General features: G+C 33.2%; 7 protein-coding genes and 1 long non-coding RNA gene across 12 annotated transcripts in view; 6 read left to right on the top strand and 2 right to left on the bottom strand.

The window, feature by feature from the left end:
• Positions 1-2,023: 2,023 nt before the first annotated feature.
• On the top strand, positions 2,024-2,450 carry LOC144547168 (uncharacterized). The gene is made up of 2 exons (XM_078295759.1): positions 2,024-2,317; positions 2,385-2,450. Exons 1-2 carry the CDS (start codon positions 2,024-2,026, stop codon positions 2,448-2,450), a joined length of 360 nt encoding a protein of 119 aa, XP_078151885.1.
• Positions 2,451-9,490: 7,040 nt separating this feature from the next.
• LOC144547260 (uncharacterized) lies at positions 9,491-9,957 on the top strand. The gene is made up of 2 exons (XR_013509060.1): positions 9,491-9,686; positions 9,921-9,957. It is a non-coding gene; the product is annotated as an uncharacterized LOC144547260 (long non-coding RNA).
• A 12,186-nt stretch (positions 9,958-22,143) lies between these two features.
• Positions 22,144-24,053, bottom strand: LOC144547167 (16.9 kDa class I heat shock protein 2-like). Its single transcript, XM_078295758.1, has 2 exons — positions 24,045-24,053; positions 22,144-22,563 (listed from the first exon to the last, which is right to left on the bottom strand). Exons 1-2 carry the CDS (start codon positions 24,051-24,053, stop codon positions 22,144-22,146), a joined length of 429 nt encoding a protein of 142 aa, XP_078151884.1.
• Positions 23,918-28,196, bottom strand: CAX11 (cation exchanger 11). Its single transcript, XM_078296241.1, has 4 exons — positions 27,596-28,196; positions 26,138-26,505; positions 25,379-25,739; positions 23,918-24,842 (listed from the first exon to the last, which is right to left on the bottom strand). Exons 1-4 carry the CDS (start codon positions 28,035-28,037, stop codon positions 24,445-24,447), a joined length of 1,569 nt encoding a protein of 522 aa, XP_078152367.1. The 5' UTR covers positions 28,038-28,196; the 3' UTR covers positions 23,918-24,444.
• A 3,703-nt stretch (positions 28,197-31,899) lies between these two features.
• LOC144547286 (mitochondrial import inner membrane translocase subunit TIM8-like) lies at positions 31,900-34,586 on the top strand. The gene is made up of 2 exons (XM_078295895.1): positions 31,900-32,037; positions 34,248-34,586. The coding sequence occupies exons 1-2, from the start codon at positions 31,990-31,992 to the stop codon at positions 34,434-34,436; spliced, it is 237 nt and encodes a 78-aa protein (XP_078152021.1). The 5' UTR covers positions 31,900-31,989; the 3' UTR covers positions 34,437-34,586.
• A 12,061-nt stretch (positions 34,587-46,647) lies between these two features.
• LOC144547285 (UDP-rhamnose/UDP-galactose transporter 4-like) lies at positions 46,648-51,698 on the top strand. 4 transcript variants are annotated; one of them, XM_078295892.1, is made up of 7 exons: positions 46,699-46,892; positions 47,469-47,534; positions 48,062-48,282; positions 49,013-49,197; positions 49,534-49,734; positions 50,287-50,448; positions 51,147-51,698. In XM_078295892.1, the coding sequence occupies exons 3-7, from the start codon at positions 48,153-48,155 to the stop codon at positions 51,465-51,467; spliced, it is 999 nt and encodes a 332-aa protein (XP_078152018.1). In that variant the 5' UTR covers positions 46,699-46,892; positions 47,469-47,534; positions 48,062-48,152; the 3' UTR covers positions 51,468-51,698. The 4 variants fall into 4 exon arrangements, with proteins under 4 accessions (XP_078152017.1, XP_078152018.1, XP_078152020.1 ...); XM_078295893.1 differs by lacking the exon at positions 46,699-46,892 and adding an exon at positions 47,092-47,106; XM_078295891.1 differs by lacking the exon at positions 47,469-47,534 and having other exon boundaries at positions 46,648-46,892.
• A 669-nt stretch (positions 51,699-52,367) lies between these two features.
• LOC144547284 (alpha-L-arabinofuranosidase 1-like) lies at positions 52,368-59,816 on the top strand. 2 transcript variants are annotated; one of them, XM_078295888.1, is made up of 18 exons: positions 52,368-52,628; positions 52,931-53,121; positions 53,344-53,398; positions 53,570-53,772; positions 54,590-54,711; positions 54,826-54,979; positions 55,135-55,204; positions 55,276-55,421; positions 55,666-55,711; positions 55,812-55,864; positions 56,077-56,221; positions 56,427-56,545; positions 56,631-56,702; positions 57,792-57,895; positions 57,996-58,052; positions 58,161-58,356; positions 59,289-59,432; positions 59,528-59,816. In XM_078295888.1, the coding sequence occupies exons 2-18, from the start codon at positions 52,945-52,947 to the stop codon at positions 59,648-59,650; spliced, it is 1,986 nt and encodes a 661-aa protein (XP_078152014.1). In that variant the 5' UTR covers positions 52,368-52,628; positions 52,931-52,944; the 3' UTR covers positions 59,651-59,816. The 2 variants fall into 2 exon arrangements, with proteins under 2 accessions (XP_078152014.1, XP_078152015.1); XM_078295889.1 differs by lacking the exon at positions 52,931-53,121 and having other exon boundaries at positions 52,444-52,628.
• Positions 59,817-69,163: 9,347 nt separating this feature from the next.
• The window catches only part of LOC144547338 (alpha-L-arabinofuranosidase 1-like), a 7,385-nt gene continuing 4,950 nt past the window's right edge, over positions 69,164-71,598 (top strand). The window contains exons 1-4 of the mRNA XM_078295962.1: positions 69,164-69,284; positions 70,112-70,330; positions 70,488-70,542; positions 71,183-71,385. Coding sequence (XP_078152088.1) covers positions 70,154-70,330; positions 70,488-70,542; positions 71,183-71,385 — 435 coding nt within the window. The 5' untranslated portion in view covers positions 69,164-69,284; positions 70,112-70,153. The remainder of the gene's footprint in view (positions 69,285-70,111; positions 70,331-70,487; positions 70,543-71,182; positions 71,386-71,598) is intronic.

Below are 71,598 nucleotides of genomic sequence, written 5' to 3'. Positions count from 1 at the left end.
GCCAACAATTAATCGGTCTAAATGACTGTTTTTTTAAAACACTAGTCAGAACGCGCTACTGGTACATCATATCATACGTGTCGGTCATGTGACACGACTTGTATGTAGCATGATATGTTTCTCTTCGATAAAAAATAATATTCCGTGACATATCACATTACATTTACATAAATAATTGTTTTCAACATTATTTCTTTATTTTAATTTATTTTGCAATGTTTTCTTATTTTTTAACATTTTTTTATTTTTTTTCATAAACCAACTTAAGTTATTAAAAAGATAATTAAACTCAATCAGTTATGGGAAATGTTATGTACCAAATTAGTCATATCACGTATTGTGACATGACGAGTTAGTCATTATTATTATTGTTGTTGTTGTTGTTACTGTTATTATTATTATCATCGTTATTATTGATGTTGTTATTGTTATTATTGTTATTATTATCATATATATATATATAGAGGTGGGCTACGGTGAGTTGCGAAGTAAAACGCATTTCTACTTCACGCCTTATTTTTATTTTGAAAGTCCAAACGACCGATCCGAACCGTTAGATGTTTAATCCATATTGAAATGTGCTTGGAGACCAAATTTTACATTTTTTTGGAATTTTTTTACTATTTATTAAGCATTTTTGAAAATTGCTGTTTTGGTATGAACAATAAAAAACAGTAAAATTTTCTGGACCATCAGATCAGCGACTTTCAAAATTGCTTAATAAATAGTAAAAAAATTCCAAAAAATGTAAAATTTAGTCTCCAAGCACATTTCAATATGAAGAACAAGATGAACGGTTCGGATCGACATTTTGAACTTTAAAATCGCAAAATATGAGCGTGAAGTAAAATAGTTGCTTTACTTCGCAACTGACCGTAGCCTAGCTCTATATATATATATATATATATAGGAAATGGCTAGTATGCTATCGGTAGCTAACTTCAGAATTTGCTACTGATTTTTCTACCGTCTGATTGCTTTAATTTTCGTGCAAAGATGATGAGGCGCTGAATTGAATTAACGGAGAGAAATTTTGAAATTGTCTCTCTCAGTCTCTCCGTTATGTCTTCTTTCTAATTATTCTCCCCTCTCCCGACCATTCCCTCCCCCGCCCCATGGAGTTCGCTAGGGTTTAGCGCCTCTCGCTATCGCGTCTCTCCCCTGCTCACCCTCCCCGACTTCACACCTCTTCGCAGTTCGGATCTCCCTGTTCTCTCTGCCTAGCGCTTTCCCTCTGCACCTCTTCCCAGTTCTGCGCTCCTGTAGGTAGGTCTCTCTCTCTCATTTTGCCCCTTTTCTAATTGATGCAATTTACTGGTTATTGTTTGGATCTCCCTGTTATCACTATTTTTTAAGATGGGTAGAAAATCACTGTTTTTGGAACCTGTGTTTGTGGGACAGAATGTAAAAAGTGCTACTGGCACAGATTAGAACTGACATAGGTTGCTACTGGCACATAATGTAAAAAGTGCTTCAAAGGTATATTATATTTACATATTCAACATTAAACAACAAGAGGTGCTGTACCGCTGTAACAGTCTTGTCTGATTATTTTACTTTTAAGCTTTCCCTTCTATATTGAGTTTTATAATGGTTTCGTTTGGGAGTACATATTAGTATGAGGTTACTAATTATCCCTTATAAATATTTCCTGAATTGATCATCCATGACAAAATGCAATTTGAGTTTTAGTTGAAATACTATTTTTATATTAAGATCTGGACATGTCACTCTTGTGATTAAATCATGGTTTATGTTTCATTATTTTTTAACTGACAATAGAGGATAAATTAACAAAGAATAATTTATCAAATCATGCTTTATGTTTCTGATTTAGGGGTGCGAATTTCTGAAAATGTTAAAAATTGCTGCAATTATGTGAAATTGGTGACTTTCTGTAATTTTGTTCAATATTAGTTTATTTGCTCCAAAATTTGTATTCTTTGTGCAAATCTTTATTTTTATTTAGGACTTTGATTGGTACAAGTCATTTTTTATGTTTGTATTTACTTGACTAGGTAACATGAGCAATGAGAAAAATGGGCTTCCGATAGCCACTGTGGAGGAATGTGAGTTTGGAATTTATGAGTTTGAGGAAGACTGGTTTGGAGGTGATACAATTAATGAAGTGGATGTTATAGGTGATGAAAGGGAGGAAGAGATTGAGGAAGATGATGTTATAGGTGACGAATGGGAGGAAGATGATATTGAAGGATGTGAGAATGTCGAACCGTTTGTTGGCATGGAGTTCGCTAGTGAAATTGAGGCTAAGAAGTTTTACAACTCATATGGTGGTAGACTCGGATTTAGTGTCCGGGTACATAATTTTTTGACTTTTAAACTTTTATTATATGAATACATGAATGTAATTTTTGTATTTGTAGCGCAAGCAAGATCTGGCTAATGGAAAGAGAAAACGAGATGAAGATGATGATACATGTGCATTTTGATAGAGAAAAAAGAAAAGAAAACAAGATGATGATAGTTGTGCATTTTGATAGATAGAAATTACTTGTATATTTTGATAGAGCTCTCTTCTTTTGTTATACTACTTAGATTGCTTATTATGTATGATATATGGTGATGGATGTATTAATATATAACAAGATGAATTTTATGGATCTTTTGGTTAAATTAGAAATATTATCATTGCAGTATGTTAATTTATAAATTTTTTGTGCTCATAATGATAAAGGGGTCCTTAATATTGATTTTGAGAATTTGTTTCAAGCGGATCAGGCTTTGGAGAAACCAGGGGTAGAATCGTCAAGTTTGCTCGAAGGTATTTTCAGTTCAAGTTTAATTGCATATAATTTTTGGCCTAGAGTTTTGATTCTTGTTTCTCATGTAAGGGGTCATACTGATGGGTTATGTTTTGCTTGAGATATGGGGCTGCTTTGTTCTTTTGGTTTCAAGTTTAGTTTTTATCAAGATGTAATGTTTCAAATTTTTATGTTGAATGAAATGCCCACAGGCCAATTTGCCAGAAAAAGAAAAAAAATTAAGATAGCTCAATTTATAGAATGTGTAAATAAACAAACAACAAGGGCATGCATGTAAAAGTATCCACACAGTTGTTGACAAGGCAATGCATGACACAAGTGGACTTGATTCCCTGTCTCTTACTAGTTTATATGTTGCTTAGGGTTGTCAATTTTGTATGCTTGTTGGTTGCATGATGCTATAATCATTATGATTTTTTATTGTTGTAGTATCTATAATTGTTTTTATGTAAAAGTATAAATAAAAATAAGCATGATGTCTTTTCTGTAAAATTTCCCTTCACAATCACTGACAAGTTTTCAAGGGCTCTTCACAGTCAATCACCTGTTAAACATACTTATAAAACACAAAAAAATTTATGTTAGTTTGACATGTATTTAGAATATGATTTCCTCTACTTTTTCATAAAAAGAACAAAATATATATTGTAATAAATCTCTCAGAATTTGATTTTAAAGTTGACTTGTCAGAAAAATAAGATAATAAAACAATGCCTCATGTAAACCTTGTGCAGTCATGGTGCCATTGCCTGTTCCATTTCTTACAAAGACACATAAATTTTGAAGAACAACCATCAACTCAAAATTATTTTACAAGCACACATTCAGAATAATAAACTATACCAACAATGTACCAGCAACAAATTACAAAGCCGAATTACATGCTACATCAAAATCCATTAACTACATCAGCTACATTACATGCTATTTAATTACAACTTCAAAATTTACAAACTCAAAATTAATTATTATTCAAGAGATCTTCATTAGATCATCTTCCCTGCTCCTCTTTCTCAAAAATTAAATTAACATAATACATAATTAGATGAGTATATCTTCTTTGTTCCTGTAAATTAAATGAACATCAAGTGAAGAGAGTGAGAATGAGAAGAAAAAAAATAAAAACTTGATGCTAGAGTTGAAGATAATTCAAAGATCATCATCAGATTACGAGTATACTTCCATTGCATCTACTTGTAAGGTAATTTTATGAATTTTCTCTGAAGTTTTTGAAAATTAGCCCCAAAAGTTTCTAAAAATTAAAAATCAGTGACATGGCACAATAGACTTCTCCGAGTTTATAAACCCAAATTATGCCTCAATCAAACACAAGTTATACAATTAAATCCGACAAATCCTATAAATTCAAACCAGTCGGATAACATTCTCATTTAGATCAAAACCCATGCCCCTGCTAAATTAATTCAATAGATTGCTACTAGTTTAGTGAAGGTTAATTCTGGTTGATTTTACCTGACTGGTACCATACAAGTTTAGTGAAGAACCATCCCATTTAAATAGATTGCTGCTACTAAAGAAAATAGAGAAGGGATTTTAACCGGTATTGAAGCTAGGCTTGTTGCTAGTGCTTCAACTGCCTCCGAGTGCTCATTTAGTGCAAACTAGCTTTGATGTGAGAGCTGGTTGGTACACTAAATTTAATTTACATGAGAAGAATGAACATATATTTCTACATTTAGTGCATAAGTGAAGAGATAAAACACACAAATGCACACACAGCAATGCACAATAATAACTTGAGATTCCGTCAGAAGAGATTTTAGTACTTAGTTGCAAAAACCATTATATTAGCAAAAGAATATAAATTAATTACTAAATGAATACATCTAGGATAAAAAAAAATATTGTAATAAGAAAGAGAAAGAGATAAGTACCTGATACACATGAACTATGAGGTGCAAAGGCAGAGTTATCAGCTCTTAAAATTCTGACAAAAAAAAAATATCAAATTCACAAAAAATCAACGAAATTGATAGAGGGAGAGGAGGAATAGCACAGAGGAGAGGGCCTTACCAATAGCAATGACATTTGTTCAACAGCACGTCTCTAAACGTTGTCTCTCCTCCATGTATCTTTCCTTTGGTAGCGGAGAGAGGGCACATGTTTCGACATGGGGAGGACGGGGTGACAGGAGCGGTGACAATGCTGATGGAACGGAGAAGGTCGATCCATTACGGAGGAGAGAGGGCCGGGAGGTGGGGGCAAGGAAAACCCTAGAAAGGATTGGGGCGGTACTGGGAGGGGAGAAGCGTTCGCTTCAATTGAAATTAAGAGAGAGAGAGCGATTAAAATGTTCCGTCTCCGTTAACTTAGAATCAGCGCCTCATCATCTTTGCACGAAAATTAAAGCAATCTGACGGTAGAAAAATCAGTAGCAAATTCTGAAGTTAGCTACCGATAGCATACTAGCCATTTCCTATATATATATATATATATATATATATATAGGACTTGGCTACGGTGCTATGGGTAGCTAAGAGGCCTCCCGTGCTACGGCTCAATATTCGACTTTTTAAAATCCTAACGGTCGATCCGAACTGTTCATCTTGTTCTCCATATTAATATGTGCTTGGAGACCAAATTTTACATTTTTTGGAAATTTTTTACTATTTTTTTAGATTTATTGAAAATCGCTGTTTTTTAGACAAATCTGGACCATAAAAAACAGCAATATTCAATAAATCTAAAAAAATAGTAAAAATTTCCAAAAAATGTAAAATTTGGTCTCCAAACACATATTAATATGGAGAACAAGATGAACGGTTCGGATCGACCGTTAGGATTTTGAAAAGTCGAATATTGAGCCGTAGCACAGGAGGCCTCTTAGCTACCCATAGCATATTAGCCAAATCCTATATATATATATATATATAGGGTCTGTCTAAATTGCTGCTGGCAGCATTTCGGCAGAGGTGCTGCCGGGGCTATATTTAGCCGTGTGATGTCCAAACAACAAATCCAAACCGTTAGATGTTTAATCTATATTATAATCTAATTGGAGACCAAATTTTACATTTTTTTGAATTTTTTTACTATATATTAAGCTGATTTGAAAACTGCTGATTTCAGTAAATTTCTGCAGCATTGAAATCAGCGGTTTTCAAACCAGCTTAATATATAGTAAAAAAATTCTAAAAAATGTAAAATTTGATCTCCAAGTATATTATAATATAGATTAAACATCTAACGGTTTAGATTTGTCGTTTGAACATCAAAAAATAGAAAAAATAGTGGCAGCACCGTCGGCAGAAATGCTGCCGGCAGCAAATTAGCCACAGCCTATATATATATATATATATATAGAGTTAGGCTGGGGTGCTATGGATAGCATAGTGGCCTCTATGCTACGGCTCAATATTCGAGTTTTCAAAATCCAAACGGTCGATCCGAACCGTTAATCTTATTCTCCATATTAATATCTGCTTGGAGACCAAATTTTATAATTTTCTGAATTTTTTTACTATTTATTAAGCCACTTTGAAAATCGCTAATTCAACGGTTTTACTGTTTTGTGCAGTCACCGTTGGATCAACAATTTTGTAAAATACTTAATAAATAGTAAAAAAATTCAGAAAAATGTAAAATTTGGTCTCCAAGCAGATATTAATATGGAGAATAAGATGAACGGTTCGGATCGACCGTTTGGATTTTGAAAACTCGAATATTGAGCCGTAGCATAGAGGCCACTATGCTATCCATAGCACCCCAGCCTAACTCGATATATATATATATATATATATATAAGTAATAGAACCCCATATGGTAATTATATTACTACTAGTAATTGCGTGACTAGTAGATAATATTTTATTCATTGATGGAAAAATGGGACATTAATTTTAATTTAAGAATTCAAATTAACAGTAAGTGGCCAAAGGAAAATATTAGTGAGAATAAATACAAACATACGATATTGCACTTAATATATATTGGCTGATAATTGCAGTTTGGTTATAGTTTAAATATTAATTTTTGACATAAAAAGCGGGCGTTAGACTTGTCTTAAGTTAATCTCTCTCTATATAGTGCAATGCACTGTGCATGTTATTTGTCATAAAAAAATAATAGTTTACGTTATTTGCTTATGCTTCTATTTGTGTTTAAGTATTGCTCTTAATTTTCGCAGATACACACTCCACAAAATGCTGGTGATGAAATACTGGATATATATATATATATTATGAGGAGGGATCCACTTGTACCAAAAATTGATGACACATCCTTACACTCTATCTAGACCTCACATCTACACACTAATCAATGGTCTGGAGAAAATTTTATTTTGGCTTTCGTGGCACTGAACCTTAATTGGACCATCCAGTCAATAAAACCACAAACCCCTTCTCTCTCTGACGCTAAACTTCAACTGCGCTAAAATGGCCAAACAGGGACTCTCTGACACAAAAAGTTTGGCGCTGCGCACCCCCGTCATGAAATCGCACTTCCCTCTCTTCTCTCTGATCTCCTCTCTGCTCTTTTCTCCCTGACCTCCTCAGGTGACAAAAAAATTAATATTCTAATTTTTTTCTTTTCTGGGGTTTATTTGAGAAATTGGAGATGCAATTTTCAGACGAGTACTCAGATTTTAAGGTTTGTTCTTACTAGGCTGAAATTGAGTAGAAACTGTATATAAATGCTTAAATTCAAACAGACTCAAACACACTTAAATTAAAGCTTAATTTCTTAAATACCCTTCAATGCACTCTCAATTTTTTTATTTCTCTCTTAACTCATGTATATATCAAATTTACCACTCAACTCTTCCTCCTCTTTCTTATTTACCCATATATTTAGAAATAATTATTAACTAATATTAAAAAATGGTCCATCTATGGTTTTTGTGTAGTTTAAAAACAATTGAGAATAATATCCTCAATAAAAAGACGACAACAGTTCCAATCCGGCCATCCTTGGATAGTTGGTTCATTTTGTTGCTCTTCCTTCCCATTGAACTCTACTATCTACAGTTTTGAAATGCGGTTATATATGCACTCTTGAAAAGAAATCAACTTTAAGAAAGATCCTGACTTTTGTGCTTTGGTGAGTTATGCTAGATCCTTTCAAATGACCTATGTTGTGTTAATCGTGGTTCAAATCAAAATGAGTAAAATAAAAATAGAACAAAATAATTTCATAAACCGAATAGAAAGGAGTATAGTAATTCATTTTTTCATAAATTTTCTCTTTTTTTTTTTTAGAAAAAAAGATATTTTACTCATCCTATGTCCTTTTTTTTTTTGACCGGGTCATTTGATGGAAATGAAAAGAAAAAGAGGCCGAGGGCGGAGCCTCCTTCTTTCTGTTTTTTCATTGTTTAAATTTCACGTACGACCCTTATACGTACGGTCTCACCTTTTCGACCCGCCCAGTCAAGTGAGAGTTATATATAATTGACGGGGGCCTGCACAAGCGGTGGAGCATGTGGTTTAATTCGATACAACGCGCAAAACCTTACCAGCCCTTGACATATGAACAAAAAAAACTGTCCTTAATGGGATGGTACTTACTTTCATACAGGTGCTGCATGGCTGTCATTAGCTCGTGTCGTGAGATGTTTGGTCAAGTCCTATAATGAGCGAAATCCTCGTTTTGTAATCTTCAATGGTTTGTGCGAGGTGAGGTCCTACCATGGAGAGAGAGGAGATAGACTCGTTTGACATTTCATCTCAAGTGGTGGGATCTCTATGATGAGAGACGAGGTAGAGCTTCCATGGTCCACTCATTTTCAAGCTTCTTACACAGAAAGGATAGAAGTATTTATCATGGTTCCGGAAATCGGTCGATTCTGAGTCAACTCGGCCGATTCAACTCGGAATCGGACCAGACCGGGTCGAGTTTTACCCGATTCTCGCTCTTGTGCGAGTTTCTCAAAAAAAACCTCGGATGAACAGTGCCAAGTAAGTCGAGTTTTGTCCGATTCTCATTAACCTGTGCGAGTTTTGTCCGATTCTCGTAGGCTGAGTTGTGCTGAAGAGAAGAGAAGAGGTTGGCCGGCTGAGGAGAAGAGAAGAGAAGAGAGCGGGGCATGGCTTCTCGCCGAAGCAAAAAGAGGAGGGAAAAATCCCTTCTCCTCTTTTCTTTAGGAAGAAGTAATGTAGAGCACAAGAGGGATCGATGGGGTGTGCTAGTTAGCGGAAGAGAAACAGAGAAATGGAGGTCAGCTCCTCTGCGTGGAAAGGAGAAAGAGGAAAAGAGAAGAAAGGAAGAGAAATGGGCTGTGGGGTTCGTTGTTAGTGGAACAAAAGAGGCGAGGGAATGGAGGGGAATGGAGGGGAATGTGATAGACTCGAAAATTCCATTCAATTGGGTTAATTCAGCACATGAATTCAAATCACAGCTTTGAGATCCGTGCTAGCTGTGATCCGACGAAATAAGAAAGGATTTTGATCGGATGACACCGTTTTTTGGTGACATCGGATGACATTGTGCATTTTCAAAATTCAAACAGTCGATCCAAACTGTTCAACTTGATGGATATGTTAAAATGTGCTTGTAGATCAAATTTTATATTTTTATGAATTTTTTTACTATTTATTAAGATGGGTACAAAAATTCAACAGTCTCAATATAGCGATTTTGTTAAATACTTAATAAATAGTAAAAAAATTCCAAAAAAATATAAAATTTGATCTGCAAGTACATTTTAACATATCTATCAAGTTGAACGGTTTGGATCGACTGTTTACTTTGAAAATGCACGATGTTATCCGATGTCACCAAAAAAACAGTGTCATTTGATCCCTCCTCTTCAGAGAAATCAATATATTTGAGTGTGGACCCGAACCCTTCAATTAAATTTGGTTAATTTCATTTCTTCTTCAAGACTTTGAGATTTGTATGGCTGGTATTTGATTGGTTAATATACTTCCTAAATTCTAAATTGTCATGTAGCACTTCAAAATTAGCTAGCTAAGAATCAACGAATCTATTTATTTATTTATTGTTATTTTTATTCTATTCGAATAATTCGATATTAAATCGTATGTATATGTATATTTATAGAACTAGTGTGTTCTATTTGTAAAAGCGTGTTCTATTCGGCATAGCTTTTGGCAATAAAAGTGTGTTCTATTTGTAATGTTTGTAATACATTATATAATTAGTGGATTATATGAGTGCAATATTGTTTTAATTAACATAATTTTTTTACAAATTATTTTTATCAATTTTTTTCTATTTTTTGGCTACAAAATAAGGCTTTTGCCAAAAATACCCGAGTTACCGATCTGATTCTTCCGATTCTGGCCGATTCATCCCATTCTGACTCGGCGGTCAAAAATCCGGTTCCAATTTTCGGAACCATGGTATTTATGGAAGGGGCGGCCTCTTTTATTTCATTGATTTTGGATTTTCGGAAAAAAAAAAACTGCTTATATATCTAATTTGGGGATAAGTTTTATCTCATTTATTCATTCATTTTGGTGTGTGAAGAATCCGGTCGGCCTAAAAGAAAAAAACAGAAGCCCTTCTCTAAGAGGATTTCAAGTTTTAAACCACTCGTATGACAGCAAAACCCTTTGTCCTCACTGTTCAGTGATTGGAAGTCCATGCTGTTGGATTATATATCCAACGTTGAGCATATATGTAATATAATTATGAACTGTATACTGTCATATATAATTGTCACATTCGTGTGATCTAATATGGAATTAAGAAATTAAAAAATTTATGTATTCAATAGGGTATGGTACATAAATGCATAGAATAATTTAAACAAATTTTCAATCATTGATGGACTGATTTAGAAAGCTTGCAATTCTGAAAAAGTACTCTTTAGAGGTCAGAAACTGTTTTTTTGGAGGCCTGTGCTGTCGATGCGGATATCAATGCATCAGCACGGTTTTTGATACAACCAACATTATACTTTTTTCAAATTGGCAGATGACCACAAAAAGGTTATTCTATATAAGAATTGGTCTCCAAGACACAAGGTAATTAGAAAAACACATAAATTGAAAATACATTTTTTTCTTTCTAGAAAAAATACAAATTTGTGTGCTTTCTCTTTTCTTCTACCATCAAAGAACAGAAAAGAGAAATCTAATAAGAAATTTGGAGATGATTTCTCAAGGGTTGAACCTTGCTGTCTTGGAAGACTTACTTCACGACTCGATGGCCAAAGGCGAGATTGACTTCTTGACGCTGAAGACTTGTCTCGTGCTCATGGAGACAACTTGTTAAAGCTTTGGATATTCCATTCCAAACGGTATGGAATCATGTATTGTGTTCCGCACTTCAAATTTATATTTTGGGTTTCTTTGGCATAGAACGGACCTTAGGTTAAGATGAAGAACTATTTCTTCTTCCTCGAAGTGTAAGCGTTTGACCCCTATATGAGATGTAATTGTTTGATCTTTAGATAAGGCATAATTATTTGGCTTTTATGATTTCTCAACACATGCTTATTTATGCTCTTTCCTAAGCCAAGATTTCTGTGAATTCTGAAAAAATATATAGCAACAGGTGTATAGGCATCTTGGGAAGAGCATTATTAAGCAAAATAAGCCACTATTTAAAAAATTTAGTAGTGTCACCGGTCAATCCTTGAGAGGCTGGGACACTAGAGAGCTCGTCCTTAAAAGTTAAAAGAGCTCAAAATTCTAGGATAGACGCTGTTATTCTTTCACTACCCACTACACTACGATAGAAGGCGAGTGTTGGCCTGTTGGGTGGTTTATAATAAGAAATGCTTGAGCAATTTGGAGTTGTGCGCGCGGTTGGGATCACAACAGAGAAAAAAGAAAAGAAAGGATTACTATAATTCTTTTTTTTTGAAAATCTTTGCAGAAGTTGCGAAGTTGTGAGGGGGAATCGAACTCTTGACCTTTGGGTACAATAACTTTAGGATTTTTTCCTAGCCAATTGTGCTACCTCCCCTTTCTCAACTTCCTATAATTCTTAGAGGCATTTTCGTCCATTTCTTTTGAAACAAAACTAATTATGAATTTTTAATATTATTTGACTAGAGTTAAATTTCTTCCTACTGTCAAGGTCAAATAAGAAATAAGTTGAAGAATTGAGAGGGTATATACAATATATTGAACCCTAGAGAGATAAATAAGAAAATCAAGACAAGTTGAAGAGTATATGAAAAATTAACTCTTAAATTAAAGTTAAATCAGATAAAATATTGAAAATATCCTTAATTGAAAAACTACAGGTATATATTTTCTTCTTCTATATTTTTTAGTATTTATGGGTGGGATCATTAGTTAAATAAGATAAAATATTGTAATTTGATTGGCAATAAAATAAAAAATGCTCATTAGAAGGTAACTATGAATGAGTCTAATTTGTTGGTATGCAATCTTTCTCAAATAATCACGAAAAGTCTGCAACTTATGTGGTTAAGCTGCACTTCTAGAATAATTTGTGACTTGTGACATAAGCTGTAAAATAATATCTCTCTCCTAATCATGAGTTCAATGCCGAGTAATTTAAATTTATTTTTCGTACACTGATTACAACCTTTATTTTGTCAATTTCCTTTTTATTGAAGCCTATAAGGAGACAATTAACAGTATGAGCGTTTACTCTTTTATCTTGCTATTTTACCAGAAAAGTTTTCTGTTTATTTCTCTATCCATATATGATTAATAGTTTAAAGACTCAACAAGTTTTCAACAATAAAAATTTGTAGGGTGATGGCCACACCGTGCTGATGCGAGGATGGACGACGCATATGCTTTTCCATGCACCAGTTGCTGCCATTTGCTGGTCCACTTACGAGGCCGCCTGATTTTTTTTTGTTTTTTTTTTATATATAGATGGTGTTGTTTTCTGTAATTGCAATGTATGTAAAAAGGTCATTGAATCTGTGTAGTGATTTTTTTTTGCAAATGAATGTAAGATTCTCTAGTATAGCTGTTTGGCGTAAATAATTTGATTTAATAAATGATACTTGCAAGGTCCAAATTGCAATTTTTACATAGTACATTGTCAGTAAACTAAATAAGACATACTTCTATCATGCATATTTAATTGTATATGGTATATATGGTACCAAGCATATTTCAAGCATGCTTCATTGATATCTAATCCAATTTAAGTGCAGCTAAACATTATACGTGAAATGGCACTAACAATATCTAATTGAATTCACAATGTAGGTAGTAATTTTGAAGACCTGTATCATGCGTTCTAGTAATTTTTTAGCAAAAGACCATTGTACCAGTACATTGGTTTTAATTATGAGAGCTCAATGTTTCAAATCTCTCCATATATCTAGAAAGCATAGAAAATCTGACAAACATAAATTCTGAAATATGACAATAAAGTATTCAAATACACCCACCGTTAAATTTGACAATTAATTATTCCTTTTCTTTGAACAAGTTGTATATGAGCATAACATAACCATGCGATAAACTACCCATGGCTATGTATGAATCAATTCATCACATTCACTTTCAAAATTTTACAATTGAAAAAAATAAGAACAAAACTTCAAATAAGTAGTTAACATCTACATTCTGCTATGATTTTTCTGTTCTCTTTTGACTCCACTGAAACGATCGAGCTGCTGGGCCATCTGCAACTGTATAAATCATGAATGTATTTTTACATCCTTTATCTTCTCAAAGTTCTCCCCTTGTTGGTTTCTAATTTCCATGATTAATGAATTTATATTGTAAAATGTAAATCCTCACTTCTTCTAGTTGCAATCCTTCTAGACCCTCAAGCAGGTTTTCTAATTGGGTACACCCTGATAGAATCAACTTTCTAAGTTTTGGCCACGTGGCTCAGTCGAGCCTTCTCCGTTCCTCTAACTCAACCAAATTACTCAATTCCAGCCCTCTTAGATTTTGAAACAATTTGTATGGAACTAGGCTAACAGTTAAGTATGCCAACGAAGTTAGCAGAATATCAAGTCTTAAAAAAGAGATTAACAGTATACAAACTAGGTTAGCAAAATCGGAGCAGGAGGATCTCCACTCTTTGAGCAAAGAGTCGGAGCCGGAGGATCGCCGAGCAGAGTCAAATCTCCACTCTTTGCTCACGAGAGAGGGGATTTGGTGTTGAGCGAGATAATACAGAGACACAGTTTGGAGGGCCGTGGATGGGGCAGAGCGGGAGAGGAATCGGAGAGTAGGGTTTTGCTTTAGCGAGGGTCATTGCGTCAGAGAAGAGAGAAAGAGAGAAAGAGAGAGGTGAGTCGTGAGCGAAGGAAACAAATGAATTCGCTCGGAGAGAGGGGATGAGACACTACTGGACACCTCCAGCCAATGGACAATGATTCTAGCGAAAATTTGCCCTGATGATCAGTACGATTTTCAAAGCAAATCTGACGGAGCAAAAACAGTATCAAGATGGGTCAAAAAAAACGATGTAACTAACTCGATCCCCCCTCATATATTATATATATATACATCCAAACTTGAAACAGGGGATGCCTATAGAATATGCATGCATGGGAATTACTGTGTAATTAATTTGTCAGCGTTCCTAGACTATATGAGGACCGGAATTCATTTAATTAAATATGTGACGCGTTTTTGATTTTGCTTTGCTAGCTGTACGTTGAGTTTACGTATAATCATAAGTAACACGTCGGTTTAATTTTGAATAGCAATATAATTAAATTAACCAGTAAAGTTGCATGAAGCTGTAGCTAGCGTAGTACGAAATTAAGTAGTCATTGAAAGAACACAAATTGTATTGTATTTGTATTTGTCTAGTCAAGATAAACATATATAGAAACTTCCATGATTTCAGAAGAAAACAAAAACAATATTTCCATGTAAGCATGAGATGCATCATGCTGCATATACATATCAACTCAAGAGATAATTTACAATTTGCATATTTGGTTAATATATTCAAGATTTCATATCAAAATAACAGATTGATTGGGGATCTTTTCAGAAATATAAATATTATTTTTATTGATCAACAGAAATAATATTAATTACAAGATTTTTTTTTTACACGAGCTAGCTAATGTTGACTTGCTTACAATTAATTACTTCCTTTCTTACACTATTTAATTTATCCACCAAAAAACCAAAAAACCAAAAAACAAACATAATAAAAATATATATCCTACACATTTTGTACATCATGAATTGAGAGGCTTACGACCTACATCAACGTACAGCAAACCTGACGGAAGGATGTGCAGCAAGTATGCCATTATTAACTTCATATACATCAACAGGAAATCCATCAGTGGAGAACTTGGAGTTTAATTTGTGTATTGTGATAGCTTTAAGTGTGCATCTTCCCTCTCCGGGGCATGCCGGGTGCAGCTTAGGTTTTTTGGTTCCTGATCTTATAGCAGGCGAGCTCATTTTTTAGCAGGTTTGAATGCAGAATGATCGTTAGATCGATCTTGGAGTTTCTAAGTTTTTTTTTTTTAATGTGGAATGTGATTGCAGATTAATTTTTTGAATGTTGCTAGGGGGGGGGGGGGGGGGGGGGGGTCAATTGATCGATTTATATATAGAATGTATAGTCGGTTTATAGAGGAAGTTTACTAGAAAATGAGCGCGTATGTATTTAGAGAAGAGTTTACATGAGATATTCCTCAAAATTCACCAGAAAAAAAAATGCACCGACTGTTTCAAACTCCCAAGTTACCAATTGATTTCATTTACATGTGAACCAGCATGCAATTAATACTGAAGCCTCGATCATGATCATGTGTGACTATTAATTTGTGTACCAATTTCAAAGGTCGACCAATTATATTCTAATGCTGAAGAATTATAATAACTTAAGTCATTTTCTAATGCTAGATCTAGACTTTATTCATTTTTATAAAACAGATCGATGCTTAAATTCAAGCCAAACTTGTCAGAGTTTCGTTTACGAATGAGTTATTATCATGATTATTAAAAATATAAATAAATTGTATTTCTGAAGTTTGCATCTATTAAATTGATTATGTTGTTTTTATCTTATAAGTATATTCAAACTAATTGGTTAGAGTATTGTTTAATTTATTTTGAGAGTTTCATATTATATTAATTATTAAATTAGATATTGTTGTGAGTCCCTTTGTTTTAATTTTGCATGCATTGCATTATATATTTGTAAGTCGCTATCATATATAGTAATAAATTCATAATTTCAGTAATAATTTTGTAATGCCTAGAGTTCTTCACTAAGATGCAATACGAATTATTTTCAGCAATAGTTCATTGTTCATAATATATATAATATATAGAAAATACTAGTATTTTTTTTTTTCAAAACAAACCAAATTATCAAAAAAATCAATCAATCAAGTTGGTTCCTAATATTTTTATTTATTAATTTATGGTTTATAAAAAATAAAATTCCTACAACCCATGTCCTAAATTTGTCATAGCAAGATCATGGTAATTACACTAGTAGATATGGAAATTACATTAGCAGATCATGGTAATTGCATTAGTAGATTAAACAGTAAATGTGTTATGGAAATATTATATTGAGAATATATATAAACATATATAGAATAAAATATCTGACTCCTATTTAATCTTTTTTATTTCATTTCAAGACATATATTATGGATATATATATATATATATATTGACTGACAATTTCAGTTTGGTAAATGGTAATGGTCTAAATTAATATTAATTTTTGACATAATATATATAAGTGGGCGCTAGACTTGTCTGACAATTTCAGTTTCGACATTAGAGTTGTCTTATTTACTCTACAAAAATCTGTTTTACCTGTAAGGATAAAAAATTATTATTGTCAATATTACTGTTATTGAGGATATGGTCAATATTACGAACGGGAGTATTCACGAGTATCTGTATATTGATGTTAATTGTTAAGCAATTTTATCCTCCTGATCGAATGAAACAATTTTTTTGTATGTTTCTATTAATTTTTCCCTCTCTTAATTGAGTGTATATATATATGCAATATGATATATAAAAAAGAGATGTTAAAAATATGTACGTAGGATCGAATTAAGACTCAGACAGAAAATTAATTTTAGCAGAAATTTCTCCATATATATTAATTATATCATAGATACAGATCTAGTGACGTAAACTATTGGCAGAAATATGCTAATTGCTAGGTGTGATCGAAGGTATACCCTCTTTAATATAATTAACTTGAATTAATTTATGGTAAATTCACTAGCAACTCAGTTAATTTTCCATGCTTTGGATCGAATAACTTGTATATACGTACATACGGGAATATTCCATCCAATTACATGCACACGTACATGATAGGATTTCGCTATAAATATATTATATATAGCAACTCAGGATCAATGAGCTCGATCTCCTTGTGTATAGATAGAGGAACAAGATATAAGTTAATAATTTGAAGCCGATCCATTAAATTTCTAATTAACTAGAAGATGAGCTCTCCTTGTCGACCAACGAGGCCAATGAATCCACCAGTTAAGGTACGGTACACTCTAGCTTCTCATTGCTTTGCTAATATGATATATATTAATTCTGATCGATGTCGTCTATATTAATTAATTAATTAATTAATTAATTAATTTCCATTATATTACAATTTATATATATAAGAGAACAAATTAACTGATATAATTAAATAAACTACGTACATTACATATTGGCAGGTACGGCACCCTGCATGTCCTGGGAAAAAGCGTTGCACAATAAAGACTTGCATTCACAATTAATGCAGCAGCAGCTAGGGACTAATTAAAATTCAGGATGCATGCATGCATGTCTGACACTGGTGAAACTGGATTCTTAATTCGACTTACAATTAGGAAGACACAGTGCTAAAAATTAAAGATGGCGTACGTGACTCATTTGTTTATAATTAATGATACTTGCAATATATGTAATATATGTGTGTGTAAATATATAGTTAATTATATATATACTTTCATCTGCTGTAGCGTGTATGTAGCAGCTGGTTCTCCTGTTCTATCTGTACATGCATATAGTTGTAGTGACAATATGATAATTATATTTTGTGACTTTGTAGTTGTAGTGACAATATGTAATTAATGTTTATTGTATAAAATGAAAATTAAGATATTAATGTCTAATTATTATTTCCCATTCTTTATATGTAGTGGTGTTATATATGTTTTATGTCAAATATATAGAAGATCGTGTTGTTATAATATTTTCTAAAGCAAATTAAGGTGCATTTTGTAAATAGCACGGATAAAATATATAAAATATATGTCATGCAGAAATTTTCAGAAGTTGACAATTATTATATGTCAGATCCTTAATTAGGAAGTTCATCACACGATTCTTTACAAATTAAAGCTGTCAAATTCTAATTATCTGTATGGCCAGTACTAATTAATACTATTCAATATATATATTGTCGGTAAATTAATTAATCAGGATTTGTGCTCGTATTTGTATGTATAGCAAAATCCTGATATATATGCTTGGATTTCATGTAATTTACGGTAAACTTCATGCATGCTTTTCTAAATTAATTAAGCACGCCAGTTAAATCCACACACTTGCTATCTACAATTCAAACTATTGATCGAGTTGCTATTGAAGGTGCAGGTAATTTACATAAATGTACGTGATTAATTAATTGAATCTTTCATATCTATTCAAAGGTATGAAATATTAATTATAGATTATAAGGAATTTCCTGGGAGACGATATACTTCAGCAAATGAAATTGAAAATTCACATGCAATGAATACAGAAGTTTACATGCCGTTAAGAGAGTGTTATCTTTTTTTTTTGAATAAAAATAAGGATCAAGTCCTTATTGATATATTGATTAAAGAAGGTTACAAAACTTAAGTCTCAAAATGAGACTCATAAAAATAAAATTTTGCAACAAAAAGAGTTTGAAAACAGCGATTTGAAAACCAAATTTTATATTTTTTGGAATTTTTTTACTATTTATTAAGCTGGTTTGAAAACCGCTGATTTCAATGCTGCAGAAATTTACTGAAAACAGCGGTTTTCAAACTAGCTTAATAAATAGTAAAAAAATTTCAAAAAAATGTAAAATTTGGTCTCCAAGTAGATTATAATATAGATTAAACATCTAACTGTTTGGATTTGTTTTTTGAACATCACAAAATAAAAAAAGGGCGACAACACCTTGGGCAAAAATGCTGCCGGTAGCAAATTAGCCGGACCCTATATATGTATATATATATATAGAGAGAGAGAGAGAGATGGACTATGGTGCATTGCAATGCATAAGCCATGGTGTGCATTGGACCATAAATCACCGATTCAAAGTCCAAATGACCGATCCAAACCGTTCATCTTGTTCTCCATATTAATATGTGCTTGGAGGCCAAATTTTACATTTTTTGGAATTTTTTTACTATTTATTAAGCCACTTTGAAAATCGCTGATCCAACGGTGACTGTTTGGAACAGTAAAATCAGAAGCCACCGGCCGAGTCCGAGTTGCTGAGAACCATGCATCAAGCATGTCATTATTTTCATATAAATCGCCGAAAGTTTCATCATGATCAGTCGAGAACCTTGAATTTTGTGCATTATTGTTACTGCAGCTGCAGCTTGGAAATTGGCATCGGCTCTTTCCCGGACATGCCGGGTGCCGCTTAGGTTTCCTAGTTCCTCTTACATCAGGAGAGCTCATAGTTTAGCTAGCAGGTTTGAATGCAGAGTCGTAATTTAGAGGAGTTCGGTCTATAAGTTTTTAATTTGATGAGGAATTAATGCGGTTAATATGAGTATATGATGAGATCGATATTAGGGATGATTTATAGGAAGGTTATAGTCGGTTACTCGGTTATCTTATAGAGGAAGTTTACTAAGAAAAATAGTGGATTTTACGTGCGATATATATTCCTTACATTAAATGAGGAAAATCCTAGCTAGGGACTGTTTCAAACCCCGCTACCTCCTTAATTTACATGCAATTAATTGAGCGGTCTCCGCGTGGCATTCGCTGTTTACCAATTTCAAATTTTAGATCCAGATTTTTTTATTTTAGATCCAGAATTATTTTACGGGTGAGTTTTGGTCATAATTATTAATGATATAAATCAAGTCATTCTGAATTTTACCAATAAATTTGTTGTTTTATTTTACTTGTCAAACTAAATTATATATATTCAGACTAATTTGTTAGAGTATGGTTTAATTACTTTTTAGAGTTTCATATTATATTATTTAAATTAAATTCTAGTATATTTTTTTTTGTTTTAATTATGTACATGCATTGAAATGCTTCACATGAAACAATACTATTTTATTGGTATGGAAAAAAAAAACGAATTCAATGAACTTTTCGCGATTAAACGGATGATTTTTTTTTGACTTGGCTACGGTGCTATGGGCTGCATAGAGGCTTCCCGTGCTACGGCTTAATATTTGAGTTTTCAAAATTCTAACGGTCGATCCGAACCGTTCATCTTGTTCTCCATATTAATATGTGTTTGGAGACCAAATATTACATTTTTTGGAAATTTTTTACTATTTTTTTAGATTTATTGAAAATCGTTGTTTTTCAGACAAATCTGGACCATAAAAAAAACAACGATATTCAATAAATCTAAAAAAATAGTAAACAATTTCCAAAATGTTGTAAAATAAAGAAAAAGAAATCAAACAAGATATTGGCAATGTATAAGATAGCTATCTCTTATTCTTATGCTTTTCTTGTGTATAAAATACAATCTTACAATCCTCTATTTATAGGTAGAAAATGTAAATAACAAGCCATTGTAAATTAATTGTATTGATAAATGAGAAGAGAATAACATAAATCTTTATTAGGAGTTTTGAAGTAATTACGGAATAGTTGCAAATGAACATCCATTCATAACTTATTTTATTTATAACACTTCCCCTTGGATGTTCATTATTCATTATACGCTGTTAATATGATATTTCAGGATCGATATTAACATGATACTTCAGGATCACGTACTGCCTCATTAAAAACCTTACCAAGATTTCAACTTTTTTCAGATTTCAAATTTTTCATATTTCAAATTTTTTCATATTTCAAATTTTTTCAGATTTCAAATTTTTCAGATTTCAAATTTTTTTCAGATTTCAATTTTTTTCAGATTTCAAATTTTTTTTCAGATTTCAAATTTTTTTTCAGATTTCAAATTTTTCAGATTTCAAAATATTTCAGATTTCAAATTTTTTCAGATTTCAAATTTTTCAGATTTCAAATTTTTTCAGATTTCAAATTTTTTTCAGATTTCAAATTTTTTCAGATTTCAAATTTTTTCAGGTTTCAAAATTTTCAGAGTTCAAAAGTTTTCAGATTTTAAATTTTTTTCAGATTTCAAATTTTTCAGATTTCAAAATTTTTCAGATTTCAAAATTTTTCAGATTTCAAATTTTTCAGATTTCAAAATTTGTCAGATTTCCAATTTTTCAGATTTCAACTTTTTTCAGATTTCAAATTTTTTTCAGATTTCAAATTTTTCAGATTTCAAATTTGTTCAAATTTTAAATTTTTCATTTTTCAAAGTTTTCAACATGTAATATGAGCAGGCATTTTGAAATTATTTTAAAAAAATGATTTTTTTTTCAAATTTCTTTAGATCATTTTTTTAAAAAATAATTAAAGTTTTTCAACCTGTAATTTAAAGTCACAAGAATATCTTTATCTCACTTCAATCATTTCTTTAAAATAATTAAATGATAATTTTTTTAACATGTAATATGAGCCGACTCGCGAGCTCGCAAGTCGAGCCAAGTGTTTACATGAGTCGAGCCGAGCTTTTTTCTTTCAAAAGTGAGTTGAGTCGAGTTAGGGCATTTTTTAGTTTTGAGTCCAATTCGTTATGAAATATTAAGCCTCTCAACTTATTGATTCGCGAGCTGGCTCGACTCATTAGCAGCCCTACTAAGTTATGAAAAAGTTAAATGTCAGTTTTTATAATTTTATTGATTTTTCTATAAATATCCTTTTTGTCTCAGAAAATCATCGTCGTTCTCTCTCTTTTGTGAATTTGAGTTATAAGAGGTAGGAGAGAGAGATGAGTACTTATTGGATCTAAAACAACAAAAAATAATAATAATAATAATAATAATAATAATAATAATAATAATAATAATAATAATAATAATAATAATAATAAAATAATAATAATAATAAAGTGGAAATAATAATAATGAAGTAAATCGGTTATTTAATAGCCGGTTGAGAAAAAAAAGATAACCAGCTATTAAATTATTTTTTGAGAAAGAAAAGAGTCCGGCTATTAAATGACCGGTTTGAGTATTTTAAAAATACTCAGAAAACAGAAAACGTAGGTATAATTATTAAATTTTAAAAAAATTGAATATTAATAAAAATGTCAGAAATCGAGGACAAATTTCTGCATGTACACGGAAAAATAAAGCTACAAAATAAAACACAGAGAACCAGCCCAAAATAAGGATAAACCAAAAATTAAACATCATGTAACATTAGAACTCAGCCGGAAATGTCAATAGCTTAGGCACAGTAACCGTAAGCACGCCATTTTCCATGGCTGCCTTGACCTGATCGACCTTTGCATTTTCAGGCAGCCTGAAGTGTCTCATGAAGCCACTGCTCCGCTCCACTCGATGCCACTTGTCGTTCTTTTCCTCCTTCTCCCTGCTGCGCTCTCCGCTGATCTTCAGCACCCGGCCTTCCTCCACCTCAACCTTCACCTCCTCCTTCTTGACCCCGGGAAGGTCAGCCTTGAAGACATGTGCCTCCGGAGTCTCCTTCCAGTCAATACGTGCATTGACAAAAGCACCGGTGTCATTTGCGGTGCTGGTTCTGATAGAGCGGAGGCTGTCGAAAGGGAAGCCTTGCAATTGGAAGGGGTCCCAGAGGTCGAGTGATAAACTGATAATGGTCTGCTAATTTTTTTTTATTTTCTAAAAGTGCTCAACAGCTTTCGAGTTTTTTTTCTTTTTAAGATAGAGATTAATATTAAATTTTAATTTCAAATATTAACTTGCGGTTTTATTTCCGTTTTATTGTCTTCAGTTTTGAGTTTTTTAATTAATCATTTTTATTTGTAGTTTCCAAAGAAGATGTTACTCTATTATTTTTCAGATTACAGAGCTCATTGACTTGCCTTTGTTTTTTTTAGAAAGAAAACTTGTTGCTATTGTAACAGATACATATTTTATTTTCGTAATGCTCATATGGGAGTATTTTTTTGTTTCATAAATATCTAGTTTTCAAAAATATTCAAGAGTATGATATTTTTCATTTCTGACATCGGAAAATTTTATTTATTTATATATATATATATATATATAGAGTTAGGCTGGGTGCTATGGATAGCATAGTGGCCTCTATGCTACGGCTCAATATTTGAGTTTTCAAAATCCAAATGGTCGATCCGAACCGTTCATCTTATTCTCCATATTAATATCTGCTTGGAGACCAAATTTTACATTTTTCTGAATTTTTTTACTATTTATTAAGCCACTTTGAAAATCGCTAATCCAACGGTTTTACTGTTTTGTCTACACGACTTTTAAAGAAATCGAACGGCCTAAACTTAAGAGTATGGTACACTTAAGTGTATATTAGCTTTACTCTATATATATATATATATATATATGTGTGTGTGTGTGTGTGTGACGAGGGATCAAGTTACAATAATATTTGAGTTACAACAAGTTACTACAACTATTTTTTATATTTTCAATGTCCAAATCGTCGATCCAAACCGTTCCACATGACCTTCACAATAAAATGTGCTTCCAGATCAAATTTAACTAAGTTTTTGAAATTTTTTTACTATGGGTACAAAATTCAATGGTCTGAATTTGACTAGTTTTTGTACCCATCTTAATAAATAGTAAAAATATTTCAAAAAATGTAAAATTTGTTCTCCAGGCACATTTTATTGTAGAGATCACATATAACGGTTTGGATCGACAATTTGGACTTTGAAAATATAGAAAATGATTGTAGTAACTTGTTGTAACTCAAAAATTATTATATATGTGTGTGTGTGTGTGTGTATGTTAAGGCGTATTTAATTATTTTTCTTTATAATTCAAGAGTAATTAAATGTGATTCTCACTAATTTTATATCTTGATTCAATGCAAATATTGTAGGTATGCAATTTGCTTTATATTGTTAAACGAACATTCAACTACCAAAGAATAAAATAATGACACATTGAAAAAGGAAGAATAAACTTCTTACCAGTCAGATTTAACTATAAATGTCTATACTTCAACAAAAAATTTGCAAGTCAAATTTTATAATTATTTTGGAATAAAAATTACAAGTGTTTTTGTCAGATTATTTACCTGGCATTGGAAAAGGAAGAATAAAACAAAACAATGCAAATGAATTTAAAAAAAAAACTACCGCATACATTCTTGCTAAATCACCATGACGGGCTATCATAGCAAAAATTTACACATATTTACGATTACAATTATTGCTTCAAAATAATAAGACCCATGACACAGACCTCAAGAACAGACCCTATATCCTCTTCAAAAAGCTACGAGAGATCTTATACATTGAAAAGAAAAGAATTAACCAAATAAACCTCTAAGCGGGAATTCGGGGATCCTCCCTGGTACCGTAAAAGGGAATCTTTCAGACTAGTGGATCCGGACTTATCTTTTAAATATGCACATATCTCAAGCACAAATAATACTGCCCCCCTGCGCCATCTCCGAACATGCACCATTTTTTGGTTAATCTGAGCCATAAAGTAGTGAGCCCCACCTTACACATACTTGAGAGGATACGCATTCCTCTAAGCAGTATATCTTGAAATAAACAGGCTTGCCACAGTAAAAACTATATACATCCCAACAAGAGAATAGCCCCAAATTCGAGGCACTCGAAACCGGCTCCACATAATCACTAGCAGTGAAACCATCAAACTCAACAGGAGAAACACAAATGCAAACACAATATTAGTATTGAACTGTAGTTTATAAGCATTGGGATAAACCCTAGCTGACTGTACCACCAGGCCGGTACCTAGACCAACCAGCATGTTGAACATGGGCCCCGCAAAACAGCCAGCTATGGCAACTTTAGGCTGGCCTGCCTTGGCTAGTGCCACATCAGCGACTAGGTCTCCAACTGAATTTCCCCATGCTAAGACGGTTAAGCCAAGTATAGTTGGAGGGAGATCCATAATAGTACCTAATTATAGTAACGAATTTTGAGTTAAAAAAGCAAAAGAAATGAAATTAGAAATGGAATGTGAATATCCTTTTCAATGAGGTTTTAATTTCAAGAGTAACGGGTTGCTCAACGTACTACTGGCATAGGACATCTACCATTCTACTAAAAACACTAACTATATGTACATAGTCCAGTACTCGGATAATACTAGAGCAGTATGAGGATCAAACCTAATAGGAAACGGGGCTTGTACTGTTGTACATTTGGCACTAACCAATAAATACCAGTACAATGACACTACTGACTCCCAACATGCAGTTCAATACTTGCCTGGAATATTATTATTGGGGCCACAATATAACAGCACTGACAAGTTTAGTATTGACTATTCCATGATAGCAAGGAACAACATGAAATCCGATTAAGAGTCAAACCAAAGCACAAATTTGACAGAAAAAGAAAAAAAAAAAGAAATTGGTTTAGCATCCATGCTGTACTTGAACATATAGTGCACTGGACAAAACATATTTACAATGTACAACTCTTAACCATACCTATTGCCACAAGACAATTCAAGAGCTCTCCAGCCACTGTAGAGATCCAAAACACACTCATCACAAATGAAATTATGGTCACAACTACACACTCTTTCTTAATTTCAGACGAATTCCTCTCAAAGAGGTAATGAGATATCCCCATAAAGAAGCTAATTAAAAGGATAATGCACCAGAGGGGGAAACGGGTTTGTGGAAGGAAGAACACAATGCGTGTGTTTAGTGGAATAACAGAGCTTAGAGAGTATACAATGAGAATAGGGCACAAAGCTATGTTTGCTGAGGCATAGAAATTTTTCTGTCCAGATGGTATTGTTAGTTTCAGAATCATGACTGCAGGTAAGTCAAACATCCGTGTCACCTGAAGAAGAAAAGAAAACAAATATTAGAATTACAACATTTCATGTATACAGAATTGACTCCTAAATTGAATTAAAGAAAGGAAGTCTAATGAGTTTTAACAGGTTAACGATATTGATCTTGTCCACTTGTTTTTTAGGCTTCGTACACCTGCCACCTTTCTAATCCTCAATTCTGAGGAGAATTTGAGGCCAAACATGGTCAAGCAAGGCTAATTGAGGTACAATTACCTTACAACAACAACAAACAACCAAGCCTTTAGTCCCAACAAGTTGAGCCACAATTACCTTATTTCGGTATAATTGAGCTGAAATTGTGGCTGGTTGAGGTCAACTTAAATTATCTCAGGTACCATACTAGCTACATTATGGATGAGTCAGGTACATACCATTCACATACCTTGCTGAGAAGCCCACCATTACTGAACTCGTGCTTCCCATCTTGAAAATCTTTCAAGACCTCTTCTCTCTGAACATTCCCCATCTCTAACTCGACCTCTCTCTCTCTCTTCTCCTCCACTGAAAAATAATCCATGTAAAAGACAAACCCAACAAAGAATAGGTAGAACACAACAAACCCAACAGCCTGCCAGAGGTATATCTCAGCACTTAGATACACATAAAACAGTGCTGAGGCAGCAACCAGGTAGAAGAACACATCTCTGATAAATGAGGCTGGTTCAACAGAGAAAGGAGCTGCTTGGATTGCCACAGCACCTACAACGAAGGCAGAAACAAAAGCACCAGCTGAGAGAATTGCTGCTAGGCCTGGTAAAGAAGATGATACAAATTAAATTAGAAACGAGAAAACAAAGGAAAACTAGATACAAAATTACATAAGAGATTTTTGCAACAATCTCCCACGTATTCCAGTCGCTCCAAATAATGGAATTTACATAATTGGAGATATTACAAAATAGTTGTTAGTCTTATTAAACCTTATTATTACCATTGAATTTAAAGAAAAAAAAAATGCTGTGTAGGGGGGTAACTAACAGGAGGGGCCAAATTTAGTACCTTGTTGCAATAATTAAAAAGGTAACGATCTTTCTTGAAAATATAGATATAAGAGCCACTTGTGCAACTTCAAAATTAAAGTGTCAAAAACTGTGTAGGGTTCACTGCCCTACATAATCCTTTCTTTGCATGTTTAATACTAAACTATCTCCTACATGATTTGTGGAGTGCAGCCTTATTAGTGAAACTGAGGGTTGATGGAGGCAGAAAACAGACTTAACCAAATTATAAACTCCCCTGTCTAGATAAAAATAAATAAATAAATACATTTCTTCTTTTACTTGCTGCTTGTTTATACCCGTAACAGTCAAACCCAGTACCAGATCAAAACAATGATTTTTATTTCTTTAATGCTGCCAACTTTTGAAAAAGTTAGGTATTAGTCAAATCACAATCCAATAACCACAATTGGATTTCTACCAAACCGACATAAGAGTAGAACTAGAGTGTTCTTCAGTTCATCAAGTTAACTCAAGTCTAAAACTCATCGAATCGGCTTTAAACGACGAATCCGAACCGTTAAAACCTGCCTACTTTAAGGGTGATGCGTATAGATATAAAAAAAATTTAATTTTGAAACTAATTTTGCATAGAGTCAAGTGGTCAAAATACGTTCAAAAAATGAATGCATTAAAATTAATTTATTAACTTTTTTAATTTTGACCGCTTAACTTTAAACTAAATTAATTCGAATGTTTAAAATTTTCAAGGTAGGCAGGTTTCAAAGGTTTGGATTCATCGTTTGAAACCGATTTAACGGATTTTAGACTTGAGTAAACCAATGGGCTTGATCAACTTAAGAACATAAACTACACAAATGTGAAATGTCTAAAGTGACCACCTGTACGAGGTAGACCGCTACGAAGAGCAGCAGCCGAAGAGAAAGCGTCAGGCGCGCCATTGCCAAGAGCCAGGAGCGTGACACCAGCCATGGAAGGGGACAGCCTAAGCCGATCGACTAATTGTGAGACAGCCGGAGAGAAATGGCGACCAGCGGCCAGCGCGAGAAATCGGAAGTACAGTAACAGCAGTAGCGCGAGAAATGGGAGCGACAGGCGAGGGTTTCCCCCAAATAGGCACGAATGGATGGTGCGGTAGTCGATCGGAATGGAGGGGCATGATCGCGGGGATTGGAGGAGGAAGCGAGCGAGAAAATGAGAGGAGGGTGGGGGTGCGTTGCGAACGGGGTCACCTGGAGGGGAGATGAGGAGAAAGAGGGGATATAAAAAGAGAAGGAAGGAAAGGAGCAAAGGTTTTTGGAGAAGGGAATGGCATGTTGCCATTAACAGAGACGAAAGAGATCGCTATATTGAGCGTACGGGGTATTAATGGAATGGAATGGAATGGAATCGGAGAGGTGGTGAGTGGTTAGGAGGGATTGATGGATGGAGCACTGGCCACTGAGCAGGAAAAAAGAGTGTGAAGGTCCAAAGGACAGAAATTCATTTCACCTGAGATCTGGACCGTCATATTTGTTTGGGAATTGGGCACGACCGCACGAGTGATGAGTATTTAAAGGGGCCGCGTGCATTCTGAATTTTTGATTGGACAGTCCCGAACTCCTTATCAAAACTCAAAATTTGAGTCTCATAAGATCCCAACTCCAAAGAAACCAGATCTCCTGCCCCCTGGGGTGCAGGAAATTTGAGTCCAAACGACCGATCCGAACCGTTAAATGTTTAATCCATATTGAAATGTGCTTGGAAACCAAATTTTACATTTTTTAGAATTTTTTTACTATTTATTAAGCATTTTTGAAAAATGCTGTTTTGCTTTGAACAGTAAAAAACAGTAAAATTTTCTGGACCATCAGATCAGCGACTTTCAAAATTGCTTAATAAATAGTAAAAAATTTCCAAAAAATGTAAAATTTGGTCTCCAAGCACATTTCAATATGGAGAACAAGATGAACGGTTCGGATCAACGTTTTGAACTTAAAAATCACAAAATATGAGCGTGAAGTAAAATAGTCGCTTTACTTCGCAACTCACCGTAGCCCACCTCTCTCTCTCTCTCTCTCTCTCTATATATATATATATATATATAGAGGTAGGCTAATATACAATCGATTGTTCCTGAGGTCCCGTACAACCAAGTCATTTTCCGATTTTTAAAGTCCAAATGATCGATCCAAACCGTTCATCTTGTTCTCCATATTAATATGTGCTTGGAGACCAAATTTTATATTTTTCTGAATTTTTTTACTATTTATTAAGCCACTTTGAAAACCGCTGATCCAACGGTGGCTTAACAAAATAGTAAAATCAGAAGCCACCGTTGGATCAGTGATTTTCAAAGCGGCTAAATAAATAGTAAACAAATTCAGAAAAATGTAAAATTTGGTCTCCAAGTACATATTAATATGGAGAACAAGATGAACGGTTTGGATCGATCATTTGGACTTTAAAAATTAGAAAATGACTTGGTTGTACAGGACCTCAGGAACAATCGATTGTATATTAGCCTACCTATATATATATATATATATATATAAATTCTCATTTTAAAATCCGTATATATATGTCCACATAAAAATCCAGATATGCGGTGGCGTTCTACATACCGCATAGGAACCGCATTTAATAACATTGGATATGGAGTACACTTTCGTGAAATGTCGAAAAATAAAATAAACGTTATAGTTTATAACGTCCAGAATACTGTAGTTTGATGTTATAAATCATAACATCCAATTAATCTGATCATTAATGATCACTAATTAATCAAAATAAATGCATCTGGGCGTTATGGTCCATGAAATATAACGCCCATGAAATCAAGCTACAATTTTTTTTTTTTTTTTGCTATGGTTTGTTGGGGTGAGAATCTGCTGCGATCCTATAGGATCGCAGGGTTCTGCGATTCCAATTTCAACCCTTCATTTATTACAGTGTGGGAATCTTAAAAAAAAATAGTTTTTGTGCACGAATCTCAAAAACTATAAACGGCGGAGATTAGAATCGCAGGAACCCTGGGATCCTGTAGGATCGCAGCAGATTTATTTCCGGTTTGTTGTAACAAAAAAAAGAGAAAAAAAGCAAAAGAAAAACACTGTAGCTGGACTTCGTAGACCATAACATCTAGCTACGGTGTTTTTTGTTAATTAGATATCATTAGTGATACGAGTAACTCCGGGAAAGTAGATCAAATGTTCAAAGAGGGTTTTGGATTTGGCTCGTCCTGCTTAGATCACAGGCTGAGATGAAACTAGATCTCGGGGTTAATTGAGATCTTGTAGATATCGAACTTTGACATATATGATATCTCTTAGCGTATGCTTGAATTGCTTGAGTGTTGAATTGCTAGTGTCGACCTCTTTTTCTGTTGAAGGATTTTATATAATCTGACCATCTTCTTATAAACGACGTCATGCCAGACAGTTTAGAGGAGATCGTGGGATCATGGAAACCGACTTATGAGCGGTTATGTCACCTTAAGGCAGCATGTGGTTGAGCTGAGTCTAATAAACTTTTCATAGACTTGGCCCATATGTTTCAAGGCTTTACGAGGCCTTGTGAGCTCATAATTCGGATTGGATCATAGACTTTTTATTACAAGACAACTGAGTTTATGAAGCTTCTGTTTTGTTTTGTTTTATTTTAATTTTTGGATATTGATGCAAGCTTCAGCAGACTTAATGTAACCTTTGTTCTTAATGGGAAAGCAAAAAAAAATTGGTGCTTTTGGCAATTTTTGTTGGAAAAGTATTTTTTCTAAATGCAATATAATTACATTAATTCGTTTGAGTTGCATCCTTGTGAGTTCGTATCTTCCGGGCTGGGGTACTGGAAGGGTATAAGCTACAGAGTGACAAGCACAATGATCCGGAGCAGTGTTTGTAAATAACAGTATGCGGTCGTTGGATAGATAGGGTACCGCCAAGCAATTAATCAAGAATAATTGGAAATAATCGGCCATAATTGGAAATAATCGGCCGGAAAAATCCATAACAGTTTGGTCACCGCCAACAACTAATCGGCCTAAACAGACGTTTTTTACAACACTTATCCGGACTATGTGAATTGATACACATGTAGATCGTTATGAAGCATGCTGTTTTATGATTTATAATAAATGATCTAGATTTTACCCTCTCCATTGGAGTATTTCACTCATTCACTGGAACTGGATGTTAAGAACATACCTGCATGAGGATATAACTAAATTTCTCTATTTTTATATCCTATTTGACAGATGTGCTCATACAACAAGCAACCTATCCTCTGCTTCAAAAGAAGCAAATCATGATAATCATCTCTCATTGTTCTTACTCTTAAAGTCTCCAGCATATTTGTCAAACTTTAGATATTGTATATATGATAAAAGAGGAGGGTTCAATGCCTCATCTTTTTCATACCTCATCATACCTTATATTTTATATTTTCGTTTTCAAAGTTCAAATTGTTGATCCGAACCGTTCAAGATAATATTTATACTAAAATATGCATGGAGATAAAATTTTATATTTTTTGGAATTCTTTTACTATTTTTTAAGGTAGGTGCAAAATCGCTATTTTTCAACTTTTAAAAAAATAGTGATTTTCTATCCATCTTAAAAAATAGTAAAAAAATTTTGAAGATTATAAAATTTTATCTCTAACTATATTTTAGTATATATATCATGTTGAATGGTTCGAATCGATAATTTAAATTTTGAAAATGAAAATATAAAATATAAAGTATGATGAGGTATGATAAAGATGAGACATTGAAACCTTGATAAATATAAAGTGGGGTCGCATCTTTTGAAGAAGAAAAAAAAAAAAACGCTACGCATGAGACTGACCAAAACTATACTCCATTCGTAAAAGTCGGCTTAAGGCCTGTATAAAGCGGGCTCGATTTGTCTCGCATATGAAGCCCATTAAAAACCTACTACAACAACTTTCTCTTCTCACAAGTCACAAAATAGAGATAGGAGTAGCTCCCATAGGCATTGGATCTACTTTTAGGTTTAATTGGCTCTAAGATCTGTGCGTACGATTAGCATTAAATCTGTGCGCACGGAAATTGATAAAAGTTCATACGGATTTTAATAAGAGTACACGATTCTTAATGCAATTGGATGGCCAGATCACCCATCGAACCAAACTAGGTCCAATGGGCATCGGACCTACTCTGAAGTGCACAAAATAACTTCAATAACCCCGTAAAAAGGAGAAAGAGCAAGCTGTGAATACAGAGTACAGACGTACCAAATTTCCTTGGGAAAAACAGTTCCAATCAAATTTAGAAATGGATTCGTCGTCGGTCGACAACGCTAGGCTTCAATCTCTTCTGGAGGTAAGTAAATTTCTCTCCTTTTCGTCTTGATTTTGTGTTGAATTTTGTTTAGTGTAATAAAGTATACGAAGTACTTCATTAGATAGCCAAGGTTTTTTTAGACCCAAATGCTATTTACGTGATTTTATTTAGATATTGTTCTAAAGCTTTGGATTTCAAGTTTAGGTTTAGGGTTTGTTATTTCTTTTCCTTCATGTGGAAGTCCTTTACTTTAATGGTAACCTCTCATATTACTGGAGTTAGGATTTTGAGAGGCTTATAGATTTTGTTCAGAGTCGATGAAATTTGAAAGCAATATTGATTGTAGGTCTCCAATTTGTTCAAGACTGATCAGTTTAAATGAAATTACTCTGTATTTTGTAAGAGATACTAATTAACTATATATATTTTTGCATATTATCTGCCAAAATTTTGTTATTTTTCTATGTTATATTATACCAATTACCACTTGTCAGTCTCATTATCATTAGACACTGAAACATTTGCATGTGCAACATTCTAGTGGTGTTTATGTTAGATGCCCCCAAAACCCCCTAGAAACATTTGGGACATATTAATTGAGTTCTTTGATATTATGTTTTTGAAAAGGTGACATCTGTCTTTGGTTCTTTAGATTTTAAATGTGCTTTATATGTGCTTTCACGGAGGCTTCTGTCTGCTGAATTGGAAATATGACCAATTAACTCCCAAAAATAACTACCTAAAAATGAGGCGTTACTTCTGACCTCCATGTACCAGCCTAAAATGCAAGCTTTTGTTATTAGCTTTTCTCACAGAACCTCAGTTGAAGTGGTTTCTTTGTGAAATTTTCCGAAATGGAATATTTCTGGAAACATTTTGGATACTCTTCTTTGTATAGATAGTCCCTGTGAAAAATATTGGTCTTGCTGGGAGTTAGGTATTTCATCTTTTAAAAAAAAAAAAATCAAGCACTTCATAGTCAGGCCAAGCTGCTCGTGTTAGATTGACAATCTCTATTTTATTTTTTTGGCATATCCCATGCACTTACGGCCTTTATTGAAATGAAACCCAAAATTTCAGAATTTTGCAGTTAATAGCAAGTCTTGCTTTTGTTAAGTCGACCCAAAATGGCTAAATTGCCTGTGTTTTTTGCTTTAATAGGGATGGGCAAAAACGTCCTTTTTTAATTGGAATGCCTTATAACTCACTTTACTCCAACCCTAATTTGTTGTTGCAATATATGTACAATGTTAGGTTCTTTAGAAATATTGTCTTTTATTGGCAAAATATGATAAATATGGAGTGTTAGTTCATATGAAATATTTTGTGATTTGAATGTAAATCTGTGTCAACTCAAGTAGCCTTGCTGCTTATCCACTGTTGACCTTAAGCAGGTCGAGTGAACAACTAAAATTACTGTCTAAAAGGAAAACCCTAGTGATTGATAATACACTGAAGAGATGGGGTTATTACATAAAATCCCTGTAGACCTACTAATATCATGCTGAGTGACTAAAAGTTATTTGAATTTGCTCTACTTCAATTCATCCCTATTCTCTTCAAATTCGCAATTACTAGATGAAAGGAAGTCTAGCATATGACTTTGACACCTTGTTTGGATGGAGAGTAGAGGAAGGGATGGGAGGTGAAGAATAGAAGGGAATGGAATGGAATAGAAAGGAAGATTAACATATTTGATATCTTTGTGTTTGGATGATTAATGAGTGAAAATAAAACTTTCTTTCCCGTCTTATTTCTTGTTTGGTTAATTAAAATTTAAAAAGTTAATGAAAAATTCGGTAGGTGCTGTAGCTTTGTGACAAAATAATTTGAATGAAAATTATATAAGTAAGATATAAGGTTAGACACTTGTGTCATTTTTTTTGAAAATATTTACAACAATTTTTATTCCATCCATTACACCCCAAATCGGAAGGGAAATTGATTCTATTGATTACAATGATGCAAGGTTAAACCTTTTCCCTCCTGTACCATTCACCTCCAACATAATTTTGTCAACCAAACACGATTTGAGGGAAACTTTTCTTTTCTTTCCATTACATCCCTTCATCTACTCTCCATCCAAACCAGGTGTGAATAAAGTAGAGCAGTAGTAATTATGATATATACAATGTCTCAGATGCACATATGAGATATTCGAAGGGGATATGGGTGCAGAAGGTAAAAACATTATCTTGTAGGGTTATGTATGAAAATATTCCTAATGTTGTAATGGTGGTGGTTTGCAGGAAGAAAAGAAGAAGGCGATGGCTAATGAGATGGTGGCAAAACTGACCTATGTGTGCTGGGACAAATGCATAACTGGAAGCATTGGCAAGAGCTTTAGTAGCAGTGAAGGGGCGTGCCTCTCTAACTGTGCCAAGCGCTTTGTGGAGGTCAAGATGATCACTGTTCAGCGTTTGTTCAATCCTCAGTAATTTTTTGTTTACCAGAAGAAGTAATGAGTTTTACTGATTGATAAGGATTTATCTGATAGTGTAAGATAGCTGTGAGTTCTGTGGTGCCATCTTTTATATGTTAAAATTATAATTTATTTCTGTTAAAGGTTCATAATGAGGCTCTTGAAAGTGTTCACCTTTATTGGATTCGATATGAGTGAGGCTACTGTACTATGCATAGCACACATTGATGCATACTACAGCTCCATCTCTATGTTTTTAAAGTTTAAATGGTCAATCGGAACCGCTCAACATGATGTCTATATGAACATGTAGTTTGTGACTAAATTTATATTATTTAGAAAATATTTACCATTTTTTTAGATAGGTAGAAAATTACAACTTTTGTATGGTTTAGAATCTTTAGATTAAGTGATTTTCTACCTATCTAAAAAAATAATAATTATTTTTTTCTGTAAAATGGAAACTTTGGTCACCAAGTACATATGAAATCATATAGCAACCATGTTGAGCGGATTGAATCGAATATTTGGATTTCAAAAATAAAAATATGAAGCTATAGTACCAATTGGTGTGCCCTATACGTAGTACTGTAGCCTCACTTGATCCGATTTCCGATGTATGAAATAGTAAATTGTCCCAATCAGAAAGAATCCAACCCATGCCTAAAATGGGATGGGATGTAAATTTAAATTTGCATTCTCTTTTCCTACAATCGGGATTTCGTTTTCTTGTCCCTAATTTTTGGATGACGCTTTGATGCAAACGTTGTGCCACGGTCCACCATAAAGGTTCGTTGTCCATCTTTTTGTTTTTGTTTACTCTAATATCTAATATTAATTATAGAGGCGGAACTTGATAAATGCTTATTTTAACAATTTTGATGATATATTTAAAAATAATAATAATAAATTAAAAATTGATTAGTAATGTTATTGCACATATATAATCTAACAATTGAATTTTATGTAATTTAATTATTGTTTGATGACGCATTAAAGATAATTAATATTGGATTGTTGCAGTTTGAAGTTGAACTCAGTTGATGTACGGAACGGTAAAATATACATCAAATTTTAGAGTAGAACTATCGTGTTATTAAGTGCAAGTTTATTTTTTAACTTAATTTTAAATCTATTGAATTGATTTTAAATGACGAATTCAAATCGTTGAAACCGATCTACTTTATGATATGTGTACATGCGAAATTTTTTAATTTTAGAATTAATTTAATGTAAAATCAAGCGGTCAAAATTAGAATATTTATAAATTAAATTTAATGTATTTTTTTTACATTTTATTAATATTTCACTCTATACAAAATAAATTCAAAAATTTAAAATTTTTGTATGTACGTCTCACTCGTGCAGTAGCTTGGTTTTAATGGTTTGAATTTATCAATGAAGTCAATTTAATATATTTTAGAGTCTGAAATTTTTATAAATACCCAAAAAAAATATAAAATTATGGAATCTATCCACTGTTTGAATGAAATTTGAAAAATACCCAATCCGGTTATCCAATAACCGGATTTGTGACAAATTTCCGGTCAATAGATTCCCAGACTCAAAACAATATAAATGCTTCAGCAAAATAGAAAATATTGTGATCCTTCTCAAAATAGATACAACTTTTTATAAATTAAATGTCCTAGGAGGATCACAATATTTTCTAGATTACATAGAAGTGACTTTTGAACCGGGATCAATAACTCAGAATCTAAGCATTTTTATTTTTTTCCAATAACACATAAAGAAATATATTAATTTTTCTTACAGCCGCAAAAAATCCGGCCTGAAAAATATTGATCCGGGTTATTTGTTGCAGTCTTTCTAATAAATCAAATTATATTGTATTCCATCTATTTTTAAAGAAATATATTCAACATTTCTAATATTTCAATACAGAAAATAAAAAAATAAAAAAATTTATGTTTTAAAAAAAAATACAACTTTCCGGTGAATGGTTAACCGGATATATTGTTTTGAGTCTAGGAATCTATTGACCGGAAATTTGTCACAAATCCGGTTATTGGATAACCGGATTGGGTATTTTTCGAATTTCATTCAAACAATGGGTAAATTCCATAATTTTATATTTTTTTTTGGGTATTTATAAAAATTTCGGTTTTAGAGTTAAAGTTCACAAGAAATTTGGTAAACTTAAAAACACTCTAGTTCTACTCCAAATTTATTATGTTGTGCAGACTTCAAATGTGAAATTGTGAATATATAAATCATGTCTTATATTTAGGGCTGCAAATGAATCAAACCAAATCAAACTTACTTCAGTTTGAGTTTGAGTTTGCGTTCGAATAAGATTCAAACCGAACATGTTTGATTTGTTTTAGAACGAACTTCTCCAATTTGAGTTTGAGTTTGAATAAGATTCGAATGAATTAATTGTATTTTTTTTAATCGTCTTGGAGTCAATCAAATCATGAACTACGGATTTTTTTTGGCATCACTGTAGTTTATGCATTAGTTTTTTTCACGCGGAACAAAATTCACGCGGTTTTCTTTTACCTTTTACCTTTTATGAGTAAGGGTGTTCATTGGGTCCGGTTTAATCGGTTTTGAACCGAACCGAATTAGTTTGGACCAAACGGTTCAGTTTTTTAGGTTTAATGGTTCAGTTCAGTTTGATTTTTAAAACCGAATTATAACTTCTGTTTGGTTCAGTTTGGAAATTTTCAAAACCAAAATAACCAAACGGACTGAACTTTTATATATTATGAATTTGGTCTGAACCGCTCCGGTTTATTTCTTAATACCTCAATTTATTTTTTAATCAATTGCTTTAAATACTTCGTTTATTTCTTAATACCCCGGTTTATTTCTTAATATACTTCAATTTATTAGAAATCAATTGCTTTAAATAAAAAAATTAATATATTTCGGTTTGAATTGATCAAACCGAACAAATCGAAATAAAACTTTGGTTCAGTTTGGTTCGGTTCTATTTTTGAAATTGAAATATAAATTCTATTTGCCTAATTAAATTCAGTTTTGACCGAACTGAACCGAACCGGTGAACACCCCTATTCATGAGTCACACTGATGAATTATGAGTCAACCCAAAATTCACTTACCTTTTAGGCTTTTACGCTGCTGGATTGATTAAAATCACGGCATAGATCCATTGTTAATTTGTTACGTTGCTGAAGCATTTTACTATTATAAGTTACTATTATAGTGACATTGAGCTTTGATATAAGTTTGGTACCTGCATTATTAAAAATTGATGGTTGAAGTCACTAGTTGTATTATTTGAAATTCGAATCTAAATAGTTCACGAACTAATTTCGAACGAACTATACCCAGTTTGAGTTTGAATAAGATTCTAATCAAATTGATTTGATTTGTTTCAAAACGGATTAATTTCGAATCGAATTAATTACGATTTTTTTTCTAAATTAGACTCAAATTGAATCACAAACTATGAACTTTTTGTGCAACCCTACTTATATTGATGGATTTTGAAAAGTTTATTTTATTTTGAAGGTTGTTAAAATAAAATATTGTCATGTGATGCTCCTCTTAATAATACAGCAAAATAAAAAGAGTACTTGAAGTTTGAACAGAAGTACACACGAGATTTTGCCGATACGCTTTTAATGATAGTTAGCTGTGACTGGAAGTACTTGGACCAAAAGTCGTAGCATGTGCACGCCAGCTTGCAACTTGCAAGGAATAACTGGTAAGCAACAATATTAATAAAAAAAATAAAAATAAAACGTTTCCAGCTAGAGGTGAAAACGGAGCGGATAGTAGTAATAAAATTAGAGAAATAAAGATACAAATTCATATTAGATATTAGATCGGATATTTATTAAGAATAAAAATAAAATTTATAATATTTATCTAATTGTAATGGTAAATAAAATAATTTGTTTATAATATATATTAAACTATATGGTATATACCTACTATTTGAATATAGATAATGGAAACATAAAATCATATATATATATATATATATATATATATATATCCATATCCATACATATATTCAAATATCGAATATCCACGTCTAATTTTTCAAATGCATATTGAATATTATCCAAACCGTTTTCACCTCTATTTTCAGATTAAAAATATAACTAATTATTTCAAATTATGAGATAAGCATGGAATAAGAAATTAAAATAAGAACTTAGAGAAGGCAACTACAGATTTTTTTTTTTTTTTTTTAGTTAAGAAATTATTGACCATTCCGAAATACTCAACTAATTTTATCATAAATAATTGTACAAATCAACTTGATCTAGTTTATCAATGAAATTGTTAGTTGACATTTAAAACCACTAATTTTAAACAAAAAATTTAATGTATATTTGACAATTTGATATAGTATGAAATGAATTCTATAATTTACAAAGTTTTACGTAGATACCCTCCTTGTGAAAATGACCAAGATTAATTTTAGAGTTTGAAAAGCGAAGTAACACCTTATTTTATAAATTAGCTAACTTTGAGGGATGAAAGATAAAGGGGGCGTGTTTAACAATCTCTGAAGTCTGACCACAAATCTTTAGACTAATGATTTGCATGTGGGATAGATCTGCACAATTAAGATTTAAGAGTGTTAAACCCCAAAAAAGGTAGTTGATTAATTGTTTTAGAAAATAATGGTGATATTTGTAACAGCACCGACACAAACTTGATGCCTAATTAAGGTGGGTTTGGTTCCGACTTCCGAGCAGGACCATTTCAAATTTCAAAATTTCCTTTTCCAGCCAGATAAGATTGCAATATTCTTTGTATGGTTGTTTTAAGTTTAAGCATCATGCTATAACTATAACTATAACTATAACTATAACTATAACTATTTAATATTTCTTTGAATTGAAGCATGTGCAAGCACAATTAAATTAAAGTCGGTAGCCTCTATATATCAGTGTGCGTGGAATGTCATTAAATTTGGGATCGATCATCGATGTCTTAAATATGTAAAAGTTTGGTATCAAAATTTTCATTAATTATGTCACATTTCAATACTTATACTAGATAATCTACATTCTATTAACCCAATATTAAATTATTAATTATCCCCGTATCAAATGCTCAACCTTAGTTATTGGAATTAGTTCATCTTAATATGGCAGAAAAAGCAAATAATAATTCTTTTAATTAATATGTCAATCAGGAATATTAAAAGAAAATGTCGAAAAAGAATTAAAATAAATTTGGCATAGAAATATGTCTATATTTCTGATCACATGCGACTAAATAATATTGTGTGTTTTTGACAAATAATTGTCATAGTAATTTACTGGGAGGATACTGGAGCAACAGATCAAAATAAAATAATTTCCGGAAAAAAAAAAGGGTGCAAACTCAGCATAATTTAATAATGTATATAAAATATAGTAATTCATTTTTCTCATCTCTCCTAATAATGTATATAAAAATAAAAAAAATAAAAAAACTGAATCGTTTCTTTGTTTAAAGAAACAACAACAAAAGGACAAGAAATCTATTTTTATGTTGTGAATTGTGACATGCAGTGCATAGGCCACTAAAAACCTTCATTTGTCCTAAAATATCTGGTTTAACATCCCAAATATCCGTGCACAAATTTCCCAGTACAAACCATTTATTGGAATTGGGTCCATTTCCCGTTAACAAATCAATTCCACGGTCCCTACCCAATAAAATTCCGACAAATTACAATAAAAATGAATGAAAACACGCCAAATCCCGATTTTTTTTTTTTAATTACCACCCAAAAATTGAGAATTAAACTACAACTACTCAATTCTCTAGATTTCAAAACATACCACCCACGCTCTCTCAGGCCGTGCACCAAACATGGCTGGTGCGTCAGCTGAAAAAGCACACCAATTTGGTACTCTAGCTGGGGGTGCACACTAGCTTGTATGTTCTATGTTAGCGAAAATTTAACTATTCTTTTATTCACCAAGAAGGCAGACTTGCGAATTTTTTTCATCTCAGTCCTTTATTTTTTTAGAATTAATTAATAGTTTTTTAATTTTAATGTAAATTTATTAATTGTTATGTTTGCCATTTAATTCAACCAACTATGATTGGAATTGCTTGTTATTTTGGTGGTGAAGTATTACAAGAGCAAAATGGTGCTTACTACATTACCCAAAACTAGAAAATGTTCAATATGAGATAGGGTTTAGATTTTAGAGGTATAATTAGGGAATTGTACCAACAACTTGGGATTGACTCGAACTATTATGAACTAATAATGTCTGCAAGAATTAATATTGGCTAAGACAACCAAACATGTCCAAATGACCATGAATATGACCTCAAGTTTGAAGTTTAGAGTTATAAGTGATAGCCAACCCTAGACAGAACCCTAAATTGAATACCAGACAGAACACCAAACCTTTGTTACAATTGACTCAGGGTCAGGTCCTTGAGCAATGTGATGGGTCATACTCGGGCCTTACCTTTAGCAAGTCTTATTCGATCCCTATCTGTGGACATCCTCCACCTCTAGTCGAATCCTTCTAACCTGGAACGATCTGAAACCCTGGAACCGCTTTATTATACTGACAATATAGGAGAGTATCCCGAAGAACGGGAGGTAGAGGAAAATTGGGATGCTAGTGACGGCGGTGGGGCATCTGATCACAGCGATGAGGAATTTGGTCATCCTATGCTTGGTATCTGGAAATTTCTGATACCGGGTCATGGAGAAAGACACCCGTTCGAGCAATTTCAAGACACATCAAGGTTTGAAGAGGCTGACAGATCTTTTTTTTGTCGATTCTGAGGTTTGTTAGTTAATTTAATTTTTATTTTATTTTTAAATTTGTTTGCTATTACCAACAATTAATATCCGCTAAATTATACCAGGTTGGACAAAGAGACAAATTGTCTGAGGGGATAACATATGACAACAAGGGTCAAATAAAAGATACAATTCACCACTGGCACATAAAGAAAAATATCGAGATCAAATAAACACACAACAACACATGAAGGATGAGGTATAAGTGTAAGAGTGACCGGTGCAAGTGGAGGTTGGTTGGGAGGGCCACAAGCTTTGATAATTCTTGGGCCATTATGAAGAATGAGGGAAATCACACATGCCGCGCTGAGGCATCCAGGTTAAATCATGTGCAATTGACGTCTGCTATGGTCGCTAACTGGAAACAAATGCTGATATTAGTATCAGAGCTATGAGAGACTTGGTTGATGAAAATTACGAGGGCATTGTCTCAAAGTACAACAAATTATGGCAAGGTAGAGGGTTAGTGATTGCTCGGGCATTAGGTAGTTGGGAGGGATCTTATGGGTTAATTGTTCCTTTTTTGAAAGCAATTAAAAGGGCAAATTCAAAAACCTAATATAAAATAGTTTCAAAGCCAACTCATAAGGATGTGTATCAGTATTTCATGAGGGTAGCACAGGCGTACATGCCATGTATAGAAGAAGTAGATCACCTTAGATCCGTCATCAGCATCGATGCTTGCTTCTTATCAGGTAGATACATGAGTAAGTTGTTAATTGTAACCGGATATGATGCAGAAAACCAATTAATTATGCTAGCATTTGAACTGGTAGAGTGCGAGGAATCTGAGAATTTGGGGTAGTTCATGAAGTAGGTGTGGGACTTTGTAATTGGTCCAAATAGATCCATGCGTGTGGTACCTGACCGGCATAATGTTAGTTTGTAATAATCTAGAAGTCAATAATACGATAAATTATCATAAAGCTTTGTTCATGAATTGAATGTTTATTTATATATCATTTTGTTGCCTTGAGTATTATTGAATTTATGGATCATTTCGAGTTCATGACTGAAATTGTGAAACTCCATAATATAGATGATATATACTCTTAAAAGGTCACTGACCAAGGTAATTAGCAGGAACACTAATTACCGCGATAAGGTTAGTATGTAGATTAAAAGATGGTTAAGTTTTACAAACCACCTGACACGAGATGTCATTTTAATCACATAGATACATGTTCTAGGAACATGGTATTTGACAGACCCCGAATGAAACATTAAATAGAATTGTGTTCGTGTCATTTATGTTTTCATTCAGTGTCAGGTTCTACAGTATGAGGTATTTATCGTTCCCACTGAGAAATATGTATGTGTGATTGTTATCTAACGTTGTCCGTAAAAAGCAGTCATAACGGTAGTTTTTCCATATGTATAGCTTAGCTGAGGAAGTGATAGTTTACCAAGAATACTATTTGTCCCTCGTATTTTATACGAGCTATAGCATCACTGGGCCCCTTGATAGAGTAAGATTATCTGCTAGCGGTATAATTACAAGAGTAATTATATTTGATAATCTGCTCAAGATCAAGAAAAGATTCAGTTAGCAAGGATGACACACATCTACCTTGAAACTAATCTGATAGCTATGAGACAGAAGAACAGACACAAGTAAATAGTTTACTGGATCGTGATATTGTACAGTACAGCATCATCTGTGTAATTGGATGGTCATGATGTATACTGCCAGATACCGCTCATGATTATAGAAGTTAAAACAGTTTTAACTCTATTTACCAACATAACACAGATCCTATTGGGTCACACCATATAGGAGTTAATCGGAGAATCTTATTGTGATTGATTATAAATTGGTTATGATCAATAGTAAGATGGTTATAATTAATTATACGTGTTATAATTAAATTATAAATGTTATGTAAAAATAACAAGCAAAAACATTGGTTAATTTATAAACGTGTGTGACACGTTGTATAAAAGTTAACCGGTTAATTTATAAATGTGCAGGACACGTTGTATAAATTACCGAAACAACAACCGCAAGAAATATAATTGTTCAGAATAATTATACGAATATTATTTGTATTCGGGCCGAGGGCATTCGGGTCTTTTCAGATTCGTCCTTATCCGCATGACACGTCATCGATCCTATCCAGATGACACGTCATCATTCCTATCCACATGACACCTCACCCCCCTAGGTGGCATGCCTTGTCATAGGGGTATTTTGGTTTTTGTACATCATTTTAGAGGCTATAAATAGAGGGGTGCATGGAGAGAATAAAATACTAATTCATTCGTATCGTTTCGTGTCGAAACGAATCGGTATTTTCTCTCTTTCTCGGTTTCTCTCCCAAATAGTGTTTCGATTGAGAAAAGAAAGTTATACGTAGTTGACGTATAATCTTGCGGGTTGTTGTGAAGTATATTTACGGGATTGATAAATAGTGTTTTCCCGAATTTCGTGGTATGTCAGTTTTGCTTATTTGTGAAACTGAGTAGCTGAAAATTCGTGTTTATGAGTTTTCGTCTTTTTCTCTGTGAATAGTATTTTTGCAGAATTCTGCGGTTTATAGTATTTCTGGCAAAAGAAATAAACCGCTCTCCGGTTAGTCCTGGTGGATAACCGATAGAGGCATCAAACGTCTGATGCTCCGAGGAGAATCATTCCCGTGATGTAGCTCTACTCGCTCGGTCTGCATTCCAATTGTGATTTGGAAACAAGGTATAAATATGTTATATTAATCTATTTAATTGGTAAGTAGATTAAAGTTTTAGAAATCAATCATGGAGTAGATATGTAAAAATGATTAAATTGGGTTTTGATGCCAAAGGAATACTGAAGGTGGACTGCCTTGGAAAGTTTCCTGACATACCTCGTTTAATCCCGAGCTTAAGTTGGCCGTAGAAATTTTTGTTCTACGGTCATTCCGCAGCTTAAGCCTAAACAGGTTTTTGGTTACCCCGAAACCCAACACATAACGGTATAAAAAAGGTGTTCATACAAGACGATATGGGTTGGTCCGAGGAGGACAGGGAGTGTGCTCACCGCTACTGCTCTCAATATGTGTTTGAGAATTTTGGAAAGAATACTCAAGATAAAATTGCTTAACTCCCTGCTATTACTCTCAACATGTGTTTGAGAATTTTGGAAAGCATACTCATGATAAAATCGCTTCAAAATTCTTCAAGATCTTGGTTAAAAAGAAGAAAACAAGAAGATTACAAGAAGGCATTGATGCAATCGAAATGCAAAATCCTGATTGATTGACATACTTGGATGCATGTGACAAGTATAATGAAAATGACAAGGGAGAACCATCTAAGCCGTGGAAGGTATACTAAGCTAAGGATAACGGGGCTCATTGAGAAATCATGACTAGTGATAATGCTAAAACATATAATGAAAATCACTACTTTTTAGTACGAAAAATGGCAGAAATGCGTATGCAAAGTATCAATTTTCTTGAATTATTTATCGCAAATGTGTTTTTAGGCTATTCTGGCAGGTTTTGGAAAAAGTTGCGAATTTAGGCCGAAAACAGAGCAAAAATGTCATATTTAGGTCGATTATGAAGAAAGCGTCTAAATAGGGCAACACATGGAGTATACAAACACCTCACACGAAGTGCACAACATGCAACATGGCAAAATTCACTGAAATTCGACTAAGTACAGTGCCCTACGATCCCTGATATGTCGCATGCGGCATAAATGCCTATGCTGCAAGGGCACATGGATTCAATCCGTGGACTGTCTAGTTTGGATTAAATCTTAGCCGTTGGACAGCAAGCTTCTAGAAGGACGCATTTCCAGATGTGGCAAGCCTTGCCTCGCCTTGAAGCCTAAGTTTAACACTCCAAATATAGCATTTTATGCTATATTTGGCACCCATGATCTCCATGTTCTCCATGACTCCTCACCCTTAGGCTATACTTTATAAAACCCTCTTGTAATAGGAATTAGTGTGCATGTTTTAGTTGTGTAAGTCCATAGTTTAGAGCAGAATATTGCGTGAAATATTTGGAGTCGTGGAGAAGAAGAGGCACTCGAAGTCCAAGGCAGAAGAAGAAGAAGTCTTCTAAGGAAGAGGTGTTCTAGGTTTTAGGTTATGTCTTTCTTTTATTGCTTCTTTTATTTTGTCATGACTTTGAGTAGCTAAGCTCCTCATCTCTAAGGATGGATGTAATGAATTATAATTGCTCTTTACTATATTTTTTTTTATGTCTATTTGAGATTTCGTTATACTCAGAATGCTATTGAAATATGTCCTTGCATACATAGTTCTGTCTTCAGATGGTCCAGTGTCCTCCACATACTAATAGGTGTTATAAGTCGTTGTACCTCGGTGTGAGAGGGGCTACATGTAAGTACTATAAACACTTCGGCTAACAAGGCCTGGCCGCGGTTCAAAGGCTAGGGTTCGGACCCAGTGGGCTCCCTTGGCAGGATATAGACTAGATAGCATCTCGAGGTTTAATTAGGAATTTATTTGTTATTTGTATCCTACATGCTATGAGGTTGCATAGTCGTTGTGTCCTTGTGTGATAAGCACTTGCATGACAAACATGTAAGTACTAGCACTTAAGCAACATAGCATCGGGCTATCACTTGTAATGAATAAGGTTTAGGGTTATTACTTAGTGAGTAATAGGGGAATATAATTGATTAGATTGGTGTGAGTGGTTTAATTACATTATATCCTGTGATAATCAGAATTGTCCTCCACAAGCCGACCTTAAAGTCGGAGAACCTTTAAAATATGCATAGAACCGAACCCAAGTAATCCGTGGGGAATAATATTACCGGTATGCAGCTCTGCTCTGCGGGGTGGTCTATATCGCACATGACAATGACAGAAGGCCGTAGGTGAGGCCGTATACGACAGTGACAGTGCCGTATACAGGTAAACATGAGTACCATAAATATTGTATTGAGTTAATTAGAAGGAATTCGTCCAAAACCCTAGAGGCTCCCTAAACTTGGTTTACAACAATTAACATCTCCACATATAAATTCGCTAGAGTAAACTCTAAAATCAACTTGCACCTATTATTATTATTATTATTATTATTATTATTATTATTATTATTATTACTATTATTACTTATTTTATTTTAATCAATATTCACGCAACCCAAACAAAACCCGAAGAACCTAGACTAGTATTATTGTTGTTAAACTATTAAGATCTATCCCTGTGGATCGATACCCGATACTACTACACAGTAGAATTATGCGCTTGTAATCTGACAGAGTAGGATTAAGGTAACTAAGTATATATTTATATATACTAAAAATTAATAGCCTCATTTTTAGTCATCAACTAGCAACGGTTCTAAATCGCTTAAATAAAATATAAAATATAAATCACGGTGAGGTACGAAAAACAGAAGTTATTGAAACCTTGTACCTTTCTCTTAAATAAAATAAAAGAGAACAAAAAAAAAAAATGTTTTCCTTCCCCCGAGTCCCGAGGCCCGAGCCGAGAGCCTATTTATTAACGATCCGGTCCCACCCGACAGACCCCTCTACATTCATTCTCCTTTTAATTAACGAAACATACTGCACGGCTTGACGCTACGCCCCAAATCTCTCTATGCGATCATTAACAAATCACATCTGCTTTTGCCTTTGCCTTTGCCTCTGATGAATCTCATCACTAAAAATCCAAATCTGAAGAATCTTCATCAGTCACGAACGAACTAGAACGAAGGAAGAATCGCCGTAACTCCCACGGTGAGTCTCTACTCATTTAAGTGTTAACGCTTTCCACCAGTCTGGTTGGGAAATCGCCCAATTATCAGATCGGATCGTAAAAGGGATAGCGATGAATTTTCCAAACCATGGTAGCAAAGTAACAATGTCCCAATTGGCCAATTCTAATTTAATGGTACTTCAGAAACAAACAATAGATGGAGCCTGCGACGCTATGATGCAGAATCAGGATTAGGTTTGCATTTTCAATTTTAGATGCTCTGTTTTTAATATTTATATCCTCAAATGCAAAGCAAAATTTCGTGTTTTGGTTTTAAAATGTTGATCTCTTGAGCTTTTTCTGAAGGTTTTTTTTTTTTGGGAGGTTGTACTTGCAATTGCAGATTGTCTGGGTTTGCACGCAAATAAGTCATTTATCTTAAGATCTTTCGTTGGCTAAAACTGGTGTGATTTAAGTTATTCACACTCTTGAAATATTGACTGGTTAAGGTACATTTCGGGTTGGTGGGTGGTACATGAGAAATGCATGAGACTCCTCAATTAAAATGTGATGATAAAATTATGGATCTCGGTCCTGAATGTTTTTCTTCCTATAAGGCATGAAGAAAATTATCTATGTTCTTTGGTTAATATAATTTTATCATTGTATCACTTAATTTTGAGGTGTGATATTACTTTCTTTGCCTTTAGAATTTACTGTTTATCAGGTTTAGATAAATGTTATTTTGTTTTTGGGTGATGGGGCCACGCATATTGATTTATTGGTAATAAAGAAACTAGTAGGTAGTAGTACATACAGAGACATCAATTTATATTCTGCAGGATAGGTCATAATTTGATGAATAATTTTTTGGGACCATTTTTAAAGAGACTGAATTGATTATGATATAATGCTGATACTCAGAGTAACATGTAGCATTTATATCAACTTGTGTTTTCATACTATCATTTTTGAAAATAATGTAGAAATTTCATAAGTGCTTTAGAAGCAAAAGTAAAACAAATGTAATTGACTGTGTATTCCAGTGATGAAAGGTAATGTTTTAGTTGACTTTTGTCTTGCAGTTGCTTAAGTTTCTGAAAGCTCACTTAGCGAACTTCAATTAAAAAGCTTCCTGCTCTTGAATTCTTAAACATTCTATAGCTGAATGTAATTCTAATTAAAGTATATTGTCTTATCACTTGAACAGAAATTAAGGGCATACACCAATTGGAGATGCATTGGAGATACTAATAAACAGTTCTGTAGATTTGTAGCAGAAGGAAAATAAAGTACAAGGGATGGGTTCTCCAAGAAAATCTGATAGAAAGGCGCTGCTAGATATAAGCGCATGGCTGTTCAACATAATTACATCAGTTGGAATTATTATGGTCAACAAAGCCCTCATGGCTTCTTATGGCTTCACTTTTGGTATTTGACTTTTTCATTTTTCTCAAATATTTGATGGATTCAAGGCTACTCATTTTTCTCCTTTATTATGTGGTTCTTCAGTTTGATTAGGTTATAGATAGGGCTGTTAATCGATCAATTTAGATCTGATCCAAGTAAGATCCATGATGCAAACTCATGGCTACCTTTTTTCACAAAAGAATGTGAATCCATTAAGAATCCAAGGGACCAACAATGTGGATCCAAATCCAATAAAATATCAGATCTAGATCAGATCCGTACCCTTTTATTGACCGATATTGGATTGTATTTGGTTTGTTTAAACATATTATTGCAACAATTTTATGCATTCATAGAAACACTATATTTACATTAAAATTAACAGTGAAATATGCATAAGACCAATATAATTAAACTAAGCAATACTATTACAAACAGTTGTGCAATCCACAGAATAAAATCAATTTTCGTATCATGACCTTGTTGGATATCCAAATCCAATATGCTGGTGGATTGACATCAACATGCATATCCAATAACAACATTAAGGCCCATTGACAACCCTATTACTTGTATATAAACTAAATGAAAACACAAGTGATTCCAGGTATCAGTCAATATGTGCCAGTCACATCTCGGAGCAGTATGTATTAAGTTGCACAAATGTTTTCATACTATATAAGTTCCATAACATGAATATAACTCCTAAGGAGGTGCTACTGATATTCCTTTTTTTTTCCCCTTTTTGTAGCAACCTCATTGACTGGCATGCATTTTGTCACCACAACCATCATGACTCTAGTGTTTAGATGGCTAGGGCTGATTCAGCCCTCCCATTTGCCCATGTCTGAAATTCTCAAATTTGCGTTTTTTGCTAACTTGTCAATTGTTGGTATGAATGTGAGCTTGATGTGGAACTCAGTTGGCTTCTATCAGGTCATTTATTCTTCATTTGCTGTAATAATTTACCAGTATCCCAACTGGTATGGTGTTAACTGTACATTAACAGGATTTGGGTGTTATTTTGGCTCGGAGTAGAAGTCTAAGCCTCAATTGACTTCATTCTTGTATTAACTTTCTTTAAGCCATAGATAAGCCTAAGAAATGTAAATGAGGACAGATAAGTACTTCTCCAGCCCCGGATCCTGTAACAGCCTACATATACTGTTTGCCATCATATGTGTGATATTTCTTCCCAATGATACTCCTCTCAAAGTTTACAATACAGGTAATGATATTTCTTCCCAATCTTTGTCTCTCATCCTTTTGCAGATAGCAAAACTTTGCATGATACCGGCCTCATGCCTTCTGGAAGTGGTATTTGACCAGGTGCGGTATTCCCGAGGCACGAAGCTCAGCATAACAGTGGTTCTAATTGGTGTTGCCGTGTGCACAGTATCTGATGTCAGTGTGAATGCAAAGGGTCTGATGGCAGCTGTCATAGCAGTTTGGAGCACTTGTCTTCAACAATACGTAAGTGCCTCAAATTATCAAGGAGTTTGCTCTTTGGTATCAAGGACTGGAATTTTGAATATCCCATATGTAATTTGTCAGTTTGGGATTGGGACACTCACTGCAAAATGATGAATACATATTACTTTTGTCTTGTTTTCAAGTTGTCAAAATATGTCATCTGTCTTTTCAACTTGGTTAAAATTTGTAGTCTAATTTTTAATTTATGTTCAGATCAAGATTTAGCTAAAGGCTAGAAGTGGACAGAAAAAAATGGTAAATGAGTTTATTAAAAAAAAAAAAAACTATATTTTGTTACTTGATAGGTTAATCTACCAGTTTAGTCATTTTCAGGTATGTACTATTAACTGTGCATAGTAGAATACAATGTGATAGTTTCAAGTACCAACAACATAGACCTTATTGAATTAGTGCCCTCAAGTAGAACAGTAACAAATAATTGTATGTCTGTTTGTACATATAGCTAAGCATATCCCTTGACTGTTTCAGCTGATTACTTTTTAAACCTAATTTATTTTATTACTGATGCATTATTTATTTGTGTACATGTAGTATGTACATTTTCTCCAGAAGAAGTATTCTCTGAACTCATTCAACCTCTTGGGGCACATGGCCCCAGTTCAGGCTGCATCTCTTGTGCTCGTCGGCCCTTTTGTTGATTTATGGCTAACTGGCAAGAGGATTGACAAGTACGACTATGCCTTTCCCTCAGTGGTAACTTGTTAATCACTCAAAACTTGCGCAAAACCCCAATTATTTATTATCCTTGTTTTGTAAAACAACAATGGTTTTTTAGTTGTAGAAGCACACCCAAGAATTATATCACAAAGTGTTATTTGTATTTTGTTTTTTTGTTGACAAATTTCCATCATCGGTTGTCATTTTTATTCGGATATGAGTTGCAATGGGATGAAAAAAAATACTGTGGTTTTTAATTGTGGAAAATATCATAATCAATATGAACTGGGCATTAAAAGAACTTGAGAGTAAATGGGTCATCTTCAAGCTTTTTTAATGCTCAGGTCATATTTATTATGATATTTTCCACAATTAAAAACCACGGTATCTTTTATTTTTTTTTTGCATTGGGTAATTTGTGCTAAATCTACATGCTTAGTGGTTTGGTGCCTGGTTTACTATGTAGCAATTGCTATGCTTTGGTTTGTTTTAAGTTTGGTTTATATAGATGTACTGGGGCTTTAGTGGAGCTATCATCTAATTTTGTACCTCATTGGTATGATTTTCTAATAGACGAGTAATAGTATGTGACAGTGCAAATTGCAATCTTCTATGGAAGAAACCTTTTCGTTTTCATATAATTAGCATGTCCACATATTGTAATGAAAAATTGTACTTCTAAAACATTTCTCATAAACCTTTTTCTTAAAAATAATTTTTTTGTCCTTTTGTAGTTCTTCATTGCACTATCGTGCTTCATAGCAGTTGGTACCAACCTGAGCCAGTTCATATGCATCGGTCGGTTCTCTGCGGTATCATTCCAAGTGCTAGGTCACATGAAAACCATATTTGTCTTGATACTAGGGTTTCTCTTTTTCGGCAAAGAGGGACTGAATCTGCAAGTTGTACTTGGCATGATAGTAGCCATATGTGGTATGGTTTGGTACGGCAATGCATCGTCAAAACCAGGCGGTAAAGAGAGGCGGCCCCTCCTGCCTCAGAGAAATAATAATGGATTCACTGGAGAAAAAATCCATGATGATGAGAAGGTCTAGGTTTGCTAAAATTGAAAATTTTCTAGCCATTTATAGGTTGTATCAAAGCAAGAAGTTTTTACTGAGTCCAAGAGAAGGCATGCAGTATATAGATACCCGGTTATCTTTAGAATTTTTGTTTGTTTCTACTAGTAGTAAATTACATCGTAAATTTGAGTTACTTTGGTTATATTTTGTTTTTAACAAACATCTCCATTTTCTCCAATCGTATAATTTACAAATTCCTTCTTATACTCAATTTTTTGTTATTATTTGGATTACCAATATGACCAATTCTTAGTGCTTTTAAGCTCACAAAAAGCTTTGTGAGTCTAAAAACACCCTAGTTTTATTCAATAAGCTAACATTGATTTATTTAACAATTTCTAAGAAGCAACAGCAAATTAATACTCGGCTTACTATTTTAAATTCAATTTGATCTCAAATAACAATCACACTGAGAGGTAGTTTATACACGATAAAGTCATTATTTTTCAAAAACTTGCGGATCATAAAAAAAAAATTAAATATTTTTTTCAAAAAGTGTAAAATTTATTTTCCGAATACATTTACTATAAAAATCTTGTTGAATAGTTAGGATTGACTTTTTAAACTTTAAAATTGTAAACATAAACAAAAAATAAAACAATCAATATAAGGCTTAAACGTGACCCACCTCCCTTAATTTTACCATTAATATAAGGCTTAATAAAGAATTTGAGAATTTGAGATAAGTAGATAAGATAAATTAGATAGGAACAACCGAACAAGTGACCAAATCGGTGCTCATCAGAAAGGACTATCATTCGTGTCTCCAGAATCGGCACGAAAAGTATCACTATGCTCACTGAACTGTGGGTCCCATTTAATGTCTTAATACCTTATGGAGCGACCAATCAATCTACTTGAAGTCATCAGTCATGACTCGTCATCACCCTTCTCTTCTCTTCTCTACTTCCTCTTCCTTTTTCTTTTTGAAGTAAATCTTTCTTTCAGTGCATTCTCCCTCGATTCACTGTTTTCCATTATTTAAGCCCTCTTGACTCTTGAGGGAGCTCTCTATTCTTCCATTTATTTTACTCAACCTTTTCTAGATAAATTTGCTTCTTGCGATTTGACTCGGAAAGTGGTAAATTGGTAGAGATTTTGATTTTTCTGAGAATCTGAAGTTTGTATCCCGAGGTGTGTTCCTTAAATTATTGGCTTCAAATTTGTGCTTGTTGGAGAGTGAATAGGTTGCAAAACAGTCATTCCGGTAAAAGTGTACCTTTAATCCGATAAAAGATTTTCAGTCGAGTGTAATTGTTAATTGTGAGCTTTTTTTTTTTGTAAATCGGTGAGGAATGACCTCACTTTTTATATATATATATATATATAGAGAGAGAGAGAGAGAGAGAGAAATAAAAATAAAAACAAACTCTTTTCTCTTTTTGTAGCCTTTAAAATTCTTGCTTACGAAACAGCTCCTTCACAACATTATTTAGGAGGCCTATGTATCATGGATTTCAAAAGGATGTCTCCAATTGTTGCGCTTTATGCTGTTTTTCTCATATGCATCAGTACTAAGCATGGTGCATGCGATTTAGATGGGAATAAAAGTGCAATTTTGGCTATTGATGCGTCAGCTCAATCTGGTAGAAAAATACCCGATACACTTTTTGGAATATTTTTTGAGGTAAACTATATTTATTTCAAGTGAATTTTAAGGTCACATATAGCCCCATCTTATTGATGGTTTTGATTAGGGAAGGATGGATGTGATCATGTAACTAATTAATGGATAAACAGCCATATTCAGTGACTTATAGTATTAAAATATTCGTTATTTGAGAACTGTAACTAATCACTTGAACAAAATAATAATTATAGGAGATATTTTAATAAAAAAAATTTATAGGAGATTAACCATGCTGGAGCTGGTGGCATTTGGGCGGAACTAGTCGACAATAGAGGTATAATCCTAGGGGCCTTTCCTCCTAGCCCAAATTTAGAAAATGTTATTGTTAAAAAAAGCATGTGAAATTGTGAAAAAAAATTATAACATTCTTGTATCATACAATGTTTATAAATCAGAGACATGGAAAATGAGTCAAATGACACGATAACACTCTTTCCGTGTCTAGGGTTCGAGGCGGGTGGTCAAAACACTCCGTCAGACTTCAGCCCCTGGGTCATAATTGGAAATGAAACAACTGTCTTGGCTGGTACCGACCGTACCTCTCCATTTAAAAGAAATCCCGTGGCACTTAGAGTGCACGTGAATTGTGATGGCGATGGATGCCCATCCACTGGTGTTGGTGTCTACAATCCTGGCTTTTGGGGCATGGTACATACACATATATAGCTTTTTGAATGAGGCTATGGTACTTTGCATAGCGCAGATTTGTCTGTACTATGAATTGATTTCTTTGTATTCAAAGTTCAAATAGTCGATATGAACCGTTGGACATGATCTCCATATGAAAATGTACTTGCAGACTAAATTTTATAGATAGGTAGAAAATCATTATTTTTGGATGATCCAGAATTTTCAAATCAACTGATTTTTTACCTATATAAAAAAATAGTAAAGAAATTCTAAAATTTAGAATCTGATCAACAAGTTATTTTCATATTGAGATCATGTTGAATGGTTCAGATCGACTGTTTAGACTTTGAAAACAGATATATTGATTCATAATATGGACCGATTCAATCTATGCATAGTACCATAGCCTCACTCTAGCTTTTTTAACTGGTAAAGTGTAAAGTGTTAGTACCAGTGCATCTGTGAGGACATAAACAGCATTTAAAGGTCAGAAAACCAGAAATGCTAAATAACCAGTGATAATAATGTTAATTTCTTTTCACATCTCCTTTTGTCAATGGTACATATTTTACCATATTTGCAGAAGGCACCAACATTTTTCATCTTTTCAATTAAGTACCTAACACTTAATGTATTTGTATTTGTATTTGTATTTGTATTTGTATTTGTATTTGTACTTGTAACCAAATATCTAGTATTGAGGTTGCATAGCTCAAGATAAGATAGCTGATTTTATCCCAACTCCTCACATAAACTCTAATATATTCCCCTCCATTTACAACCTGCCTTCCATTAGTCATTTCATTTTATAATATTTTTTTTGTGGGAATTTCAGAATATCGAACATGGAAAAGGCTACAAGCTTATATTATATATCAAGTCTCTAGGTTCGATTAACATTACTGTTTCACTGACGACCTCTGACGGCTTACAGACTCTCGCTACCTCTAACATTGTGTAAGCAAGAACTTTTCTACACCACCCTGTTTGTACCAGTCATGACCGGTACAATACTTAATATGCTTCTGAAATCCTAGATCTAGTTAGTCTTTTACTCTTTTTTGTGCGTAGGGCATCTGCTTCTGATGTGTCAAACTGGATAAAGGTTCAACTTGAGTTGTTTGCAATTGGTTCTGCACCTAATGGACGACTCCAGTTGACAACTAGAAAGAAAGGGGTTTTCTGGCTTGATCAAGTCTCTCTTATGCCTATGGACACCTATATGGTACATAAAAGCAATTTTACATTACTTGTCTAATTTTGGTTATTCCAATATTTTTGTTCCCAATATTTAATGGGTATCCCAGATTGTACCAGGCTATGAACAAGGCAGATATCTTTATTTATCTGACAGCAGTGTATTTTATTCATTCCACGTAGGGACATGGTTTCCGGAAGGATCTTGTTTCTATGCTTGCTGATTTGAAACCTCGTTTTATTAGGTTTCCTGGTAAGGTTCATCCAGAAAAATAATTGTTTGTATTAATTTTTTCTCTGTTTCTAAAATTGTGGTGTCTCTAGGGGGGTGTTATGTGGAGGGAGAGAGGCTATGGAATGCATTTAGATGGAAAGCCTCGATTGGCCCGTGGGAAGAGAGGCCAGGGCATTTTGGAGATGTTTGGAATTATTGGACTGACGATGGCCTCGGTTATTTTGAGTTTCTTCAGGTAGTGAACAATTACCAGGATATACATTTCTTAACCGAACTGCATACATGAATATGCAATGCATTATGTTGCACTGCCTTTTTAGTCAATGGGGCAGTTGGAAAAAAAATGATCACTTCTGATTGGACGTCAATCAATCAATCAATCTAGTATAATCAGGTTGCTTGAACCCAGTATAACTGTCTTGCTTTCACATTTTTATTTATATTACATTTTTTACCTATCCACTTGATCATTGTGGCAGCTTGCTGAAGATCTTGGTGCATCTCCTATATGGGTAATAAACAATGGTAACTTGTTTTTATTAGTATTTTACCCCTCTTATGTTAAGCGTTTAGAAAGAATTTCATAGTGATAGAAGAAACTTTTCACTTTATGCTTTGTTTGTAGGGATCAGTCACAGGGACTCTGTAAGGACCACAAACATCTCACCTTGGGTTCAGGCATGTACTGGTTTTATATCAACTTCTGAATTTATTTTATTAATTGAGACATCTGCAACTAAACACAATTCAACCCAATCTTACTAGTAAAACTGCACAAAGAACTACCTTTACTGGTGATATCTGGCACAGTACAATTGTGGCTTTTTAATAAATTTTTTCATTCTAAGCATTGGACTCATTGTACTCTGCTTTATTATGATTTTAATCAGGATACATTAAATAGTATAGAGTTTGCAAGGGGAGATTCGAACTCAACATGGGGTTCCATTAGGGCTTCCATGGGTCACCCTGAGCCTTTTCAATTGAACTATATGGCTATTGGTAATGAAAATTGTGGCATGAAATTTTATCGAGGTCAGATTTGCTTTGTATCTTAGTAGTGTAACTCTCTTTTAAGTACTATTATCAAAAGGGAAGGAAAGGATAAGAAGAACATTAAGAAAATAATGAAAAAGGACGTGCCACTATAATTGGCAACTGCGGAGAATTGGTTTGCTTTTGTTCTGAACTGATAAAAATCATTAATGTTTTGGTCTGAATTTACTTTCACTTCTGTTAGAGAATTACCTCAAGTTCTACTATGCAATAAAGGAGGCATACCCAGACATTAAACTTATCACAAATTGTGACGGATCAAGAAGCACCCTTGACCACCCAGCAGATTATTATGACTTTCATGTAAGCAAATTATAAATTATGCTCAATTGATGCTCTTAGATATTTTTCTGATCAATTTTTTTCTGACCTTTGTTTAATTTAATAGACCTATACCTCAGCTAGAAATATGTTTAGCCAGAAGGATTATTTCAACAGTGCATCAAAATCTGGACCGAAGGTTGGTATTTAAAATAATTTTTACATGTGTTCTTTTATCATTTCATTTTGGGTTGCTCTACTAAGCCCTTTATATGTTCATGATATCAGACTGGCACAGTAACAATAGGTATCTTTGCTCCCTTAACAAAATATTGAGCTGAATAAAGCAAGCATATAGGTGATGTTTGGTTGTGGACTAAAGCTAATGAAGCATAACTTGATTATTCTAACTTAGCCCGACATAAATTATTCATGTTTGGTTGATGTCTAAAGTTATTCCTTGTTTGGTAAGAATTTGGTGGCTTAAGGTATGATTTGATATTACAAAATTTGTGATATCAATATTAAAATTTATACAATAAAATGAGTTATGTACAAATTAATTATGTATCTTAGGAATGCACATTGCATTTAGTGGATTATGTTTAATTAAACTTATATGTGTATCAGTTTATTTATCAAAAATATGTTGGATTGATGAACAAAAAAATTATTTATTCGTAATACAATTTCATAAAATATTTTATTTAATTATTTTCTAGATTGTATATTTTGTTAATTTAGAAAGTTATGCTATTTTTCAAAAAAAAAATTATTGATTCTATAATTGATGAAGTTATAAGTTCCTTTATGCTTTAATGGAACAAAATTAATTGCTTATTTCATATTCCTTAAAAAGTGACTAAAAATAATATAAACAATGAAAAGTTAGGCTTCATACTCAAATAAAATTAAATCATCTAGAGAGGTGGATTAGTTTAGGCTAATTTAGACCGGTCTAAAGGTCGGCTTATTCCATCTTAGTCCGGCTCAATTAAACCACGTTTGGTGGAATAAGTGAGGCCTAAAGCTAACCCTAAAATGACCTCAAGCAGTATTGTTTGGTTCTGTATCGAAGATGCCTAATCTGACCTGTTTTATAATTGGTAAGATAACCTGACTTAGGACCCTAATCGACAAAGAAAATATATAAAATTAAAGAAATATTAAAGTTTACAACTCGACTCATCCATTGTACCACTGCTGTACTTTCCTATTATGGTTGACTTCAATGGTTTTGCATTTCTATTTCTGTTTTTACTTCCTAAACTTGGTTAATTCGTTTTAGGCTTTTGTTAGTGAATATGCTGTGACAGACAGTAGTGCCGGCACAGGAAGCCTCTTAGCATCCTTGGGAGAAGCAGCTTTTCTGATTGGTCTAGAAAATAATAGGTGTTTTTTTTTCCCTCTCATGGGACAATACAATTATTATTTCTTTTCTTATTAGATGCATTAGATTTTAAATGTTTTGAACTCTTGGTTTCTGAGGCAGTGATATAGTGGAGATGGCAAGCTATGCACCACTCTTTGTAAATGCAAACGACCGGAGGTTGCTATTTTTCCTTTTTCTTCTTTCTCATACACTTTTGGTTTACCAATACCAAGTTGAGTTGTAATTAACTAATTATGATAGTTTTCTGATAATAAAATGAAACAGGTGGAACCCAGATGCAATAGTATTTAACTCAGCACAGATGTATGGCACACCTAGTTACTGGATGCAACATTTCTTCAAGGAATCAAGTGGTGCCACTCTTAACCCAACTTGGACTCTACCTGACTTGTCAAGTCAACTGGCTGCATCTGCAGTTACATGGAAAAGCTCAGACCATGCTTCATATCTTAAAATAAAGGTAATATATGAAATAAAATACTTGACCATGGTGCAATAGAAAAATGATACAATAAGAAAATTAGAGAAACTTCGACTCTTGATTCCAGATATGATGATGACCTCCTTTTTACGATCCTTATTCTACCTAGTTTTCCCTAATGCCCCCTTTTGATCCCTATGCCTTTCTAACTTCATAACTTTATGAGGTTTTGGCAGCAGATTGGTTCTGCTATTTTGGCGGTACTTAAGAGGCCTCTGTTTTAAACTGTGAATTTAATAATTTCTCCAACCAAGGTTAATTAGTGGCAAGTTTACCCCTTTTAAGATGAGAGGTCCAATGGCCCTGTTTTTTTTTGTGCCCTATCATGACCGGGTTTTTTTTTTAATTGAAAAAATCAAAAATATTTTAAAAGATAAATGAGAGCTGTTGATCTGGTTGACTGGTTCCATCTCAAGATTAGGGCATCCATGTAAAAGATCGTTAAATTATAGTTCATTTCATATTTTTCATACATGATCAAAAACAAAAAGAATCAACCATTTGTTGTGATTTGTTTGGTTAATTTTGATAATTCTAAACGTGAATGCTTTACCTGGGGTGGAGCTAGAAAATTTAGATTTGGTAGGGTGGGGGCTAAAATGTAAAGTACATAACCTGGGGTCACTGTAATTTGAACCCAAGTATCCACAACAACAAAATGAAATTCTAACCGTTAGGCTCCAAGCACATATTTAACATCTTACTAGGGGTGCTGAACTATATAAAAATTAAAAAAAAAAAAATGAAATGAAATTAGATTTCTATATACATGGAAATTTTAAAATCATCTTGCATTACCTTAAGATTCGCCCCTGTGCATTACCTTTTGAGGTAAAATAAGATCAATGGTTCATCATATCTGTTTGGATTATGTATTTTGAATTATTAACAAAAAGAAAATTTTGGTGCAGATTGTAAATATTGGAAGTGATAGTGTGAACCTCAAGATTTTGGTATCTGGATTAACACTCGCAATAAACTCGCTCAGTTCTTCCACTACCATTCTGACATCCAGCAATATGATGGATGAGAACTCGTTCTCGAACCCAACTAAGGTAAAATACTCGCTAACTGTCAATATCGATCTTAGAATAGTTTTAAAATAGTAACAAATTGATAATTTCTTGTAAAAACTTTGTTCAAATAATAGGTGGTACCTCAAAAGAGTGTGCTGACAGATGCAAACACAGAAATGGATGTTGTGATCTCACCGCATTCTCTCATATCGTTTGATTTGGCACTTGCACAGACTGGTTATGCAGCTGATATGTAAAACAGTAGGGAACTAAAGGGCAGCAACATTGATCTCACATTTTGTAAATGTTAAATAGTACTCTTCGGGTTAGATATCCAGGAATGGGATTACTGTAATATTAATGTAAATGCTGTATGGATGGTTTGTAAGTTGTAACCAAGCAGTAATGAATAATTCAAAGTTGGGGGTACCATTCTTGACTGGTACCATATTAGATTGTGTCATGGAGAAATCTAGCGAGCAATGCATGGAATTACTGATAGCACTAAGGTTATGGAACGGATGCATGGAATTACTGATAGCTTCTTTTGAATTTGCTGAAAGCAGAGTAAACCTCTTCTTTTGACGTCCAGCCAGACATCTTCTGGTAGAACTCTAGCTTCTTTTGAATTTTATCTTTGCCGAAAGAACCAACTGCTTTTATCCCATGAAGAAACATGCTGGATTCCCTTGCAAGCCCCAGCTCCTCAATTAGCTCAATTAATTGTCTGCCTCAAAGAATCCATGTCTATATTCATACAGCAGTTTACATCCACAAGCAGGTCAACTATATCTCGATTTGACAATCCATGTTCTTCATTTTCACAGAGAAGTGGAGGTAGAAGGGCTAGGCGGGGAGGTGGAAAGAAAGGGGGAGAACGAAGAGAGTCTCATGGTGCACCAATCTTATGATTCTAATTAACTTCGTTCAATAAAACTATGTTAATAGTTTCTCAACACAAATTTTAAAGACCTTTTTCAAGTTTGAAAGACAGAGAACTGCAGGTTTACAAAGTGCATTGGCCAAAGAAATGTAAATTAGAAAGTGCCTTTTATTGGAAACATGATAAATTAATTATTCTATTCAATAAGAATGACTTAAATTTCTTAATGTGCATTGGCAATGCATAACAATGATAATTAATTTAACCTTAATCTGGAAGTTGTTTGATTGAGATACCCACACAGGCGGAATTAAAAAATTAAGATATATAGGGCAACTAAATAAATAAGTGTTCTATAATTTATTCTATTTATTTAATGACGAGGACTAATGATTTAGTTTTTGTAAATGTTTAAATTTTTAAATAAAAAAAATTTGAAAATTTCAATTTATAAGGGTTGCTTAGCATTCTCCCTCTCTCTACTGAGCCTCTGTATACGGAGGATTATAACCTGTTCGAATTCAAATAGCATAATTATTTTTATCTGTTCGAATTCAATCTAATTATCTAATAGTCTACTAGTATTGTGAACGTGCATTGCAATGGGAACATATTATAAGATTGAATAGAATACGAAGGGATTTTTTTTGTTTGACATTCATACAAAATTTAAAAATATATTTAAATGAAAATAAAATAACAAATGAAAAAAAACAGAAATTCAAATAATAAATAACAATAAAAGAAACAACAACAAATGAAAAAAAGATCAAATATAACATGATTTTTTTTTTAATTCTCTCAAGTTCAGAAAGACATGATTGTTTCCATCAGCATAAGATCTGTTATTCATCTATTCACAAAGATACAATAGCTATAAAAAAAACCAGAAATATATGATTGTTTTTATTTTCATTGTTGAAATTATAAAGGAAGAGAAGAAATGAAACGAAGGAAATAGAGAAATAAGTAAATAATTTAATTGCAAGAATTGAAGATAGTTGTAAGGAAAAATAAAGAAACATATCGCTTAGAGAAATAAGGAAATAATTTAATTGCAAGAATTGAAAATAGTTGTAAAGAGAAATAAGAAAACAGATCGCTAGAGATTTATTCAAATTTAATGTAATAAACCATGTAGCAGTCTGTGTGACGAGTATATTTTTAACTAAATTTAGACTTCTATATATAAAATATATATATTTAATCAAAAGAAAACAAATCATATGATTGGAGGGTTGATATTCAATTCGAAAATTCATCTTTCAATCTCAATTATTGGCAAATCAGGACAACTACGTACATAATATAAGAATGAAGATTTATTGAAAAAAGGCGAATGGATTTCTTATATTCCAGTGATCATTTTCAATTTAAATTTTATTTTGATTGTTTTAAACGGAGAGATCCAATAAAAAATAAAATGAATAACAGGATATATAGATCCAGTAATGTAAGTGTTTTTTTTTTTTAATTTTCTTTTATGAAAACAAGCCCAAACATAGAATCCACCTTATAACTCTAAATTGAAAATCCAGTCCAGTTTCACTTGAAATTTGATGAAGAAATTTTATATTATTTACTGTAAAACCGTAATATATATCTTTACCTGTATTATTCTCATCGGGTCTGTTAGAAACAGGCTTCTAAATAGCTAGCTATAGCGGCGCTATAGCTACGCTATAGCTTTTCCGGACCATAAACGCTAAGCTATGAGATAAAATTGTGCTAACTTAGCTACGACCGCTATAGCTATAATAGCTGACCGCTATTACCGCTATATGAGACCCGCTATAGCTACCGCTATGCTACATGGTTTTTTTTTTGCAATTTATATGGACTTCTGTACTTCTATTCTTATTTCTAATACTACATGGTCTTCTACGATAAGTATACTAAACCAAACTATATGCTTCTATTTTTATTTGTGATTTATTCTATCATTATATATCGAGAAATATTCAAATACTAATTATTCATTTTGATGACTCTTTTTATAGTATTCGTTTGTAAAATTATTATCGTTCGTTTCAATTGAAAGCTGATTTTGATTATTATTATAATTATAATATTTAAATATGTATATTGACTTCATTTACTTTATAAAATTAATTGCTTTTTGTCTATTATAATATGTAATACCATGAAGTATAAACTATTAAATAATGTTACTTTTTAAATTTTTTTTCATTCTTATTTGCATAATTGATAAAAAGTATAGACTTAGATTAGTTGTTACATCAATTCTCTAATATTGATTATGTTGATAATTAGTAGAAATATAAAATATAAAGTTTGAAAAGGGAAAATCGCTATGTGTGATAGCTTCCGCTATAGCTACGCTATTCGCAATAGCTTTTTTTTTTGTCTCCCCACTATGCCGCTATAATCGCTATTTAGAACCTTGGTTAGAAATGACAAAGTTTAAGACATTTTAATAAATAAATATTAATTCTCATGGCGAGGTAACAAGTAATCGTTGCTTGAAATAAACCCAACTATTCTAGAAGACATTTTAATTAGTAGTTTTAGAATTACAAGATGGGTAAGTTCTTACATCACAACTTGACCAGCATGTTCCTCTTGCAATTCTCTCTTCAATATCCTCAAATTATTCAACCAAAAGTTGCTCAATTGTTACACCGGTTTGTTTTACCAATTCAAAATACTTTTAGGAAGCATTGTCTGTGTACAAAAACCACAGGTACTGTTCATTGTATGTGTGTATTATTTTCATGAATACCAAGTTTTCCCTTTCTTCACTCAAAACCATTGCTACCGCGCGTTCAAAACCCCTTGATGTTTACTTATAACAACAACAAAATTTTACTTTAATATGAGTAAGCTTTACTTGATATGCATATTATTATTCTATTTTTATTTTGTCATTGATAAATTTGTTCTGCCACAAGGAAAATTTTCTTCATTTTATTATCTTTGTCTGGTTGACATATCTTCTGTATGTGGTACCTGATTTCATATTTTTGGCTTGAATTTACCTATTCAAATTGATGATTAATTTGTCCGTACACAATTTTCCTTTTTAATTAGATATTAACTAAAACCACCTCACAGTTTGGATCTTCTGTGGTGACCTCTTTGACTTTCCTTCTCTTTGTTCTTGTGGAAATTAGAAGCTTTTTAAAATAAAGAATAAAGAACCTTGTGACTCTTCTATGATCTATACCCTTTGATTGCAAACAAACAAAAAAATTGTAAATATGTCAAATAGCAAGGTCCTATATTAAAAAAATGTCTTCACTCTCTTGACTGTCAAAGTACTTAAAAATAAATTGAAGTTTAATCTTGGTTCTTTATTATGATTTTTATTTTTATTATGGTTCTTGATGATTTTGGTCTTTACTCTCTTGATCTTTTGAATGGACTCAGTTATAACATCAAACATATCGGTACCCGATCGGTAGGTTTCTTTGTTTCTTTATAATTTGTGTATTCCCATATATTTTGACTCCATGATTCTCTGCCAAAATCTTTACTCAGATCTCTTTTCTCATCTATATAGCTTACTATACCGTCTACTGGATCTGGTTCATATTCGGATTCTGATTTTGGTTCATCTTTTACGATCGACTTGTGCAGGTTCTATATCCATTCTGACTTCATTCTCTGGTTGAGATTCAGGTTCGATTCTAAGTTCATATTCACATTCAGGTTTTGGCATGACATCAGATTTGGGTTATATTACTGGTACATACGGTTCTAATTCCATGATAGTTATTTACCTGTAGTTGGTATATCTTTTTCAATCTTTCTGTTCATTTGTTTTACTTCTTTACTAAGGTATAGATAACCAAAACTGCCTGGGATGTTATGTGTACCAATATCGTCACCAAATTTATCAGAAAATCAGAAACAATAACAACAACAACCCAAACAAGTTGAGGTAGGCTAGAAATAAAATCCAATCACAATCATAAAATAAAGATAAGTAGTAATAAATTAGTAATAAAAATTAAAAATAAAAATAAAAAACAATAAAGTGAAAGTGAAAGTGAAAATGACAATCTCCAAATCGCTGATTTTAGAATACAAAATCACCAACATGTATAGAAAATCGCTGTTTTTTTATGGTCCAAATTTGCTGAAAACAGCGATTTCCAATAAATCTAAAAAAATAGTAAAAAAATTCCAAAAAATGTAAAATTTGGTCTCCAAACACATATTAATATGGAGAACAAGATGAACGGTTTGGATCGACCGTTAGGATTTTGAATAGTCGAATATTGAGCCATTGCACGAAGGGGTTTAGAGAAACCCTAAACCCTTCAAAAACTCTTTGGTTTCTTATTTACCCTTCAAGTTTTCAATATATCTGATTTAACCTCCAACTCTCACAAACCTTTCTTATTTGTCTCTTGAGTTATTTGGATTAAAATCAGGCAATGAATAATTTGTTATTTCCAACTATACCCCTCTGTCTCCAACTATGTACTGTAGTACTCTAATGGCTTCTCGTTCATTTATCTTTCAACTTCTATTATCAAATGACTTCTCATCTATTTCCCTAGATACTTTCTAATTTGTTAACTAAATCTCTAAAATCGGACAATCAGAAAAGTCGGATCAAGACTCCATATTCAAGCAAACAAATCTGATACTGAGTACCGAATCCTAGTTGCTTTTGAGGTACTATGATAAGCTCTAACTGAGCAGATTCATTGGATTGTCCAGACTTGATTTGAAGGCATGCATCACTGGACTGGACAATAATATGCATATGATCTAGGTACTAAGGCTTAAACCACAATACACTATAATAGATTTGAATTGTGTATTATTTGCATAAGGCCTACGGGCTTTTGAAGCAGATAGAAAAATAAAGAAACATAAACTTGATTACAACCAAAGAAATTTGAGTTATAGTGTAACGTAAAATAGCCACCTTTTAAGTTGTTGAATTTGCACATAGCCATGGTAATTCTAATTTCGTATTTCATTTGTCGTTTGTTTAAATCTAACTAATTTGAATGCCATGTTTGGAGTTGCCAAATGAATTGATTAGCGCACAAGTGATCAAATGAATTGAAATTTCAAGCAAGTTTAATCTGGTTAGGGAGACAAGACCTCTTTGAATGATTTAGTTAAATAATTAGAAAGCACTAAATGAGAAGTCCTTTGATATTAGAATTAAGTTGAAAGAAAATTGAACGAGAAGCCATTAGAGTACATAGTCTTAGACTAATTGTTAAATTTGAAAAGGAACATAGTTGGAGACAGAGGGGTATAGTTGGAAATAATAAATTGTTTATTGCCTGATTTTAATCCAAACAACTCAAGTCACAAATAAGAAATGATTGTGAGAGTTGGAGGTTAAATAAGATATATATTGAAAACTTCAAAGGTAAATAAGAAACCAAAGAGTTTTTGAAGGGTACATAGAAAATTAACCCTTGGAGTTTATGTAATCATGTCATTAATTAGTAGTAAGATAACTATTGGATCTTTTTTCTTTTTGCACATAGTATTTATAAATTTGAATTTTTTAATGTTGGACTACATCGAAGAGGATCAATGGCAATGATATTTCAAGAATTTTTTCATGTTATATTTGATCCTTTTTTCATTTATTGTTGTTTATTTTACTATTATTTATTATTTGTCTTATCTTTTTTTTTTTTAAAATTATGTATGAATATCAATAACAAAATATTTTCATATTCTATTCAATTTTATAATATATTCCATCGCAACGCACAAACACGATACTAGTAAACTAATATGCACAAACACATTATTTGAAGACAATCAAAAGCCTAAAGAAAATAAAAATAAAATCAGTGTTAAAATGGAAAACTTGCAAAACTAGCTAACATTTATTTTTGATAGGCTTTTGATAGCTAACATTATATATTTTTCCCTTTCTAACAAATAGCTTTAAAATTTTGAATGTTTATCTTGAATATCCTTCTTTTTTCCTAAATCATGATAGTTTTGATAAGTTTGCGTCAACCAAATTTCAAAAAAGATTTATATAATGTCTAAAATTGTTTCTGTAACTCTATGAACACATAGATAAATTAAGCATGTGTGCATGGTTTATTTATCTAATATGTTTTATTTGTATGGTTTTCACAAATTTTACAATTTAATAATTCATACTTATATTATTCATAAAATTTATAAATAACTTTATTGTTTCTATTATGATTAGTTATTTGGTATATTATTTAAATTACACAAAATAAATTATTTTTCACCTATATTGTAATAATTTTTTTTTTTAATATCTTTTTAAGATTATATAAAAAATTATTTGTCACATATATTCGAATTATATGATATACTGAAATTAAAAAGTTTAAATCTCCTGAATTGTTAATTGTAGGATCCGCTGCATTAGTATGGGAAAGTATCCTCTACGGAGTTTTTTCGTGCGAAGCTTTTAATCTGGTCCGTTTGTTTCGAATCGGATGGACCAGATCAGATCTTGCCCGAATTTAAAAAAAAACTCAAAATTTGGTGAACCCTTAATCCAGTCCGTCCGATCCGAAACGAATGAACCAGATTAAAAGCTCCGCACGGAAAAACTCCGCAGAGGATAGCGTTCCGCATTAGTATAGTAGCAACATAGTAAAAACTGCAGCATACTCATTTCCCCAAATTTGGGGACCATGCGAACTCGTGGATGCGCCGCGCTAGTGTATTAATTATACCCTTAACGGGTATACCCGACCATACCCGCCCGTGCCCGAGCCCGGGTATGGGTCGGGTACTCGGGTACCCGACTATATCCGTACCCGACTATACCCGTACCCGAGTACCCGAATACCCGTACCCGATACCCGTCTACTGTTCACTTTAATTCAAAATTCAAAAACTCCATTTTTCCCTCCCATCCGGTGCCCGCCCTACCCGTACCCCTACCCGTCAAAAAAAATAGCAAAAATAAAAATAAAAATACCCGTACCCGCCCTACCCGTCAAGGGTACACGGGTACGGATATAGGACGGGTAGGGTATGGTTTTTGAAAAAAATACCCGACATACCCGTACCCGTATACCTTAGTACCCGTCATACCCGTACCCGTCCCAGGTATACCTGGGATACCCGTACCCGCCCGCCCATTAAACCCCTACGCCGCGCAGTCAATTAAAGACTTTAAATCTAATCTTAGGCTTAAGCGTGCAACCTTAACAAAGTTGCGTCTCAAACTTCCATACCGCTTGTTTTCTTATATATTATGTTCACAAGCAACCCGATCGATGTCATACGCAATAAATGTCTCATTAACACATATTTTTGGGTAGGTTCCTTTTGTTTCCGGCAAAAGGAAAGGAACAGCTAGGGACAGAGATAAGAATATAATAGACAAAAGGAATTTTTTTTTTTTTTTTTTTTGAGAGAAGTGGGTATACCCACCAATTTCCATTACTAAACGAAAACCATAGTACATCGTTTTTGTTACCTGGGCACCATTACATTGGGAGTCTCTACATTAGCTAACAAAACGAAATAAGAAACAAGCATACAAAAGTAAGGCATCAAGATAATACCCACTTGTATAGGCAACAACAAAACAAAGTAAAGAAATTAACATCTCCTAGCCAACTAATCACATAGACCGTTTGGATTTTGAAAACTCGAATATTGAGCCGTAGCATAGAGGCCACTATGCTATCCATAGCACCCCAGCCTAACTCTATATATATATATATATATATATATATATCAGAACAACTTCAATGAATTCTTCGGAAAATCATAACCTACGTTATGTATAATTAATGTTTTTCATTTTCTTTCTTCTTTCTTTTCTTTTTGGAGAGCGCGCTTTCTGCTAAACTTATGGTTTCCCTTGTCATATAGAAAATTATGTATACAATTACTGATTTTTTTAAAATATAATTCCTTTTAATTATTTCAACGAAATAAGAAATTAGAAAACTAGCCTCCACCGATCCTAGAGATTGGTGTAGCAAGAAAAACACAACCTACACTAATTCTAGGGATCGATGGAGTCAGTTTTGCACCCGCCACCGCATATGATATTATAAATTTGAAAATAAAATAAAATTTAAAAAGGTAAATATGATATTATAAATTTGAAAATAAAATAAGTAATATTTAGTTTTTTAAAAGCTATACATAAACTTTTTCAAACATTAAAAAGCAGTGTCGTAGAAAACGTCTATTTAATCGGTCAATTAGAAAACTGGTGGCGGTCCAGTCTGTTTTATGTCATGTATTTTTACAACCAATTAGCTAATTATTTGTAATTATAAATTATTCCTATACATTTTTAATTAATCGTTTAACATTATTCTGTCGGTCCGACGACTGCATTCATACAGGAATGTCAAAAAGAAAACTGGTGGCGGTCCAGTCTGTTTTTTTTTTCCCCCCAAATTTCCAACCATTTAATACTTATCGGATTGTCAGTGAATATGTTATAGTAGAAGAGTGAAATAAATACTTCTGAGTTCTGACCTATCAACCATCTATCTGTATTAAACGATTTGTTGCACGGGAATGTCCAAAATTGGAGCGGCAGATTCTTATCTCCGAAATTTCACTGTAACTTGGGCCCACTATCCAAGATCTTTCATCTGTGTCTCCTGACTCCTGGAGCGCCGAATCATATTCCCACCTCAATAATTTTTGAATTTAATCATTCTCTCTTCTGGAAAACTCAAACGCAGAAGCAACAAAGCGTGGAGAAGCAGGCATTGTCTTTGATCTCATCTGATCTATTCTGTGCTGTTGGATCAGGATGCAACGGTCGAGATCTATGATATCTGCCCGACATCGGTCTCTTCTCCTTCTCGCCTTGCTCAAGCAAGTGCACCGTGGCCATGGCATGACTTCACAGTCTCTCCCTTCAAGGCACCGTTCTTCACTATTTAAGCAATATCTCAGTGAGCTTATTATTCTCGCATTTACATACTCTTTGGCCTTCTCCACGGGAAATGGTTGTTCAAATTTGAATTTCGAAGGTGCTAAATTGGTGCAAGTTTTGATTTTTCTGAGACGATAGCTTCAAGTCCGAGGTTTCTTCAATCAATTGTTCAAAATTGGACAATAACTTATTAAACTTTGTTTTGTGTGTGGAAAAGAGAAGCAAGTGATTTTAATTGTATCATCCAGGGGCGAATGTAAGTGGAACAAATGGGGGTCAATTAACCCCATTCATTTTCAAAAACTAATTATTATATATGATACTTTTGTTTATTTTATTTAACAGTTAAATGTTAAAGGTACCTATGAAATGACCCCCATAGATTTTCTGAAATTTTGCATAGTTGACCCCATTCATTTTTTAAGAAAAAAATAGATGACAAGATGTGTATAAATCGGGGACTTATAACAATTTTGCATACTTTTGTATGCTTTTGACCCTCATTGTTTAATATTCTGCCTCCGCCCCTGGCCAGGGGCGAATGTAAGTGGAACAAATGGGGTCAATTGATCTCATTCATTTTCAAAAACTAATTATTATATATGATACTTTTGTATATTTTATAGTTAAATGTTAAAAGTACCTATGAAATGACCCCCATAGATTTTTTGAAATTTTGCATAGTTGACCCCATTCATTTTTCAAGAAAAAAATAGATGACTAAATGTGTATAAATTGGGGACTTATAACAATTTTGCATACTTTTGTATGCTTTTGACCCTCATTGTTTAATATTCTGCCTCCGCCCCTGGTATCATCCCATTTTATAATTGACAATATTATTCTTAACAAGATAAAGTCTTTCAGTTGTAACGGTATTACCAACATGCAGTGCAAAGCCGTGCAATCCTCTACATTATCCATTTTGAAAAACATTTTCATTTTATTCATTTTCTCTTTGGTTCTATTAATACACAGGTGTCTTTGGCTCCTTTGACTGGGAAAAGGTGGCACTGAATTATGGATTTCAAAAGGCGGTCTCAATTTGTTGTAATTTATGCTCTTTTTGTAGTATGCATTATTGCCAATTACGGTGTTTGTGAATTGAAGGAAAATAAAACTGCAACTTTAACCGTTGATGCTTCATCTCAATCTGGCCGGAAAATACCAGACACACTTTTTGGGATATTTTTCGAGGTAATATTTGAACTTTAAAGAGCATTCACTAGCCAGTGTTAATTTATTGGTTCATTTTGGACAGAATTGAATTAATTTTTTGCTAGTACTTGGTAACTTCTCAGTATAAGAATGTACACAATTGGTACAATTTGTATTTATAAAAAAAATTATGTAGGAGATAAATCACGCTGGAGCTGGTGGAATTTGGTCTGAACTTGTCAGAAATAGAGGTACTCAGCATGAACTATTTTTTATTTAGGTGATATTTTTTTTTTCAAGGTTCTAATTAGTGATTATCACGTCATCGTGGAAAGGCTAAAAAACCGCTATAGCTATGCTATTGTGCTGCTATAAAACTTCTGATAGCGCTATAACTTTTAAGGTCCGAAAATGCTACAACTAGCTATTTAGAATACTGTTTTTTTTTCATAAAAATAAAAAATAATAACAACTTCCAGCAGCTAAAAATTCCGCTCATTTTCCATGTTTGCTTTTGCCTAAATATGTTCTCTTCTTTTTAAATTTTCTTGTCCTTCTGCAACTTTTGATGCTTAATGATTAAGAGGGCTTGAGCAGTTGAGCCTAATTTTTTTTCTCAAGAATTTTCATTTGTGTTTGATTCATTACAGATAATTTATGTCCTTCTATCTGTTTCAAATATATATGACAAATAAATAATAAAATAAACCATAATAAATACTTGAATAAGTAGTATGGTAAACAGTTAAATTATGCATGCATTCCTGGAGGCATTCTGGTAATTTGAGTTAAAGTTTTATGCTCTATTGCTTCCAAACTTTTTGCTTTCTGAAGAAAAATATTGTTTAGAATATTAAAAGATAGGATCCATGACATCTCTTATCTCTTCAGGGTTTGAAGCTGGAGGTCAAAATACCCCATCAGATATTAGCCCGTGGGCCATTATTGGAAATGAAACAACCGTCTTAGTTGGTACCGACCTTACCTCTCCCTTCAAAAGGAATCCTGTGGCGCTTAGAGTACAGTCAAACTGTGATGCCAGTGCATGCCCCTCGGCTGGTGTTGGCATCTACAACCCTGGTTTCTGGGGCATGGTATACGTACTAATTGATATATTTTACACTAATATTTCACAATTGGGAAGAGGGGGGGGGGTCGTTCCCCTATTGATCTTAGTATTATTACTGATATAATACTTTCCTGCTTGGCAAGTTATGCTCTAATATAATAAACGCTATATGCTATTTAGATGATCTAATATTTGATATCGGAGCCTCAGTCACGTACTAATTCAGTGTTTACCAACA

Source organism: Carex rostrata, chromosome 31 (assembly GCF_964058835.1).
Source record: "Carex rostrata chromosome 31, lpCarRost1.2, whole genome shotgun sequence".
Lineage (NCBI taxonomy): Eukaryota > Viridiplantae > Streptophyta > Magnoliopsida > Poales > Cyperaceae > Carex > Carex rostrata.
This window is presented reverse-complemented; position numbering and strand designations above follow the sequence as displayed.

Excerpts from the sequence above, each read along its gene's own strand:
- LOC144547168 (XM_078295759.1), top strand. The coding sequence starts at position 2,024 with ATGAGCAATGAGAAAAATGGGCTTCCGATAGCCACTGTGGAGGAATGT. Across the intron at positions 2,318-2,384 it reads GACTCGGATTTAGTGTCCGG|CGCAAGCAAGATCTGGCTAA; the intron begins GTACATAATTTT and ends TTGTATTTGTAG.
- CAX11 (XM_078296241.1), bottom strand. The coding sequence starts at position 28,037 with ATGGCAACATGCCATTCCCTTCTCCAAAAACCTTTGCTCCTTTCCTTC. Across the intron at positions 26,506-27,595 it reads TAGCGGTCTACCTCGTACAG|GCCTAGCAGCAATTCTCTCA; the intron begins GTGGTCACTTTA and ends CTTCTTTACCAG. Across the intron at positions 25,740-26,137 it reads ATGGTGGGCTTCTCAGCAAG|GTGACACGGATGTTTGACTT; the intron begins GTATGTGAATGG and ends TTTCTTCTTCAG.
- LOC144547286 (XM_078295895.1), top strand. The coding sequence starts at position 31,990 with ATGGATTCGTCGTCGGTCGACAACGCTAGGCTTCAATCTCTTCTGGAG. Across the intron at positions 32,038-34,247 it reads GGCTTCAATCTCTTCTGGAG|GAAGAAAAGAAGAAGGCGAT; the intron begins GTAAGTAAATTT and ends GGTGGTTTGCAG.
- LOC144547285 (XM_078295891.1), top strand. The coding sequence starts at position 48,153 with ATGGGTTCTCCAAGAAAATCTGATAGAAAGGCGCTGCTAGATATAAGC. Across the intron at positions 48,283-49,012 it reads TTCTTATGGCTTCACTTTTG|CAACCTCATTGACTGGCATG; the intron begins GTATTTGACTTT and ends CCCTTTTTGTAG. Across the intron at positions 50,449-51,146 it reads ACTATGCCTTTCCCTCAGTG|TTCTTCATTGCACTATCGTG; the intron begins GTAACTTGTTAA and ends GTCCTTTTGTAG.
- LOC144547284 (XM_078295888.1), top strand. The coding sequence starts at position 52,945 with ATGGATTTCAAAAGGATGTCTCCAATTGTTGCGCTTTATGCTGTTTTT. Across the intron at positions 55,205-55,275 it reads TCGTTTTATTAGGTTTCCTG|GGGGGTGTTATGTGGAGGGA; the intron begins GTAAGGTTCATC and ends TGGTGTCTCTAG. Across the intron at positions 58,053-58,160 it reads GTAAATGCAAACGACCGGAG|GTGGAACCCAGATGCAATAG; the intron begins GTTGCTATTTTT and ends AAAATGAAACAG.